The sequence below is a fragment of the Lampetra planeri genome, chromosome 11, assembly GCF_965212315.1.
Source record: "Lampetra planeri chromosome 11, kcLamPlan1.2.h2, whole genome shotgun sequence".
NCBI lineage: Eukaryota > Metazoa > Chordata > Hyperoartia > Petromyzontiformes > Petromyzontidae > Lampetra > Lampetra planeri.
In genome coordinates, this window is record NC_136117.1 from 8,277,949 (window position 1) to 8,350,037 (window position 72,089).

A 72,089-nucleotide genomic window follows, 5' to 3' on the forward strand; every position below is an offset into this window, starting at 1 on the left:
GAGCAGAGTTTTTTTTATCTAGCATTTGCAGCAGTTCAACTGTAGTGCATTCATCTTGCAAACATTATTGCTGGATAGTGGATACAATTACAATAACAATAACTTGCAGCACTTTCTCGATCCACTGTTAGATGAAGGCTTTCCCGTGCCATACTTCACCACACCGGTCAGTGTGGATTGGTGAAGAAGGTTGGGGAAAGGGGAGAAGGGGAGGGCAGGTTCAGATTTCAATTAGGGGCCGTCCATAAATGACGTCACGCACCGGGGGGGGGGGGGGGTCAGACATTTGTGACGATGTGTGACGAGGCAGGGTTTAAGAAATGTGACGTCACATAAAAATGCGCAACTTTAAATAAATATAGACAACACGTTCTACTTAATTAAATAGACTTTTTAATAAATGTTTTCTCCAACAACAGCAGAGTGCAGCGCCACATTAAATACGCACTACAATGACAATAGTTTAAAGCGATTTGAAGCATGTTTTATTTTGTGGGGGGGGGGGGGCAGAGCTTTGTGACGTCATATTTGAGGGGGGGTCTGACTTTTTGTGACGCCGTGTGACGAAGGGGGGGGGGGGGGATAAAAAAATCGTCGAAAATCTCGTGACGTTATTTATGGACGGCCCCTTAACTTTGATGTTAGCCGTGGCCAGGAAATAAATACAAGTTGCCAGATTCACAGCGCAGTGCGCTAACCAATCCGCCACTACTCCTCTTCGTGTATTTCAAACTCTGCTGAAAATGATCCATGTAAGACAAGACAAAAACCTCATTGGTCTTCTGCTATTTTATATGTATTTCCCAAAAGTTGAAATGGAGAAATGTATTTCTTATATATTTTAATTTGTGTCCAAAAAAAATCCCCATCACATTTGTATTCAATAAATAAGGAAACACCAGATTAACCAGTTATTGTGCTGTTACTGTATACTAAACTACAGCATGTAGGACACACATACTTTTTGTCAGTATCCTTTGATTTACATACATTTTAAAGGTAGAGTGTCAGTAACCTTTGCGGAAGACATATCACCCATTTCCTCGCGTGCTTTCAGGGGCTTTTACCATTGCCATACTCATTTGCAAGAGAAAATATTTTATACGACAGATCTAACATACTTAGATATGATAAATATAACTGGCTCAATGAAAAGAACCAAGAAGATCAATCCCTGCAGTCACGAAAGCTTTAAATCGAAATTTGGCTCAATGAAGCTCATATACACTAACTTGCGAGAATCAGAAAGAAATCTTGATGTTTCGGTAACTATTTGACGTTGTACAAAGCCAGCGCTGCTTGCTTAGTGGATTTCGCTGAGAAATTAAAGCATAGGAAACTTAACTCTCACAAGGCTCCGTCAGTTTCCTCTGTGCACCTCACCCCAGCCCACCTCTTTACCTACCGATTAACATTAGCAGGTAATCCATCTCCCGGGGATTAAACTATATTCTCCATAAATGTAAACGAAACTTTTATTTTATTCATAAGGCCCACTGAGCGATATAGCTCAACAAAGTGGTTCAACGTGTGGGAATTTATAGCTGGCAACTAATCTAAACGCATGTTTTTAAATGTGAAGGGGAAAAACTGGAGGACCCGCAGAGAAACCCACACGACCACGGGGAGAACATGCAAACTCCAAATATACAGACGTCATGGTAGGGATTGAACCCACGACCTCCTGTATATTAGGCGAGGTAGCTAACATCACTCAACCTAGGAAACTTGTTGATGAGCCAAAGTGTCTCCCTGTTCAGGTAAGCAAATGGGCAGCACTCATCTCTGTATGCAACCCAAAGCCAATGAGTATAAATGGTGGAAATTACACATGCCCATGGCAGCAGACAGTCCTGTCATATTTTAGATTTGACGTTTTTCGTGACTGCAAGGATTTTTTCGGTAAAGTCACGTAGGTAAAAAATAAAAATATAGCTGTGATTTTCACACCTGATGATGATTGCTTGTGTTGCAATCGAAACGTCGTGATTTTATTTACTTTTATTTATTTTTTATTTCAATTTTTATTTTTAGTTTTTATTATTTTTCATTTTTTAACCTACGTGACTTTACCGAAAGAAACAAAGAGTATAGTCCTGTCATAGTATGACCACTGTTAACTTCTTACAAAGTGGTACTAATTTTGTTGAACCCAAAGGAATGATAGGTCGAGTACACCCCCAGCAAGAAAATAAATTTACAAACCTTTTATTGCGTCTCATGGACTCCGACACATGACAACCCAGTGGGAGCTTGTACAGTGCATAATGTAGAGAGCCCTTTGTCCAGCCACTGCTGAGTAAAGGCCTCTCAACTCTGTCGGTCGTATGGGTTGCTTGACTGTACTCGCCATGGTGGGAAGAAGATGCTGTCTCCCTCGCCTGGTGTGCAAGAGGTCATGGGTACGATCCAGAACTTGAGGATGCATGCACATTTGAAGTTTGTGTGTACTCTCTGCCCCGTGGTGATCGCGTGGATTGTTTTTCGGGGTGCTCCGGTTTTGCGCCCCACATTTAGAAACGAGCCTTTAGATTATTTGGCTGCTACTATCAATTCCCACGTGTGGTGATGATGCGAGCCACTTCGATGTTCTATCATGTGTGGCCAGGTCGCCTCTGAAAGTAAAATTGTTTAGTTTGTTTAGTTTAGTTACCACGTTAGTCAGTGCAAGTTGGTGAAGGGGGAGTTGGGGGAAAGACTGATTAAATACAACTGCAGTAGATAGTATTGAAAATGTAAATCCTTTACGGCTGTTTGCAAACTATAAATGCGACCAAAACGTAGCTTATGAACCACACATTCTACTGTACTGAAGTTTGGATTTGCGGAATGAAAATCGAAATCGAATATAATAGATTGATAATACGTGTTAACAACAAATAGAAGTTTAACAGGAACTTTTCCTATGTCTCAAGCATGCTAAAACTTCGATTTAAAGCTTTCGTGACTGCAAGGATTCATATTCTTGGTTCTTTCGCTAAAGTCACGTAGAAGGGAAATAATAAAAATACAACATAATAAAATTCTCACGACGTTTCGGCCGTGATAATTTTATGATGTGATATTTTTTAAATTTTATTATTTCCCTTCTACGTGATTTTACCGAAAGAACCAAGAATATGTGCTAAAACTTGTTTTAGGGAGGCTGCCAGGCAACTTCAGGGTTAGAGCACTGATCCAGCACTGTTGGGATCTTGGGTTCGAGCCTTGGGTCTGAGTGTCTCTCAGCTAGTTCATAATGGCTGTGTCAGAGACATCGAGCTGAGATCCTGGGGTTACAATCCGGGCAGCCACCCGCGATTAACGCGGGTTCTTCAGTGTAACGAATTAATGGTCTCAGTCCCGTCAGAAAGAAATGTGGGTTTTCACTGAATTTGTCAAGAATTCTCTGGCTCTGAGAGTGAACACAAAAGCATCTACTTTAACAGCACCCATAGTGTGGATATCAGGTCATTTGTCGGGATCTCAGCAATAGTTTTGTGAAATCACCTTCCTTTTTGGCAATTCGTTTCTTCTCAAACACGACATGATGCACCGTTTTGCGGAGTTTTGAATAGACAATCCTTCTTCTTACGACATGGGCCCGAGAGATCAATTGGAACAAACTTGTAAAAAAAGACCACGACTAATAATGAAAAAAATATATTTAAATCATTGTTATTCGTACAGAATATGCTGCTGAAGACAGCGAGTGTGCAGAGTTACCTTTTAAAACCCAAAGTCAATTGTTTTGTTGCTCTGAGAGATTTTTTAAAGCCAGTTCCACACTGTGCAAATGAGCAAAGATCGATGTACTGCTAAATTGTTAGTGCCCTGTCAATAGACTGAAGTTCATGGAGTTTGTGAAACGTAAGCCCTCAATGCCTCCCACACGAAGATGACATGAAAAGAGAAGCCAAGACGAACTACTTTGGAATCTTTGGCTGCCTCAATCCCTTGGCTGTCATACGAAAGCTATCGGGTTTACAAATTTCTTTTGCACATATTGTGCAGTTCCATTTTCAAAAGCAATTACTTTCAACATCGTATTGTTAACATTGTTGAAGGAGTGATTGCGGGGGATCTTTTTTGTCAATAAAGATATCAGTGTTTTTTCGGTTGTTTTAAAATACAAATGTATATTTTGTATACCAGTGACCTTGTACTGTATGGCACTCATTTAATGAGTATAGTTGTCAGGTTGTAGCTACTAACTTGGGTGGTTCTTACAGTTGTCGTCAAGGCATTGAACACAAATTTTTCCACACAAGCCAGTATTGTGACAAATGTAATCTACAAAAGAACGTCTGAGAATCAAAATTCCTACTCCAACACAAGACGTGCTCTGTGATGTCGAGGCCACACCATGAAGCACACATTGAACGACTGCTGTCCAGGGTTTCCCGAACTCCGATCCTTACGATCAACCATGCAACGTATCTCTGCTTTTACTAATATCCTCCTTCCATTCAATACAAATTAACTCGTTCCATGGTGCACAAGCCCGACAATGATTGTTAAAAGCGCCCCACGCGACACGCTAAGAAATTAATAAGAATACAGGGTGTTTCAATGTTTTTTTTTACCACTTCTGAGAATTTGCAACAATACCACAAGATATGTGCCTCCGGGCTCTGGAGACAGCCTGGAGAGGGATTCCAGGCGTGCGTTGACAACGATGGCGAACAAGTGGAGACTCTTTGATTCTTTGAAGCTATTAACATACATTTGTTATCATGTTACAGTATATTATCCGTTCTATTTCCATTAAAAACGATCGTCCCATATAAGTGTAAAAAATGTTTGAAGCGCCCTGTATAATAACCTCGGGTTTCTATAGCACAAGGCATCAAAGCGCTGCACGTGAAGCTTAAGTTATGGTGAGGCTGAGTCGACCTGAATAAACACCAGGTGAGTTCATCTTCTTGGTTCTTTCGGTAAATTCACGTAGAAGGGAAGTAATAAAATAATAAAAATAAAACATAATTAAATAATTCTCACGACGTTTGTTATATTTTTATTATTTTATTACTTTCCTTCTACGTGACTTTACCGAAAGAACCAAGAAGATGAATCCCTGCAGTCACGAAAGCTTTAAATCGAAATTTAACCAGGTGAGTTTTAAGACGCGTTTAAAAAGTGTGCACAGAGCTCAGATTCCCGAATGGGTCGAGGAAGGGAATTCCACGATCGCGGAGCCTCCGTGTGCGTTCATAAGAACCAATTCAAATTAAGGTTGAGATCTCAAAAAGTGTGTGTGGGCGCGCGTTCCATTTTGCAGGGAGTGGTGGGGTAACGGTTAGCGCTACGCTGCGCTACGAACCCGGGGACCCTGAGTTCGATTCCCGCTCACGGCCAACACCGGTGACGATTATCTGAACCGGTCCTGGGCCTCCCATCCTCCCTCCCTCCCCCAGGTCGACTCAGCCTCAAATGAGTAGTTGGTGCGGTGTGGAAACATTGCCACGAGGCAGACAGATGCGGCCCAGCGTTGTTGCTGGCCACCCACCCACGCCTCGTGTGCCGTGCCGACCTTCATAGGTGCTACTCGCTAACAGCACTTGCCCCAACAGTCTGTTAAGGCTACACGGGGGGTCGTTGTCTTTGTGTTCCACGTGACACAAACAGCGTCAATTGCTTCGTGCTTCACGTGGCACGCGTTTAACAATCGGGCGCGTGCGGCGTGGAACGATTTCAGTCGTATTTGACTGGGGAGTAAATTTGGCAAACAGGGAAAAGCGTTGCGTGGTGGGTCGCGATGACTGGAGTTTGGGAGACCCTGCGCTACACCGATATACACCACACGCCGTTGTATCTTCCTTTAATTGCCCCATGCTTCTCATTCCACAGCCCTCTCCAAGCTGTTGCACATCCCCTTTCATTTGAGCCTCTCCCCACAATTCTTCCAGACACAAAAACGCCTCCCGATTCAACTCTCCATTTGTGGACGCCCCCCCCCTCCTCCATACAACGCACGGATGTCAAACTCCGCGCGCTACATGCCACTGGGCAGGTGGCCCGGCTCAATTGAAGACTTGGCGCGTCTCTCCCACCCCGCCACACCGCAATGCAGAGGGGGACATTCCTCACAATAGTCTTAGCACGTGCGCCCGCGTCAGTCGAGACTCAAACAAACCCCTGACCTTTTGAACCGATGCCTGCAAGGCAAATGCTCTTAACATAACGGGTCAGTGGTAATCTCTAAAACAAGGCTCTGGTTCTAAAGGGGCACGGCCTTCTTGCCCCGTTTCCTTGCCAAAGATTGCCGAGGAATTCCCCTCGGTTTAACATGACGGGGGATTATAAGTCGCACGAACTGAAAACAGGGCAAAATATTCAACGCAGTTCATTTCAATGATGCCGACCCATCGCTGAATTTCAAGGGGAAATGACACGCAGATAGTATTGGGATTTGTGAGTTTGTTTTCTCTCTCATTGAAACTACTGCAATGGCATACTTTTGACATGAGTAATGTGGGAAATGTTAGTTTATATAAGATTGCGACTGAAAACAAACACTTATAAGGTAAATTTTTCTTTAAAAAAAATATATATTTTTAAATAATTATCTAATATAGTTTGACTATGTGAAAGCAAATGAAGCTTTAGATGAAAACTTTAGCCGCAGTAATTATCAATAATAACGCCACAATTGGGTCTTGCAATGACTGAATCATGGTGAGAGTTCAGTTTAGTTTTAGTAAATAGTGTTAAAAAAATGTTTTATAGTTTTTATTGAACATTTGTTTTACTTACGTATGCAATATCTTTCAACGCGGTCATTGTGTGATGTGAAGTCAGCAAAACGACACAATTACTATTAATATTATTTAATACTGTATTTACAACAATGAACACAAATACAGAGGCGTCAGGAAATGTTTAGCAAAAATAATAATAATAATAGGAGAGCACACTTAATGCAGGGGGGGAAGTCAATGCTGTAAATAAATATAAATAATTTAAATAAATAAGCAAAACAGAACCGATTGTATTTTCATGAAGAAGAAAAAAATCCCAATTGCTGAAAGAAAAATAGCTACAAGATAAGGCACACATAAGGTAAAGATAGATAAATGTAGTGATAATCAATAATTAAAATGAAAGTTTAAACGTTCATCGTTGTTTAAGATACATTTTGCTTACCTAAACATCATAGGAGTATTTATTTTTTTACTCTGTATTACTTACAACTGCATATACAATATTGGTACCTTGACTTGAGGTCAATAAAAAGGTGCTTTTTTAAAGCAATGGACAACAGCGCAGACAATTTCAAATATCAGATCCATTGGTTAGCATGACAACTTTTCACCGATGCAAAAATTCCACGCAAATGTTACATCATTGTTAATAATATTGTTGGGTTGATGAACAATTAAACGTCACTGTTATTATTATAAGTGCACTTCTTTTGTCAAGATATTTTTTGTGTTTACCGATTAATGTCTATTCATATTTCCATTCCAATTTAAGTCAAGGAAGCACACAGGACAAAATTGCATAAAAGGTACTATAAAAGTAATTTTAAAAAAACCAATAAAATGATGAGTGATTACAGTATCTTTGGTAAAATTAAAATGGATATCATGAAATTAGTACATCGAAAGGCCACTTTGAAATGCTGTACAACAAAACACACGTACACGGTTTGATTGTCTCGCCTTTACACTAAATGTAAGATATATACACCGTACACTCTCATTTGATCGTTTTGTACATGTAGCTCATCACAAAACCTATTAAATGTTAAGTAATTAAAACTTACAATTATTACCCCATTTGTACACAATATCCCAATTATTGGAATGCAGAACGATTACCCCTGTATGAAATGATAAACATTAAGAACTCGCTTTCAGACGTACTTCATACATCGTTTAAAATATACACGCTGACCTTGATCCAACATGGTTAGAATGGACGTGTATTGTCCAACCAGCTTGCCACATGCAATGTACTGCAGAGCGAGTTCTGTGGATGTATTTGATCCACCTATGATCATGTGTGCAGCAATAGACCCGATATAAAATGTTTCACCATATTGATAGCAAAAGCATGACACATTTACATTATAATAGAAAATATTACATTTAAAATAAACAAAACAGGTAACCTAATTACCGTCTATTAAAAGTACTTTCATCAATGTGCCTCAATTTGCTGTGCAAATTGCATCCACATGAACTAAACATGCAGCTTTATTATTCGTTCAGGGCTAAAGTATGTACAGACGTGTGTTCACTCATTACTGTTACAGGACGTTGATTAGTAATCATGATAGTTGATGGTTTAAAAAATATTAACAAAGTGAACGAACGTGTTCCGTTCAGCATTTCATTTTTAAGATCTACAATCTTACTCCAACATTTTCGTATGCAGGGTAGTATTGCAGCTCTTGTTCATTCTTGTGCACGTGAAGTTTAGACTTGCACACACGTGCAACATAACGTCTCCCTAAATCACAATTGTTTTGCTTTTCTTTCTGCTCTGACGTTGTGAAACTTCTCTCTCCGACGCTCGTTTATGTCCGCACCGCATTGGCAAGCTGGACTCGGAGGGTCTGGATGCTGGTCATAATTCTCTTCTGATGTCCGGCTAGGGTCACTCCAAGTCTTTGTAGGTCACTGTAGGAGTCACAGAAGTTCATGTTAAAATGTAAACAGGAACAGACAATTTTCGATTTAAAGCTTTCGTGACTGCGGGGATTCACATTATTGGTTCTTTCGGTAAAGTCACGTAGAAGGGAAATAATAAAATAAAATAAATAAAACATAAGATATCTGTATTTTTTTTATTTTTTTATTTCCCTTCTACGTGACTTTACCGAAAGAACCAGGAATAGGAACAGCTAAATACACCGATATGGGTCACCGCTAAATTCATCACTGACTGCAGCAGCCCATAAGTAAACTCTGTTAAGTCATACTTGCTATTTATGCCCATTTATAAAATGGCTTTCTGCTTCCAAAATGCCAAGTGCCAAACTACATGTATGTCTCAGCAGTATGGACTGCATCTAAATGAGTGCTGATGTTAACATGATGTCAATGTGACTATGTCTCATTGTCCGATCCAAATGACTCACATTGACAAGTTGAACCAAGTTCCTTATGCAATCGAGTGGCAGTTTCAATATATTCTGGAACATGTCTACTATTCTTTGGTTCTTTCGGTAAAGTCACGTAGATAAAAAAAAGAACGTGAATAAAAATAAAACAAAATTATTTTATTGTTATGTTTTTGTTAAATATTTTTATTATTTTATTTAAATTTTATTTTTATTATTCTTTTTCTATCTACGTTATTTTACTGAAAGAACTAAAGAATATGAATTCCTGCAGTCACGTAAGTTAAAAGTAAAAAATTTAACATCTACTGCTCTGTATAAATAGCATAACTATAATCAATCTAAGCATTACTATGCATGTGGCGTCTGTTATACATATAAACATACATATAGAATGTTTTGTATATGATCTGTGCAAAACATTGTTGTTATGTACTGCATGTATTGATTATTGTTCCCTCCAAAGCAACTACAGTTGACGGAATGCCACACACCAGTGCATACAATCTACTGAGTCATTTCCATCAACAGACATAAATGGAACAAAGCACATTCATGAGTAAATGGATGGCTGCTTTAAATAATTAGTGAATGATACTAAATAATTAAAAGTTGCATCCATTTTTATCCTTGGCATCCCTTGTGAAGAAAGATTATTGTCTCGACGGGTTCTCACCCGTTACAATAAACATAACTAATTAATGAGTGCAATTAATTCAGACAATATCAGCAGGCTAAAATAACGTTGGGACGTATTTCCTTAAGGATTCTGCATGAAAAACAGGAGCCCCCGAACAAAATAAAATATTGGTCGGTGCCAATTCCACCGTCTTTAGCAAAGAAACTTGTGCACGGTGCAGCGAGGCTTACTCTGGTGTCATCTGTGCGACGGCAGGCCACGACACCAAGCCGGCGTTGGTGAAGTTCTCCTTGTAGCGTCCCATCTTGATGTCATCCAGCCACTCCCCCACCGAGCAGAACATCGTGTACTCCGGAGCCTTCCTCTCCAGCAACGGGTTCGACAGCCTGTCGACGTGCGGCGAAAGGGCCCGATTCAAAATTATGGGCGGAATTTTTTATTTCAAATTGTTAACCATAGCTTTGGATCCCACAAGTGCCTGGAAAGATGCAGTTTATTTTAACACTGTAGTCCACAAATAAGCATCATTGGGTTCACACAAATTTATAGGTCAGTTGAAATAAAAGTATTTAAAACAATTATTTTTATTTTACCAGGTCAGGCTCAATGAGCTATATAGCTATTTTTCAGAAGCGACCCAACCCCAAATGATAGCTAACGAAGTGGCTCATCACGTGGCCATTTTAAGCAGCCAAATACTCTAAATGGATGTTTATAAATGTGGAGGGAGAAACCGGAGGACCCGGAGAAAAATCCACGCGAACCCATGCCATTCTTTCTAGATTTTAAGCTTTTGTGACTGCAAGGATTCATACTCTTAGTTCTTTTGGTAAAGTCACGTAGGTAAAAAATGAAATGAAAATTAATAAAAAATAAAATAATAAAATCACCTGATGACGGAGACTTGCGTTGCCTCCGAAACGTCGTGATTTTATTATTTTATTTTTATTATTTTACCGAAAGAACTAAGAGTATACCATGACATCCTGTACACCAGGCGAGGTATTTGACATCCTGCCACCGGGGTACCCAAATTGATTTGCGGAGCAGAGGCAGGTCACCACTATGATGAGAACATTTAGTATTTGCACCATTATATCTGACAGAAAACAAGCTAGCCTTTAGGTAATGTGTATAGAAGGAGCCCTGCAATTGCTCGCTCACACCACTGCTGATGGAATGGCCTCCACTGCAGGGAGCTCTCTAGAGAGCCTATCTGGAAAGTATTTGGCCTGCTCATTTAGCTGGCCAGGCATCTTAGAATTAGGTCAGATATAACCCACAATCACGCCACCATGAGTAAGCTGCCAATCGACGACCTGCAGTGTTACTCATTTGTACTGCTGGGTAGACAGAGGTGGCAAGATTTTACTTGTCCTGATTTTGTTACATCTGCTGCATCCGGAGATCTAATTGAACCAGCGACCTCTCAATTGTCATCTCAGTGGCGGTCAATCATTGCACCATGGCAGCATCGAGCACTTTGCAATCACGGGGGAGGCAGTAGGCCACGCGCAGTGCTCACTCGACGCTGGACTGCGAGGTGGCGTGCAGGCTGACGGGGTTCTGCAGGAGCTTGTCCAGGTAGGCGTGGATCTGCGCGAAGTTGGGCCTCTCTGTGCGCTCCTTCTGCCAGCAGTCGAGCATGAGCTGGTGCAGCGCCGGCGGGCAGTCCATGGGCGCCGGCAATCGGTAGCCCTCCTCAATGGCCTGGATCACCTGTACGATGCAACAAAATGGTGAGGACCCTCGTGGCAGTGAAAGGCAGATATGGGGTGTGGCGTGCATTGATTGGCTATGGATATGTTCAACCGTTAAGACTGAAAGGTCGTTGTAAAATGTGGCCAGAACATAGGCCAGGTTTAGCACCATTGCATAACCCGTATGGACCATGAATCTGAACTCATTATTACGCCACTGCTGGATGAAGGCATATCAAATAACGTCATGCCTAGTATTTGTAGACTTAAAATATATTTTTGGCAATGAAGCACTGACAAAGCTAGGCTTAAATTAAAAAGTAAAAACACGCATAATTTTTTATTGTACATCTAAAATGTCAGTGTGAGAGCAACCATTTATATATCGGATGCATGCCGGCAGGTAAAATATGGAATCTGACTGTTTTCTTCCTCGTTGCCAAATTAAGTTAATTTGTGAGGTGTGATGATTCCAGGCTAGTGTGGACTTTTGTTAAATTCATAAAGAGCTGTAAAAAGGCATTTGTTTGTGATTTCCTGTGGCTCTTGTTCGGGATTGTTTTAGTTTTACGTGAATACACAGAAGCCGTAAATTATTTGTAATGTCAGTCAATAATTCATAACACTGATTAATATTGGATGTTTTTTGTTGTTGGCATTTTAAAATGAATTTAACATTGTAATACATAATACTCTGTGACACATTGAATGCAAAAGGGACTTAAATACACAACAAGAGTAAAGAAAATAAATACATAATGTATACATTATAATTAGTAACAATCAGTACTATCATAAAAATAACAAGAACAAATGATACATATCATGCAGCATACATGCTGGGTTCATTGTATTTTTTATACGTCTGGTTTAATACGTTTATAAACCACACTACGGAGGTGAATTCCAAAGGAGCTCATCATCCAGCAGGAGATACATTTAGACTGATGATGATGATGATGATAGACACCTTCTTGTTTCTTTCGGTAAAGGCACGTAGAAGGGAAGTAATAAAATAATAAAAAATAAAACACAATAAAATAATTCTCACGACGTTTCGGCCAGAACGCAAGCAGCCGTCCTCCGGTGAAAACCAGGTGCGTCGAGGCGACAGCGTCTGACTCTGTCTGACTCTGTCGGACTCGATCGCCTCGACAGACCTGGTTTTCACCTGATGACGGCTGCTTGCGTTGTGGCCGAAACGTCGTGAGAATTATTTTATTGTGTTTTATTTTTATTATTTTATTACTTCCCTTCTACGTGACTTTACCGAAAGAACCATGAAGATGAATCCCTGCAGTCACGAAAGAAGCTTTAAATCGAAAGATGATAGACACGCTTACAATTAAGGATTAACACTCACGTCCTGGTTGTTCATGTCCCAGTAGGGCCTCTCTCCGTAGGACATGACCTCCCACATGAGGACTCCGAAGCTCCACACGTCGCTGGCCGATGTGAACTTGCGGAAGGCGATGGCTTCTGGGGCCGTCCAGCGGATGGGGATCTTGCCGCCCTGCGCGCAGCAGAAACAACAACAACAACAGCAGCTCTTATCAGCTTCCATAATGATGCTAGCCATCTGTTAAGATCCTAGGTCTTAGTGAATCGCGTATCAGAAGTATCACTCTGAGACTTCGAGTGAGTCTCAGTGACTGAGTGTGAATCCCCACTGTGAGTCTCTAGGCTGGGTGGTGATGAGTCTCAGTGAGTGAGTGTGAATCTCCACTGTGAGTCTCTAGGCTGGGTGGTGATGAGTCTGAGTGAGTGTGAATCCCCACTGTGAGTCTCTAGGCTGGGTGGTGATGAGTCTCAGTGAGTGTGAATCTCCATTGTGAGTCTCTAGGCTGGGTGGTGATGAGTCTCAGTGAGTGTGAATCTCCGCTGTGAGTCTCTAGGCTGGGTGGTGATGAGTCTCAGTGAGTGAGTGTGCATTCCCACTCTGGTCCTCAGGCTGTGTGAGGAGCGTGTGGGGGGGGGGGGGGGGAGCTGCTCACGTGGGTGGTGTAGACGGCCTGCGGATCGTCCTCCAGCCCCCGTGACAGCCCGAAGTCGGACACCTTGCACACCAGCTTGCTGTCCACCAGGACGTTGCGAGCGGCCAGGTCGCGGTGGATGTAGTTCATGTCGGACAGGTACTTCATGCCGGCCGCAATGCCCCTCAACATGCCCACCAGCTGTCCCACGTTGAACTGCCCGTCGTTCCCCTGCAAGGTGAGAACCAAGGCAATGTGAATATAGCGCAGAAAAAAATACACGGTGATCCTTTTTATCGATATCACACTGAATTTCCCATGACCCTCTTATATATATTTTTCTAAACAGCTGATTGAAAATCATCAAAGCAATGGTTCCACATCTTTCAGAGGAGAGTGTAGAAGCGTTTCATATGTACACTGCGATTTGAGGCACTCATGTACCACCTTTAAACTCAAATATTGTTCTCTATAATCTATCCATATTATTACAGAGGGTGTCTATGAATGGATCACCCTGCATGAACGACCATTAATTCTCACACACAAACCTAACTGTTAACTGGGGAAGTTAGAATCTTGTGCAAGGAAGGAATTTAATTTCGTCCCAAAGGTTTAATTATACATAAGTATCAACGTTTTTGTTTTCCATTGAAATATAAATTTTAAAAATGCTGGCACGTAATAAACAATTAACATATATCATTGCATGCTGGGCACCTGTTCCAAAACGTTACACAGGCTCTTTTAATTATAACTTGGCAGTAACTCTTCGAATGATTAGACCCGCTTCTGGAAGCTATGAAAGGAAAATTTAAAACAATAAACTCTGCCAACCACAACCTCTCCCAAATCATGCTAAGCCAGAAAATAAGTACTTCTGGTCTCCTCCATTAAAGAAATAAAAATGAATCGCTACAACATGTTTGGCCATCGTAATTAAAATCAACGACTGCAAGGAGTTCAATGCAACACTAATTTTATATATGTTGTAATATATATGCAACTTTTTTTTTCAAACTACGTTAAATATATGCACACAGTATATCAGGTTACGTGCTGTTTCAGTACTTAACGGATGCAAGGATATGCAATCTGGTTTAGGTAAAAGACTACCCTTTTTGGTCAAAGAAAAAAGAAAGCACTCACCCTCAGGAAAGCATCCAAGGAGCCGTTTTCCATGAACTCCGTGATTATCATCACCGGCTTGCCTAGAGGCAAGGAAGGAAAGCCCATCACAAACATTGCCGCAAATAATTACTCCCGGAATGCAACTGGAGTGATAAGGAGTCCTGATGATCGATCGTATCTCAAAGTTAAACCATGACAACACTGTTAACAAAATAAAGGGCTTGTAGGCTGCTTTAAGTGAACTGACGGAGTGACGGAGCAGATAAAAAGAACGAGTGAGCAATGTTACTATCATGGCATAATTCTGCATCATGTGCTTTAAATATTAAAACAGCTCGTGTGTGTGTGCTCACTTCGGCTTAGAGTGTACGGCCGTGAGTGTTCTTTTTGCTCGCGCGTGTGGCGTGATTACATCCGTTTTTGTTCTTGTGTGTACATGTGCGCCACTCCCTGTCCTTGTCCTCGCAAGAGTGCCTGTCGATGCACCTGTATGTGCGAGCACATACGCAAGCCTAGGACTAATGTTTGCGTGGCTGTACTTATTCCAACCGTCTATAATTGCGTACGTCTGTGTTCATGTGTTGCCCAGCAATGTGAGTGAGAATTTGTGTAGAGTGACAGGGTTCCATTTTCAGCCATGGTTAACATCAGTGGCAAATAACTGAAGCAGTAATTTTAGCTGTGACGGTCCCACCTGATGACGGAGACTTGTGTTGCCTCCGAAACGTTGTGATTTATTATTTTATTTCCATTATTACTTTTATTAACTTTAATTTTATTTTTTACCTACGTGACTTTACCGAAAAAACTTAACAGTAACAGTCCTGGGCCTCCACGAGGTTGACTCAGCCTTGAACGAATTACCTGCTGCGGTGTGTAAACACCAACACTGGGACGATGAAAGACGGCCGAGCACGATTGTGACCACACCACCCTCCCATGCACTAGGCCCAACAGCCTGAAAAAGGCAGTGCTGTTGCCAGCACTCGGCGTGTTTGTTCCCGCGCGCCCGCTCGCCCGCTCAGTGCGCTCAGCGACTCACTCTTGGTGACGACCCCCTCCAGGCGGATGATGCTCGGGTGCTCAAACTGGCCCATGATGCTGGCCTCGCTCAGGAAGTCCCTGCGCTGCTTCTCGCTGTACCCGGCCTTCAGAGTCTTGATGGCCACCGGCGCCTCGGCCTGGCCCGGCACGCGCAGGCGGCCTCGGCACACCTCCCCGGACTCGCCTGCACGCCCGCCACAAACATTCATGTTCATCCCCAGATGACCTGGAAAACCCTCACCGTGACTGCAGTCGATATCAGAGCGCTGAAAGGGTCGTTGCCTAGAAACATCAGGCAGTTTAGCAGCGATGGTTAAAGAAAACCTGACTGCTGACGAGATGTTAAATGTTCAAACACGTTCCAAAGTTTGCTTGCTTTGAACGCCATGTTGCCGATCATAAGCACCCCCAACAAGCATGTGAGGCCAATGGTTTGTGCTTAAACAAAATACTTTTAGCTCTTAATGTGAAGAGACAAATATGGGAAAGGGGCATCATTGACTTTGTTATTGAGCCAGCAGTATTCAGTTCACCAGCTAGAATTGTGGTTGGTTAATTGAGATTAACTTAGTCCTCAGCGAAAAGCAATATTTGATGGGCTTAGCCCAGCCACTGATAACTTCACACATAAACCCCAATGTGAAAACATTGGGGCTTGTTTTGGGTTTTGCAGGCCAGTTGGTAAAGTTAATCGCCGAGGGATGAACTCATTAGTTTCACATTATGCAGACAGTAAAATATTCTCTCATCAGTCATCAGTCTAATCGTTGCATAAGGTAGACCGCACGAAGCATTTAGAGCAAAAGCCTGTGCTCATGTTTTTGGATGTTAAATAATGAGATAGATGTGCATTTCTGCCGCTATAGAGAGATCTGTTGAAACTCATGTAGTTGTCAAAGCGACAGTCGCTCGTGTAGCTGGCAAAATAAAATGAAAAATCTCAAGGGAAACACAGAACCAAAAAATGTATTTACTTTTTAATGAATTTTAGTAAAATAAAATAAAACAATGCTCCCAAAATAGACGTTTGGGTTTGCTTGAGTAGCACTGAAGATTGCTTTTACCCGTGTGTGTGCGTTTCTAATTGGTGCATTTTCAATACCCTTCATCATTGCAGTCATATGCTCATGCAACGGCTTGGCTCATTACCAAGATAATGAACTCCACGGTGGATGCGGTGATAATTGAGGGAAGGAAGCTCAGGGATGGGTCATGGGGGAGGGGGGAATGGCTTCACTGCAATCGCTTCATCTCTGTGCCGTTTATTGGCAACACCGTTGCCCATTGCATCTGTATAACGACGAACAAGTAGGAAGCTTCGCCCGCATTCTATTGCTTAAAAAAAACAATACTATAATTTTAGGAAATGTGACCAGGTGACTTTAAAACAAAAGGACATTGTAGGCGCCGGAAAAGCAGTGCTATCCAAACCACCTTTTCATAAATAAACGGACCACTGTTCATATTTATAACCATCAATACTTTGGTCAATACAGGATCTCAGTTAACTTACACTGCTTGTTTATTCAAAACGTGCCTCTCAATGTGTTAATAAATGAAGTCACACACAAGCACGTTTGTAATAGGGTTACCACCTGCCCTAGTTTTCCCAGGACCATCCTATTTTATTCTCATATGTCCCGGTATTTGTACTGCAGGGGTGGGCGGGGGTGGGAAACCGTGAGGACGTGAGCCTGTATGTGTGGCCACATCCAGGGCCTCACCTGATCCGATAACCTTCTCAATGGTTATCCAGGACGGCTCAATCTCGCGGGCAAATTCCTGGACGGCTTTATTGGGGTCTTCGTACGTGAAGGGGTCAACGTAGTTCCTCCGGTTGGGGAATTTCACTGCAAGGGCCGGAATGCAAACAGGGCACAGAATTAAAGGCATTCAACCCAACAGTGTTAAACAGGGGTGAAGATCGCAAAGCGGATGGGAATCTGGAATAAAATGGGTAGGGTGGGTGTTGAACACATGTGTTAATGCTTTTAGGAATGTCCTAATCACCCAGAGTTGGGCTTGTTTTAAATAGGGTGTAAAGGCAAAGAGGAATGTAAATCAGAGCAGAGACTGCACTTAACCATTAAGCATGTATATTTAAACGTACTCCTGCTCGCAAATGGAACTTTATATTTCTGTATTTAACCATATGATATTTAATTTAAAAAAAATTCATCTCCCTTTCTTCTGCTCCGTCATCGAGCAGTCTCGTTTCCTCCGCCTGCCAAAGCCACGTACGTGCCAGACGCGGCAGTATAAATGCCAGGGCAGATACAAACTCAGGACGACGCCTCTGTGCGCCTCTGTGCAGTCGGTGCGTAACCGGCTCATTGTCACACCGTGCGGATATCACAAGTGCTCAACAAGCAGGGCACGCTTTAAAAGAAGCAAAGCCGACGGAGTTTGCGTGCTTTTATCTGCCTGCCGTGGCTGCATCAGCGTTAACAATGTCTCTCAAGGGTTGGCAGAGACACCATGGGGGTTAAATTTCAATATCCTGCATGAGGTTTCTTTTGTGCTTCCACATCCACTCTGCTTGCAGGAATGTGGATATACTGTTGTCATGGAGACAAGCTGCGGAAATACAACTTTTGCAATGATCTCTTTGCATATTAAGATTGATGTCTGCATGCCAAATCTATTGCCCTGTATATTTTCCCGTCAGTTTATCTGAAAGCTATATATGTTTGCCATTTTTTTGTTTTTATTTTCCCTCTTCACCGATTTTGATGAAAAAACCTGACAGTGAACTTTTAAACGTCAAAAAAACACCCCAACGGACAATTTAGAGTCTTTATTTTGTTATTTTGCTTGGCCCAATTAATTAATTTTAACAGCCTTACATTTCGTATAAACATTTTCATCCTCAGCTAAATGCCTTGCTTTCCCAGTTAACATCTATATCTGTTTTTTTTAGAGATTAATCTTGAGCTAACCCCCCCCCCCCCCATTAGTTCCACTGTGGTGATGGTGCATTGATAAAGATGGAAGGAAGCTATTGTTGATAGTGGAAACACAGATGTCACTTTTTAATGTAAATACACTTTAAACATAATACGTGCAGCACCGAAGCATGCCAAACCACGTGCTGGGTAGCAACCAAGTCACAATCGTGTACAGTACCCGACATCCAACGTAACTGTACAGCCCTTTGAGTCAACAGGCGGATGGGTAACAGGAAGACGGCGTACAGCGTAGAGCAAGCCTAATGCATTGTGTCGTTGCAGCTCTGTATTCTGCCATCAATACAACGCTGTTTCACTCTGGGCCCACAGTGAAACTCGCATCAATTGCCATGCAGCAGTGACCCACAACATACAGAGATCGTTTGTAAAGTTTAAATTATTATGATAGATCTTGTATCGCCAATGACGAGAACATTTATTGAGCAAGCAATGTCAAAAGTTGTGAACAATGTTATGAAACTTATTACCATATTACCTGGATTATAAGACGAACTTTTATCCTTTTTTAATTTTAAAGCAAAGTTGTGGGTTCGTCCAATTATCCACTAGTTGCATACGTGTGTGACCAGATTTAAAAAAAAAGTTATTGGCACGGGGCACATGTTTGAGGTGGGTCTTAATTTTCGGATCATCTTATAATCGAGGGAGTACGGTAATTGCATCCTTATCAGCGTCACCAGCCTCACTAAGCAGTGCCCTTCGTATAATTTGTCTCAGATTTCCCAAAAATATGCTGATTGCCAACTTGGGAAGTGCTTGTCAAGCTGCTTAGCAGCCCATGGCAATGCACCTGTGGGGCAACATTACCAGTCAGAAACTGGATGCAGGCAGTTTGACAATGGGCTGTTTGGAAGCACGGTAATTTGGAAATTAATTTCGATCATATTTATCCCCAATTATAGAACCCCACTGTAATGCAGAGCTGACAATGCTAAAAGCAAACATATGCCACACAGTGCCATTAAAATTCCCTGTAAATCATACCTTCTTCATTCTTAAAGGGGTAATTCTCCTCTTCATCCTTCTGCGGTGTCATGTTGCGCATTTTCCTAGAACACAGTAATGAGATACTTGAAAATGGCTCAATGCTAAATAATGCTCATGTGTTAAAACGTTCAGGGGCTCACATTCCATAGTGTTGACCTTGGATATCATCGTGGTTTGAAATATTCAGAGATTACTTATTTCCACTGAAGGTTTATTTAGATATCAATTAGGGGGTCTGCGAATTTGCACAATGTGGCCCAAGACTATTGTAAAGCCAGAGAAAGAAAAATAACATGCCCTGCCAAGAATACTGTAAATAATGCCGTGTCTGTGTCAACGGAACCTAGTGTCAAGACAATCCTCCTTGCAGAAATATTTATCCAAAGAATTGAAATAGAACTCTAATAACTAAACACGAATTGTCGAAATTATGGCCAACGTATGTATTGTTCTATGTTATTGTAATAACCTGGGCATGGTTAATAGTTCATTTGAAGCTCAAAAATTTCATTAAATAGCAAAATATTATCAAAGGTTCGTTTAATTTATTTTATGAATAACGTGGAGTTTTATTTAAGGAATTTTTTTTTTCCAGAGAAAACAGTTCATTACTGTCAATGTTATAACCAAAACAACTTCATCTCATTCCAGCCATTGAGGGAAGAAAAAAACCAACAACATTATATAAGCTTCAGACCAAACAACAATATAACATTGGCCCATTGAAGAGAAGACAGATTGAACATCCGACACAGACCTAGCTCAAGCACAGCACATCGCTCAGAGACTGCCGCTTGTGCAAGCGCAGAGTGCTCACCTTCGCCGGATGCAGAACACCGTGAAGACGATGAAGGTGAGAAGAATCACGGCACACACGACGATGACGGCCACGCGAGTCGTATTGGAGTGTTCTGTCAAGCCACCAGAGCAGCCCATTTACATGTGCATCGCCAGCAAGAGCACCGCCACAATGTAATACAACTACTATATCTAGACAACATTTTTTTGTATAAATTAAAACTGCGATGGCAAATACAATTTTAAGCATTGTTTGCCGCTTTCTCTTCACTACAAAGCCGGCGATGTTATCTTGTCGACCGCTTAACACGTGGTTACTAGAAGACACCCAATTGCCCATCGTTTAAAACGATCCACCTTGCATCATTGGCTGTACCTTACGCCAGCAAAACTATAAAGCAGGATGGCATTTAAATGACAAAGGTGGTAATCTTGATTTGAAGCTTTCGTGACTGCAGGAATCCATACTCTTTGGTTCTTTCGGTAAAGTCACGTAGGTAGACAAATAAAATTAAAATAAAATAAAACAAAAAATGTTTTTTTTGTTTCATTAGATTTTTATACCTATGCGACTTTTCCGAAACAAAGGTGGTGTTTGGTTTCCATTTGTGATCGCCCAGTATTGGCCTTGTACCCAGTGTCCGTCGCGCTGTCCTGGCTGTGGAACTCACGGTACTGGTCGGTGTTGATCTCCACGGGGTCGCTGGGTTTGCCGAAGCCGGCGGCCGTGCGCGCCCGCACCTCGAAGCCGTACACAATTTTGGCCCGGAGGCCCTCGATGCTGGCGGACGGCACCTTGGTGTGCAGGATGTTGTAGCTGGTGTCCCGCTGGCCCTGGGAGAGGATGCGCGGCGCACGCGTGAAGTCCACCGCGACTCAAGCGACCAGGGCATTTGTCGCATGCACAACAACACAAGGAACCCCTCCCCCCACCCCAGCCCACTTCAGCACGTTTGGCTGTTAGGCCAATAACTGTTCGTGAGCATCTATCAGCGCTGACACTGCACACGCGGGAGTGCAGTACAAAGTACGCCGATCACCTGTCGCCGCCTTTGCCTCCCCAAGCACTGGTGTAGATGAAAATCACCCCATATTCTGCTCTGATGAGTTTATCTAAGGGGGTGGGGGGGGGCGGTTATACTTGCTGTGTACGGTTATTTCCGACATATGCCAGAACTGACATTGAAATGGAAGGGATTTTAGCACATTGCTTTAATCAGTTCAACTCCAGTTATAAGGAAAGCACTGTTGCACACAAACACAAAATTACAAATATAGCTATGCAGACTGTTAGGCCAAGTGAGCACCTATGCAGGCTTAGCACAGTCAGTGGCATACTGCGGTGGTGTGGCCTTAACCACTCCCAGCCGCATTTGTCTCCCCAGTGCTGATGATTTCATACTGCACACGGTACTCATTTAAGTAATGGAGGCCCCTGGACCAGTTCATATATTCACCACTGAAGTTATCTGGGGCCTGGAATAAAACTCAGGAGGGGGGTGGGGGGGTATGCGCTAACTACTGCACCACCGCTCCCCCAAAAACACAAACGCAGAGCTTGGTGTGTGTGCTAATTTACATACATTTATAGAGTCATGCATACATTTAGACCAGTACTGTTCGACCCTTCACCTGCAATTCCGCAAAAACAAGAATCCCACTTACATGAAATTCAAATTTGAGGTCACCTTACCAAGGAAGTTTTTCACACAGCAAACAGACTGTGTCAGTATCTCGAAGACTGACCATTAATTATAAACAAATATATACATAAAATAAAGCAGACACGCTTATATTACGATGAAATATGTTTTAAAAGTGCGGTTATCAAAAGCCATAAAGGTGTGAAAATGGCAACACATTAAAATAATGCATTTAAGACATCTGGCCAATGTGGATGTTTTGGACAAATTATGCTCAAGAGAGTCTTTGTAGAGCTTCCTTGAGTGCAAGGCCTTGCCATTGCGCATGGTTTAAAGGGGACAGATATGAAGATATGAAATAATTTCAATAAACCACAGCATGACCTTTCAAATTAATGTTAATGGGCTTTCCAAATAAATTTTAAACGAAATAAGTTTCTCGAATATAAATGTAAAATATTCCTTCTGGAAAAAAACAATTACTCATGCTCGTTCAGCACAGGCAGACTGATACTACACTGGCTTAGCTTATAATCGCCTGCATGAAAAGTACACTGCGTATAACGCACAGCATATAGAAAGAGCATGATTGTGTTTGAGGGATAGAGTGACAAAGAAAACAATGCCTTGGATACCAATGATGTTAAAAGATAAATGAGCCGAGGGAGGAACTGGGAAGTGGAGAGAGCAGGTGAAGGGGCTAAACATAACCCAGAGTATTAACAGCTGTATTCAAAGGCGGAAATTGAGTAACGTTTATACTGCACGGTGGAGGGACATGGAGAATAAGAGGTTTCATAGGCCGGTCCATATTGCCGCTGTGACAGCGTGACCATTTACAGACGCGCCCGTGTTACCGCTGCTGAAAGTGTAACCATTACGTCGAATGACGGGAAGGTATATGTCGGGTCAAACACACATATTTGTGTAGGGCTCTGACCCTGGGAGGGGCTCTTTCAGCGGCCGAGAGGAAGCTTAGAGAGGCGGGGCTGGAATTTTTTTGGAACCGAGGCGGTTGAGATTGCAGCATCGTGTGACAAAAATAAATAGATCAAAAAACAAACACATTGTTTCTTAGCAAAGAGGGAACTGCCGAGTTCTTCCCCCCCCCAGGGAAACCTTTTGGATAACTTCCTGCACAATTGCAATTGGCTATTTAAAGCCTGCCACTGAGCACTTGTCAATGTATTTCGATATAGGATATAGGATGCTGGACTTTATGTGGAACAAAGGCATTTCTATAGAAACAAATCATGCCCTCTTCTACGCTTGTATACCAATGCATACGTTTAAAATCGTAAAAATGTATTTATGTATTGCATTGCAATCAACGCCATTAGATTGTTACTATGACTATGATCACTGTCACTACAAAATCATTAATCATGGGTCGTAAAATTGCGTGACGACGCTGAAAATAAACTGAACAATGTATAATTTCCAAAGTTTCTAACTAACATTGTTTTACTCACATGTATATTATTCAGCTGTAAAAATTGAGTATGGCAGTTGATGCACAGTAATCAGTTGAGGCATCCCTGATCTCCAGCGACTGTCACATACAGTAAAAATAATTTATTATTTTCAAAAAGGGCAATTGCCCCGCTGCAATATTTTATGTAGAGCATTGTTTGCAAGAGTGACAATTACATTAATGTCAAGCAAAGACCGACAAATCATTTACTTCAAGTAAATACATTTATAAAACCTTAAACGCCCTCCGTCATTTATTTTGCTCTTACGACTTGCGCCAACCTCTAAGTGCAATTCGCTTTGATGTGCCCCTGTGCAGTGCTCATTCGAAGGTAGTGAATCACATGACTATGCTGCATTCAGTAAAACCTGTCTATTAGGACTCATAGTTTTTATATTATTATCGTCTGCATAGCGTTCCCTGCAGCATTGGCACTCGCACAGCCGAACCTTCTTTGATCATTTATTCATATCTATCTGTGTCACGTCTCAACCCAGCGCACCATTGTGTCGCTGGATATGTCTTAATTCCTGCACCACACAACGTTAATGTGGCATTGGGTGGCCTTTATCGAGCAGTGGAATGACAGCGCGCAGTAAACAAATTATATTAAAGCTACTGTGGTCATTGCACAATGTTGGTGGAGGCAGGTTTGACTTTTCGAATAACTTTGTACACATAAAGCCAGGGAAACAATTGCCACATGTCACGAAGAAAACGCAAAGGCCTGTGGGCTTGTGGTGCAGCGCGCCCTGTGCCATTACGTGCCTGGCTGTGGAATAAGTACACAGTGCAGGCACTATCCTTGACACTTATTTAGGCCTCTCAATGCGAGGCCCCTTTTATCGTGACTTCGGTTCCCAGATGAATGGCCGAACAGAATGGAGGCGTGCAATGCTAGCTTGCGAGTGTGATTGACATCTGGGTGTTATAACCTCCGAGTAAGAATCACCCTTCCCGTATGCTTTGTGAGAAGTGCAAATACACATTGTGGGCAAGGCCAAGGTACATTTCTGGCAAGCACATCGCCGCTGAGGGAAGCATGCCTCTCGCTTTGGCTATTGCAACAGTTTGAAGTCAAACATTAGACATGTTTGTCAGCTGATTGCCATGATTATCTGCTGCACTGAAATAAAAGCTATAGACTAGTGGTGGCCAAACTGTGGCCTGCAAGCTGCATGCTCCTCCCAAGCAGTTTCCAAGCAGCTAATGTTTTACATTTCAACTTTACTGAAAATAATGAAAATCTACACATTGGAGGAGTGGGCCGGAGCATTCAAATGCTGCCAGTGGAGCCAGACACGAGTACTCCCAAGGCGCTCCCACAGATTTCGAAATTCACCACTCCACAGCCAACCAGCACCACGAGAAAAAACGGCCGGTTGACTACCCCATGTGACCTGTTCAGCGTCTAGTGAATCTCAGTCATATGAAGATTTAGTTACGTGGACTCGTAGGGTCAGAAAGTTTGACCACCTCTGCTAACCGCTTGTTTCACCCTCGAAAGTCTTAATGAATAAACAATACCTTTTCGTAGTACTTGATTTCGTAGTCCAGGATTATTCCATTTGGGTGATCTGGTTGGAACCATGACAGCTTCACGTGGTCCTTGGTTTGCATCTCGTACCACAGTGACCTGATTTTAGATGGAGCTGGAACATAGGGACAACAAAAAGCAACAGAAATATGTATTATACAGTGTGTTTATGTTAATGAGTCAATTGTTAACAGTATTACACATTTTTTTTTACTTTACTCTCTCTCTCTTTAAAACTGGCAAAACAGCGGAATGTATTCAACATTGTTTTAAATCTATCATCACCTTTGTGGTGATAGACTGTTTCAGCAAAGCACTCCCACACCTCCATTTCCCACGTCACAAAAAAACATTTAAGAACAGAAATATGAGAAATGCTTTTGGAAAATGGCTCAACAAACTGACAGTTTTACATCCGCCCCCGTAATACCTGATCACTGCGATCACTAGCACATTCACCCATTTGTTATGACTCACACTATACACATACCAAACTAGTGGCCGCATAATATATGGCGTTTTTGGGGAGTTGTAAGATTCTGAAAAATATTCTCCAACTTTCATAAATGTGGATGCAACCTCAAAGCAAACTATCGGCGAGATTTGGCGTGATTTCGTTTGATGTTTTAATAAAGCCAAAGCAGATTTAGAAGCCATATCTCTGTGTGCCTATCACATTTTTCATGCATATCAGATTTACATGACTTCAATTACCATGAATTCTCTTTTCAGGTGATTTTATCATTAGTGTGTCGTTTGACACGTCCAGGTTGCCATGGCAGTTAATATTGCATGCCACTCTCCCCTGTTGTCACAGGCCAACATTTATGGCCATCAAAATCAACATCATTTCCGTCAAACCAAGCTCCTTATCAACAACGAATTTCCCGTTCTCGAAAAGCTATTTCATTTGAACAATCTGTTCATGCACAACGTGTAATTACACAAAAAGACCACGATAAACTTAAGAAGAAAAATCACACTGAATATAGAGATAGCTTTGTATTGCAACACTAAAGCTAACGTTTACAGCATCTCAAACACATTGCTTGTTTAACATTTATTTCACATCCACTTAATATACTGCATGTGTGCGTGCATTCTCTTTGTTAAAATCGCAACAAACTAGATTTCATTCCCAGCCAGACGACTCATCGTGGGTCTCCCCTCGAGGTCAAATCAGCCTTTTACTAGCACCTGGTCCTATACATATGTTTGTAAATAGGAGCACTTGGGAGACAAAAGTGGACAGGCATGGTGCCACCCCCTCTTGGGTCATACTGACCTTAATAGGTGCTCACTAACAGTATTTTCTCTTACAGTCTGCAGTTTGAGTCTATCTTCTTCTTTAGTGCTGCCTAACGGCGTGTGCGACTTCACGATGATATTGGTCCCGGTCTAGCACGGCGTGTAGAGTTTGTGCTGTTGTTAATTGTAGCCATGTTTTGATGTTACTGAGCCATGTCGTTTTTGGCCGTCCTGGTCGTTTTTTCCCTTCGATTGAGTCTATACAGGGGTATATTTGCCTTTTGTACGCATGCAGAGTGCTTTGTTACCACAATTCTAGTGACCTAGGCTACAAGTGGCAATTGGAATCTGCACCTAGCCTGGGGCCTCCCTTGGGTTGGCTCAGCCTAAATTAAGTAATTTCTTACGGCGTATTCTCACCTGGTACAATGCCAATCTTGCCAAAAAAAAAAAACACTCGCAAAAATAGCATACGCACAGAATATGAATTTGAATAGAGTGGTGATTGTTATCTTCATGTGCATTTGTAGACAAAAAAAATCAAAATCCCACCTTAACCCAGTAGTGCTGCAGTATAATTACACTCACGTGTTACAAGTATTCAAGGTGACGAACAAATCCCCATGATGAGCTTTTCTAAGGTTGGATATGTTAAATCCCTATGTAATGGTGCCAAATAAAACACATTATTCCCTACAATTATTAAGTAAATAGAAAATCCATATATAGTAGTAGCAATAACAATATTTTTTTATTGTACACCTGCTAAGTTAAGATGCTCCCATACGGAAGAACAATGACTGGCACATATACAAGACGACAGAGTATATATATGCAGTCCGGCATATAAAGGATTTGCACCTTCAAACAATCAAGCCGCTGACAGGGGCCGTCTCGCGAAATATAGGAAGTGCGGATCTGCGCGGGATTTGCTTTGGCTGTATGTATGTTGAACTTCCTCTTGGTTCTTTCGGTAAAGTCACGTAGAAGGCCCAAATTCCTTTAAATCCCTTCTACATGACTTTACCGAAAGAACCAAGAAGATGAATCCCTGCAGTCACGAAAGCTTTAAATCGAAATTTATGTTGAACTTCTTTCACACCGTACATAACCAACTGCACTGAGGCTGTCATCTCAGTTGAGGGGGGGGGGGGAAGGGTGGCTCTTTTGAGTGATGACACCTCGAATCTCCACAAGCTATGACAGGCCGTGAGTGGGGGACAGCTGCAGGCTCAGGACCGCACAGACAACAGGCCCCGACAAGACACATCTCTCTCGCGACGCCCACCAGTGTACCGCACCAAAACCACGGCCTCGCCCTGTGAATGAACACCCGACTCTGCCCTCCCGCAACCTGTCTTGCATTCCCCCTCGAGCCAAATTGGTGGTGATAAGTCACGGGTGGGTGAACGTCTATGAGCGAAGCAGGTTTGGGCTTATCTGCTTCGAAGCGTAGTATGCGTTTTAGATACACCTAAAATTTAAAAAAATAAAAATCTTATTTTTTTAGAGACAATCTTTTACGGCGAAATGTGGGATCACTTTTTACATTATATAATAATGTGACGTGTCCTCATGCGAACACAAGTGACGGTCGCCCGATGTCACGTGGCGCCACTTTCTTTTTGGTGGAAAAGCGTGAAACGCGATGGAACGGATGGCGACGTCCCCTCTGGTGATGTCGCACTTTCAGATCAATCCGCAACAAAACCAAGGAGATTCGGATTATCAAAAATGTTACATCCAAGGCCCGATGTTTCAATACATAGGCCAAAAATATGGAACACATCCCTAAGCCATAGCGAGCAGTCGCGGGCTGACCTGTACGCGGAGAGGCGAATATACGCCGAGAGGAAATGGAAGTTTACGACAAAAGGAGCTTGCTCTTGCCCATAGTCACTTTGTTCTCGTGGTTTTTTCAACAGGTTTTACATTTACAATGCACGCGCCGCGTTAACGTGACATTTCATGCCGCTGAATAAAACCACGCGCAGCAACTATCTTGCGTTCGCTCTCGGCACACCGTAAAACCCTTAGCTAACATTGCATTTCCCGCATTCATGGCGATTAAATGCCACACCCCTTGCAGGCAGCAAGATTACAGGGACCCACGACTAGTCACGGAGCGTTTTTCGACAACTTATTTCAACGCGTAAAAAAACACTCATTGCAGATATGCTTTTGCACAAGAGCTATGACTGCCCCCAAGAAGTGCTGACGCCGCTGAACTAAGATTCCATCATTCTTCCCCAATTTTGAATTAATAGAGGGCGTCAAGCACACGTTTAGTCGTGCATGATGGGGAAACGTTCAAGCTGGCATCAGGTAGGTGTGGGGCTGTGGACGATGGGGGGGGGGCGTGGTGTCACGTTTCCTGTTCGCCAGCTCTTTAATCATTTCTTCAGACGCCCGGCTGCCAAGGATGGATAAAAAACCTAGGCCATTCTCCATAACTCCTTTCAAGCATAAAATAGAATGTGAGATGATTATTTATATGCGAGCATTTGTAAACGAACTGCCACATGTCTGAAACTGGTATCGGGTTTTCTGGATATTTACAATTGTATTGTAGTCATCTGGTTTTTTTTGTACGTTCCAACATGGTCTAATGCCTGTTAAGTGAAGCTGCAGATGACATTTATTACGTGCAATGAAACACGAACCAGAATACACCCTGGGCACGGAGATTATATTAAGCAGCATCTTGACAAGGAAGTTTACATTGGGAAACAAAAACTATACTCTGTTGTATACGGCGTCTTTATATTGTATACAGTACGTATACAGCCTTGTTGTAAATCCACTGTTGGATGAGGGCCTGCCCACGCCATGTGGGTGGTGGGAGCTATTTGACCATACTTCACCACGCTGGTCAGTGCTAGTTGGTGAAGGCAAGAAGCATAGACTTGTGAGCGTAATGAAGTACATCATGGGATCGTTCTGCACTCTCCGCTGCTGTCCACAGCGTATTCATAGGTATGGTACATGTTTGTGGAATATGTACACACAATGCACTACACATCTTTAAACAAAAACAAAACTTCGCTGTTTACTTCTACGTTTTCAAAACACATTATATTCCACAAACAGTGGCTCATTCGCAGGGATGTAAATTTTAGACACGACCTGGAACTCGGCCTAATAAAATAATAATTAAATTTCGATTTAAAGCTTTCGTGACTGCAGGAATTCATCTTCTTGGTTCTTTCGGTAAAGTCACGTAGAGGGGAAGTATTAAAATAATAAAACATAATAAAATAATTCTCACGACGTTTCGGCCACAACGCAAGCAGCCGTCCTCAGGTGAAACCAGGTCTGTCGAGGCGACAGCTTAATCAAGCGCCTAAGACGCTGTCGCCTCGACAGACCTGGTTTCACCTGAGGACGGCTGCTTGCGTTGTGGCCGAAACGTCGTGAGAATTATTTTTTATGTTTTGTTTGTATTGTTTTATTACTTCCCTTCTACGTGACTTTACCGAAAGAACCAAGAAAATAATTATTGTCCTCACGGAATTATCACAGCTTAATTATCAAACCCTTATGCTGGGGGGGGCTCCTACGATCCACATTTCACCACACACTTCACTACGCCAACATAAACACGCTCTGTCGCATTTTCAGAAGCAGATGTAGCAATTCACTAGCACCGCTTAATCAGGCGCCTAAGTAGAATGCAACACCTTGTGTTGGTCAATGAAGAGCTGTCCAAGACTTTCATCAAATTCGACATGAAATAATATTCTTTAATTACTTCAACCCAATCCAAGCCATACTATCTTGATCGACCTATACCTTATCCCCTTTTTTTTAGCTTCATCCAGGAAAAATATTTTTTCAGGAGGATTTTTAATTGGTAAGTTTGGCAAATTCCATTTGTTTTGCACATGGGACGGAAAGCATGCAGATGCGTGGATAACACCCAAAGCCTGCCCAGATGGATTCAGAACCCATTTGCCAAAATACCATCTCCTGGCTACCTCACAGTTTGGGAGTTTGAAAACTCTGTCATCAACTGACCCTTGCCTCCAGAGTTCTGGATTACACACATATCAGCCTCTTAAGTCCAGGCATCTAAGCTGCTCTATCAACAAACTTGCCTCTCCATCAGAGGTCGCAAACGAGTTTTGATTCCTTACCAGTACCCGTACCCGGCCGCACCAGGGTCGCAAACGGGTACCCGTACCCGTACCCTACCCGATACCCGGCTACCCGTACCCGACCGGGTACGGGTAGGGTACGGGTATCGGGTACCCCATTGCGATCTCAGGGATGAAGCCATGTTGCAGGCATGGGTGGGTTGATTCTAGGAACTTGAATTGTGAAAAGAGACAAGACGTTGGGGAATGAGTGACAAACGGTGACTCACCAGTGACTCACGGCCAACCCGTACCCGTACCCGGCCGGGAACCCGGCCGGGTACGGGTAGCCGGGTATCGGGTAGGGTACGGGTATCGGGTGCCCGGTTGCGACCTCTGCTCTCCATTAAAAGTGGAGAATAAGTTTGAGACTGTCAAATAAAAAAAGAGCAAGGCAACAGGGCTTTTGGCAATGAATCTCACATTGCGAAATTCAGCCATAACCCCGGGGGGGCAAGAGTGAGGAGGATTTTAATTCCTTTCACAAATATTAAAAAGGACAACCACACCCTTCAGAGAGTATGCCGACACATGCCTGGAGAGTGTGTCAAATAGGAAATGGTTCGCAAACTTGCCAGAGATTGAAAGCAAGGTTCGTGCATGTATTTGTAGCCGTTTACCATGCACCAAAGTGAAATCTTACAACCTGGAAATCCACCTATGCTGCTATAGCAAATCCAGTTCAACTCCTAAAACAGTTGTGGGCTACACATATGGGAGAGTGAACAGTTGTCTGCAAACGTGCAGAGTGCACACGGGTCCAGGTAGCCTCTAAAATTCCTAACAGCGTGCTTCAGCTGCACCGAACCTCACAAAAATAATATTCAGGGCCTACCTTGGCTCCTCCCACCCTCAACCAGTATATATACAAATACTGTTTCTTGGAATTTCTCTCACTTGATACAGCTATCGTGCTGTGACGGTTCCACCTGAAGACGGTCTCTCACTTGATACAGCTATCGTGCTGTGACGGTTCCACCTGAAGACGGAAGCTTGTGTTGCCTCCGAAACGTCGTGATTTTTATTTTATTTTTATTTTACTTTTATTAATTTAAATTTTTTACCTACGTGACTTTACCGAAAAAACCTAAGAATATAGCCTCTAAAAGTCACATGTGTTCATCATCATCAGCGCTGACACACAAGTGAATTGCGATGACTTGGGGTAAGTGAGGGGGTAGTGTCCATACACAGAATTGTCATCACTATGTGAGCATTAGTGGTAAGAGAGCTGGCCACCACCACCACAGGCTGATAAAAAATCAAGTCTGTGACCTATAAGCGATCGAATCCTATCATTATCACCGGCAGCAGACTGAGTTGCTCAAATTGGACACCAAGGACACGCAAGAATGATGATGGAAGGGCAACTGAGCTGTCACTATCGTGCACACACGTGACACACTTTTGCCACGTTTCTTACAGGGCTTTGGCGAGACACGCCGCATGAAGATCTGATAAAATCCCAGGTGTTTGCCGGCATCTCATGTGTTACTGTTTCAAATGATTTTGCTGTGAGCTGTTGAAGAAAATGCACGCTGTTAGGTGTTTTGGCATTTGCTTCGTCCTTCACATACTCACAACATCACAATCACGCAAATCAAGCTGCTGTCGAATTATAATGATGTTTTAACGGTTGATTGCTCCATGGACGCACTGTTTACTGCAAGGTGGCCACACTTGCGTTTCTGAAGCCCACCGGGCAGGTGCTTGTAAATGCTAAAAGTAGAGCATGGGAAGGATGTTTACATGTTTACACCGTCACAAAGGTTGAGGTTCCTGTTGTTAGACGTGCCAATCATTGGGAGGATTTTGTAAACACTCCTGTGAATGAGGCTTCTCACCAAAACGTGATGGATGTGTGTGTAAACAGTGTGCAACACAATGCCAAAATGGTTTCCATGTGTGTGCTCTTACTTCTTACAAGAGCACTCTTGTTTTCTGTACCAACTCGAATGTTTATAAATTCATCCCGGCATTTGCATTAGCTCTTAAAGTCAGGTCTTACGGTACCGCTCGTGTATCCACAACCTCCCGCGCCTTCCGTAAGTCTGCTTTGCCTAAACATTTCAAAGATATTTTCCAGAAATGCATTTATTTATTTAACTATCGCAGTGTTTGCCCACGCAACGGGAAAACGCTGTACGGCACACGCTCGACATCCTGGATACAACAAAAAAAACCTATGCATAATTTGCGTGGAGCAAATTATGCTCAAATAAAACCGATTTAACTTTCTACAAGGGCAGGCAACGCAGGATCTTGCACATTACTCGTGTTAGCTTCACACCTCGACCAGCTGCTCACCCATCACCCACACCCCATGAGCAGACTAAGGCACACCATGAAACCTTAATGCCCATTAACCCTCCGTTAAACCGTAGCCAATGTGTCCCATTATTAATTAATTTGCAGCAATAACTAAAAATGCCCCGCGTCTATAACAAGTTCCGTAATTTATTCCAGCGTTAAAGTCGGCTACCCGTCGTCGTGGCGACCACATTATCAACTCGCGCCGCTCTGCTCAAGAGTTTAAAAGCGTTTCCATACTCCTCGGAAAGGCCCATGCTCAGTGTGACATCCATATTCAATTTCCAGATATGGTATAGATCCAGAAAAAACATCGTAAACGAAATACAGGCTCATGGGAAGGTACTAAAAAAAATTGAGATAATTATGGACCATACAAGCCAAATGGACATATTTGAAATATGTATTTGACAGCATGGCAATTTCATTTTACAACACTCGCTTGAATAAACATTTCCCCCCTCCACCCCCGCTTAATTGATACCTGCAGTGAGGTAGCCGACACGAAGGTGGTTTGTGTGTGGGTATGAGATATGGCCAGGCTGAAATAGAATGCATATTTACAGCCTTAGGCGCACACTAACAAAGTCTCCAGTCATCGCACGAGTCCAACAAGGCACGGTCATGGCGAGCTACATGCTGGAGCAAGGCGAAACAGAAAAGTCCGGCCATCCTACTCAACATTCTACACTTTGTATCAACACAACGCTCGCACGGCGCGCTCAGATCCAGAAAGACACGCACAAGTGCATTCATAAAGGGCCCCGCTTCCTGTTTCAATGCAAGCATCATTTCAATGGCTAGAGCAATGCCGTGCACATACCAAGTACGCACGTAGACACTTTCTCATGGCGTGTGACTCCATCTACGGAAGATTATCACCTTCGAACAGCTAATGCTGCAAACAAGACCCAGAAAGCTCACTGGATGGTCCGAACATTTCTTTACTTTTCAGCTTAGCAAGCGAGAAGAAAAATCTAATTTTCACATTGTAAAGCCTGGGCGATGGATCACGGTGCAATTACGTGTTTTGAGCGAGTAGTTCATCACGATTAAATTGCCCTTCAGCACATTTGCTGAAAAAAAGAAGCCCAGAGTGCATTTAATTGCTAGCAGGCACTCAGTGTGGTTGGCCAGAACTGGGAAATACTGCGGTTTACAACATTGAAAAGTGCAATTTGAGATTGCCAAAAGATGGTATTTTTATAATTGAGACATTTGTGACGCAAATACGAATAGTATCTTCTCAACTCATATACACGTGTAACATAAATGCACGTCCGATTATTACTTTTGGCTACTTACGGTGTGGACGAAGTTCAACATACATACAAGTGAACATAAATGCACTGCACTTGCTTATTGAATATTTGTGAATAAAAATTTAGCAAAGAGGCTATTGCCATCAGAAATATTCGATGCATGATCTTTAAAAAGCATAAGAGCAAAATAAATAATTGGTCCAAGTTTTGTTTTCCACATACAACATGACACAAGAAGTCAAACCTGCCATATTATATAGCGTCTGCATACACTTCCATATATGGCTTGTAGGCATATAACAGAAGCATCGATTGGTTAACTAAAATAGATCTTTATGCTCCCGATACATGAACAGAATCTTGCTAGCAAAAGTAAATTATTTTCAATTTGTGCAAAATTGTACGTAAAATTATATGGTAATAGAGTGATGAAAACAATGCAAACGGTACAGTGAAGTGAAGCCTAAGTGTAATCGATTCCTGACCCTGAATCAAGATAATTCACCCGAATTGCAGTGGGGGTGCATCGTTACATTCATAAAGTCCTGAAAATACGACTACAATACGACTTCGTTTAACAGCGTGTCTAAATACGTCACGGGAAACATACGTATATAAACCTATCACATTGTGACACCGAGCAAAGAATACCAGTGACATATGCACGGCGTCGTACAACTATGACGGCACGGACGCGGTGATCCTCACCGGCCTGGTTGGTGGTGAGCGACACGGACACGGCCTTGGGCGGCGCGGGGCTGAGCCGCGAGACCCCGTTGAGCGCCTCGATGCGGAAGGTGTAGTTGGTGTGCGCCAGCAGGTGCGCGATGGTGACGCCGGGCACCGCGAGGCCCTCGCGCCGCGGCAGGAAGCGCACGCTGTCCCCGCACGGAGCACACGGCGACGCAGCAGCCGCCCCTGTCGTCGCCGCCGCCGCTGTCGTTGACGCCGTCACGGCGGCGGCGTCCCTGCCCCCGCCGCACGTCTGGCACACGAGGCGGTAGCTCACGTCGCCGCGGCCCCCGCTGTCCAGGGGAGGGCTCCACTCCAGGATCACCGACGTCTCGTTCACGCTCGAGATCACGTTGCGCGCCGCCGACGGGGGGCCTTGTGTCAAGAGCAAATCGTTACACTCACGTTAATAATATAAAATAACAACAGCAACAACGGGCAGCGCTGAATCAAGAAATTGTCGGACGAAGGCGTTCGCATGCTGTTTTATTTTTGGGGATTGTTTGACCATACTTCACTATGTATGTTGAAGTTCTTTCACACTGTATGTAGCCAACCGCGCTAATCGTAGGTGTGGGGTGAGTGACTCTATGGGAACGCTGGGGTCTACTGAGGCTGCACAGTGGCCAGGAGATAGCATCGAAGTAGTGGGTCCTTGAATCTATCCATGCAGAGCTGTGAACTGTTATTAGCATGGTTGGCACCTCCGATTAGCACGGTTGGCTTCGTACGGTCCGAAAGAAGTTCAACATACATACATACGTACATACACTATGCCCTCGTATGTGTAAGTTTTCTCCATTTACTCTGCCAAAGCACTTTTTAATGGAATTTGCCAAAAGTCCAAATTAGGAGTCTCATGCAAAAACTGTCTTAAAACACACTGATGCTTTTATGGATAAATAAAGGATATTATGTGTATTATCTTGTACATGTGTACATAGGGACATTTACATTCCCCTACTTTTCTTAAGGGCAATCATTCAGCAGTGGCTTGATGCACGACTGACACACTGGAGTAGGATAACAGCCATGTCTTGTGTACCTAGAAAATCCTCAATGGACACGCCGTTGTATCGCCACGTCACAAGCAACCCAAACGAGAACACAGCTATTTTTTTGACTTTAATAAAAGTTTAGAGAGTCCTTCTCTATGAGGATGTGTGCCAACAGCCGCTCTCAGCAGTGCCCTGTAAAGTACAAGTGTCTCTTCGCACTGGTTTTAACGTCCCTTTAAACGCATCAGTATCAGCTGTTCCCATCGTGTTTTTTTATGTTTTTACGGTATTGTGAACCTCAGAGCAAAGTCGACACAGTCGCCTTTCATTGAGCATTGTGCAATTACCACGACTCCCTTAGCAATGGGACTTCAACATTCAAACTTGCGAAACGCATTCACAGTTATGCGTGTTCACTTTGTGTGTCTGTTGCTTTTTTTTACCATCCGTATACATTGGGTTCTTTTCACAAAGGCGTTATCAAATATTTGTTCAACATTTAAACACAAAATAATGCCAAAGCACTGCATATTAGGGGGTTGGCCAGTTGAGGTGGCATTTGTTGAGCCAGTTTACATAGAATGTGGATGGGGTCGAATCCTACAGCCGCATGGCACATTCTGTTGGGGGAACTTCCATAGTGTCAGAGCTATACAGGTTGATACTAAAGACCCCCTGACATCACTCCCGACATTATCCCACTGCATGCTAGTGCCGCAGTAAAACTGTGAAAAATGTCGAACTGCCGTGATGCAAGCACATCTCCCACGAGACTCAATTAATCTCATCAGGGTCTCACTCATATAAAAAATACTTTTTACACGCATTTCCAATCGTATAGATATTTTTTAAAGTCTATGTCTTGACACAGCTGGGTAAGCGTGAATATAACGCAAGTCACCACCATTCACCATTGACGCTGCTTTATACCAGTAAAAAAAAGTGAGTGGGGTTGGGCAGTCACGTGGTTAAATGGGACAATGATGGGCGGCGAAGAATAATGATGGAGAGTGGAAGCTGCTCGTGGGAAAGTGGACATGGAGCGGTGAAATCAGCTGACGTGCGAGCGTAACAACCCACTAGTTCATGCTGTTGGATTGTTACAACGCAGAACCACGAGCGATGGCTTATGGAGACCTTCATCCAGCAGTGGATCCATCATCGTTGATGAAATTACCGTAAGGGTACTCAGTAGGCTGAAGTTATGGACAACGGCGAGTCTTCACGGCAGATAGAGGGGGCAGAGAGATTGGCTGGACAGTGTAGTTGGGCCGACGGTGTCACTTACGTGTGCACGGGGAGCTGACAGGGTCAGCTTCTGCCCTGTAGTATCCCGCTTTGCACCCGCAGTGCGTGGATGCGAGTCGAGTGGTGAAGCTCTCTGGGGGACACAGGTCGCACGGCTGCCCTCCCGTCGTGTTCTTGTAGTAGCCGAGTCCGCAGGCTGCAGGCACACGGCACACCACACAACGCTAATACATGAGCCACTCGCAACGCAACACTAATACGCTAGCCACTCGCAATGCTCCAAGCGAGGCACTTCTGTGCTCCTTTAATTAAAGGACGGAAAAATATTCGAGAACATAATTGAGAAAGAAAAAAAACACGTTAACTTCACACTAAATAATGAAACATACAGCAGCATAGATTTCCACAGCTGCGCTCTATGGCTCTGCGGTGTGCCTTTGTGTCGTACTGCTGCATTGCTTGAAGCTCAAAGAGCTGTGCGAAATGTCGGGCATCGTGCCGACCAATACGTGGGCCACAACCCGAAAGCACTCTGGAGAGGAGTTAAGCAACAGCGTATGAGATTAAAATATCAGTTTGGCATGGACTCGTAGCAGAGTATGCCCACGGTTAAAATACGATGACAGTCATTTTACTGCGGTAATTGCATCTCAGCATGTAGGGCTGCTCTAACGACCCTGACGCACTGGACCACGGTGAGACGCAGACCGAGGGGAACCTCTTAATCCGTCAGCTCCTCAAGCAAGCCGTGCATCGTGGATGACCTCACCAGGGCTACACATCATCATCGTCGTAACCATCGTCGTCATCATCATCATGTGCCCGGTACTGGAGAGACATGCGTGTGCGGTGGCAGCAACGCAGAGGAAGATCTCAGCATGTCTAGTGGGACTTACTAAGTTATACGTTTCGTTGTAATTACCACATGTGTATGATGCACTCAACATTCCACCAATTGTAAATATGCGATTTAAAAGCTTCAAAAAATCACGAGCACACATTTCTGTTTTGCTGCCTGTCATGTGGAAACAAGAAATTTCCACTCGAGGGTAGGAGCCGGAAAAAGAATGAGCACCACTGGTCATTGGGCAGGAAGACACCTTGATTTGTTTCCATTTTAACGTGCAGTTCACGGACTAGGTAAAGGTGCAGCGCTGCAATTACTTGCTGACGGGACTACTAACGGAAGGGCCTCCACTAGAGGGAGTCACAGAGAGAACTTGGTCTACTCTTCCACGCTGACCAGACGTCTTGAAATTGGTGGAAGTAGCCACACGTTACCCACTGCACATGACCTGCAGATTGATTGAATGTGGTGTTAACCAAGAAATCCTGCCTGGGGGATTTAATAAATCTGACCATTGTTTCTACTGCTGCACCACGGGATCTATGTCCAGTGCGCTAACCATCACACCAAGGCAGCATCCACGCGTAGAGTAAAATTTAGTTCCATTCATGACAGTGATTCATTGCAACCAACACGCATGCAATGAGCATTGACTAAATGCTGTAAACACATTTTTTCAGTCTACCCAATATAACAGAACTTGCACACTTCAATATATTAACTTCACCAAGAAGGCATCAATAACTTAGAATGCAATAACAACACGTAGTTTTGCCAATTGATTTTTTAAAAAATATATATATATTACTTGTTGGCAAAATCTTGTTGGGGGAAAAAATAAAAAAGACTGAAGAACACATTAAATGTGCCGTCCTGGTAGAATACAAACCATAACCTGCACGCTGATCCCTCTTTTTCATTGGGAAAACCCCGATGTTGGTAAATCAGGTTCGGTGGAAACACTGGGGGGGGGGGGGGTTTATGTAGCATAGCAGGAAAATGTGACCGGGATCCGGAAAGGTTTTGTAATCGCTGGCACATTTCAAGTCCCTGCAGCCCCAGACGAGACAGCTCCGTGATCACTGTAGCAGGAACTCAAGCGGGGCGCGCTGGCGTGGCGCTGTGGAATGTCCCGCGTTATAGACATTCAACAAACGCAGCTCGGCAAGTGCACTCGAGGTATACGACGAAGGAGGACGAAGACAAAAAAAGGATTTCGCTCAAAAAACCACGACATCTGCTAATTCCCGGAGCTTTAGTGCACGGCGATTAACTTTGGGAGAGGGTGGAGAAATTCCTCGTTTTGTTTTCTCAAGCGCCGAGGGTGCGTTACTAACCACCTTGACACATAATGAGCTTTTCTCGACTCGAAGTCTTTCTTTTGATGCCCCATCCTTTCAAGGATGCTCGGAGATGCCAAGTCATTCTGAAAAGCCGAGTGCACAGGGCTGTTCCGTGACCACTTCCTTCATTATACTGCTTTGCTACGGCACGTGAACCTTGAACACACCTGTAGGCGTGCTTGCATTTCAAACCTTTAACCGGTCTCATTGAACAGCTCTCATGATCACTGGTACCCTACACTAGTTCTGTAAATATTAAACACGAGTTTATAGCCACGTGTCAATCCAATGCTCTGGAGGGTGAAGGCTTTGCCATGCCACCATCAGTCAATAAGGACTGTACGACTAAAATTCACCACAACTTGAGCAGGACTGGTTGGTGACTTAGGGTGCCCAGGACGAGATCAGATATCACTCGACAATGATGTTAGCCATGGCAGGGAACTGAAATCCGGTTGCCAGGTTCACATCATTGTGCATTATTTAATGATGTATGTATTACAGTAATCAAGACTATTTAGTCATACGAACAACACGTTGACGTGTCAAGGCATTTGTATGCCACTAGATTAAATTTAAGATAGTCTTTTACTATGATTGGAACACCTATATTTTTGGTATAAAATGAAACAGGTTGTACGAGAACCAATTAATGTTATTCTTACCCAAGCAATCAGTGCCCACCCAAACCAACTGAGAAAGGGGATCTCTTGTAAAATTTGTGGGTTTCAGTGGCCCCCCCCCCAAAACCTCCAAGTGTTGCCACTGCCTAAAGGGCACAGTGACTCTACCAAAGCCTTCGTTGGGATGTTTTAAAGGGGAGCAGCTCTGGGATCCGTTTGGCCTCAGATATTGTGTGAACACAGCAATCTTCTGGGGCATCGCATGGAGTCGCATTGAGAACAACATTGCCCGGAGCCGATGTTGTATTCACAATGGAGTGCGCTCTCATTGTCCAAGAGACATTACTACTGCCCTTTTGACATCTCTGAATAAGAATTGTCACCCGCAATCTCAACATCTTGCTCTTGATCGAAGAGTACAGTGCACGGTAAAATTACGCTGGTAAACCTCACATTTAGTGAGGCTCTGCTGTGAAAATAATAGCAGATTGAATACTGATTAATTGTCTTGCACGTGATTTTGGTACGTACAATGTATGCCTCCTTATGGCTTGACATTCGCTACACTGGATAACACATACCCACCTTAGGGGAATTATTTAACCGCATCAAGTACAATACAGTACTCTCAAAGCCACAGATTACAGTAAAGAAAGGGCCTATATTAAACACTGGACCAGAATAAATGTTGTGCACATTCGTATAAGAAATATAAACTTACGTTACATCTTCAAAGTGAAGGTGTTAGTTTAGCTACACAGTATTTATAGCATTGCAGTAGTATTGCATTTTCCACCATTTATGATTGCAACAAAGTATTCCCAAATCAATTCAGATGCAGCAGTGGATTTTTTAAAATATTATTTTTGGAATCTTACATGCAGACGCTACACCTGCGGAAGCCAGGTCCATACATCCCGGGACAAATTATATGTTTCCTCCAAGGAAAGGCGCAAGATGAAGGAGTGTATGCTTAGTTGCTTGAACCTGCCCATCTTATGTCTCATACCGAGGTCATCAAGACAGCTAAGATACTGGCTGACGGATGCGTTCATTTTCACGGCCTTATTTGTTAATGTGTGGACATGTGATACGTTTGTCTGTGAACTTGATTGGAAAATGCACGCCTTCTGCCCAAGGTTGAGAAAACATGGTGTGGAAGGAAGTCTCCGAAACTATTTCCTTGGTTTGTATGTGAGCTTTGCTCGGCTTGAGTACATGATTTTCACACCCACTCTTTTCGTTCTTGAGGCGAGGCATGTTTGCTCAGGCCAATGTTTGCTCAGGACCACCAGAGGTTACGTCATGTTGAAAGGATGGCCGCTCCTGAAAACCTCAACCGTCTGTAATGAATGTGACGTGCTTTGAACATTATACTGAAAGGGCCACATATTTCTTCTTGGTTTGCAATTGCGAAATAATCCCTATAATTTGAATACATATTCTCTTTTCATAAATATATGGCAAAGGCTGTTGATTTCCATTTTTCAAACAAATAAATCAATAGTTTTCATTATCGGGCCAGCAAAGATATAGAGCTTACAAAGACAAGTGATGCCTTGGCTTGCAAAACATGAAGCATGTCCGTTGCATTTCCTGATAATACATACCAACAATAAGCTTTAGTGTTTTAGGTCCTAAAATTCTATGAATACAGATTGTGACCGTCAGGACAATCATCTCAATACAGCACTGTAAGTTGAAATTGGTAAATATTTCCTACTGACGATAACACAAAACTGTAAACATATCTTTTGAAGGGGAACACTATGACCTTGAAAAAAAATTCCCATTTTCATTCTTTTTTTATCAAAGGGCTCTATTTAATCTCACAGATTCAAACAAAATAACTATCAAAGGTCACTTCTATGCTACACAATGCCAGATTGCATTACTACTTTATTCTCATAGATATGATTCATAGGATTTTTTTAAACTACACTTTTTTACGAACATGTTTCTTTTCAATGGAGGGAAAACTGCAGTACCGTACAGGCTAACAATGTGTTATCCAGAAAGGCCTTAGATATGTCATGTCTTGATTTGCCATCTGCACAATGTCTTATTGCACTTTACCAGCGCCCAACGTCAGCAATGAGTGCTGCGTATATCGTATGCGCAGAGTATGTGTTAACTTTGGCAGCTTTTGTATGTCGCAGAAGTTCATACACTCAAATTCGTTATGCAAAGAAAAGTGGAAGTTAATTAAAAAAAATGAAACCGTTTTAAGCTGCCCCTTAGGAAATACTACATTCCAAGAGAAAGTATGTGTTTTGCCATTTTACAAGTGACTGTCCCCTATCATTGAGTGTCCAACCACATTCTGTCAAAGCTGGCTTGTGTGAGGTTAACCAATCTAATAACTCCTCCCAGCGGCACGCTGCCCCGAGCAAAGGTAATTCTTAAAATTAATAATCCCACGACTGTCATTCCTGAGGTTTTCTTGACTCATATAATATATCAGCTCAGAGTCAAGTCTTTGACTCCCAACTGTCACTCACCTTAAGCATTTTTAACTTCATCGTGGGGAAATCCAATGCATGCATGAATCATGCTTACTGTAACACTATCATTACAGGTTACACAGCAGCATCGCAGGACTAAAACACGCCACCACATGGAAAGAATCTCACTTACATTGAACACTCAATGTTTCTCTGGCACACAGCTATTCCACCCATCAAAATTGGTTTACGCCCTGTGGACACTCGAGAAAACACACCCAGTTCACGGAAGCACAAAGCCATCAAAGGGGTTTGCACCGACACGATTGGAATTTCAAAATTGCTTTTTCTCCTCCAAAGCAGCTCACCTCGGCACTGGCTGCCCGCAGCCTCGTAGCCGGCGTGGCACACGCACAGCCCGATGGGCACGAGCCACTCGCCGTCCGTGCTGCAGTGCATCCTGGGGTCGGCCGCGGCCACGGCGTTGGGCACGCACGAGCCGCGCACCTCGACGAGCGGCGACGACAGCGCGTTCGCCACCGTGTCGGGGAAGCGGGCGAGGTCGCGCACCACTGCCGGGCACTTCTTGTAGTAGACGCGCGCCGACACGAGCGCCACGCACGCGCCCACATCCTGGAAGGCCAGGTAGAAGCCGGGCCAGGAGAGGGGCGGCAGCTCCCGCACCTCCGTGTTGAGCTTGAGCACGCGGTCCTTGACGTCCACGTTGTCGAAGTTGCTGTCGGCCGCGATGGTGCCCACCTTGGCGAAGAGGCTCTCGTCCAGGTTAGCGCTCGAGCCGGAATCGGCCTCGTAGTAGAAGAGGTTGAAGGTCTCCTTGCAGGTGGAGGCGACGCCGGCCATGCTGCCACAGTCGCGCAGCGTGAACTTGATCTCCACGTAGACGCGCTGGGCCCGTTCGCGAGCGATCCAGCGCGTCCGCAGCCAGTTGTTCTGGTTGGGCTTCACCACGTTGCACACCTGGTAGGCTTGAATCAGCGCCGTTTGGTTGATCTGGATGGCCATCTCTTCCCACTGTTGAATAAAATACATTTAAACAAAGTTCGCAATGTCAATCCAACTGTTTATGCAATATGCAATCCCATTCGTTTATATGAATTGCACTGTTTTTAATATGTCGCACGTTATAAAATGTCCCATTGTGTATTTTTAAAATTTGGCCAAGTTGAATTTCCAACATAGCAAGTTCCTTACTCTGATGCTTGTACCAAGAGGAAGGAATTGCTCTCGCTGGAATTCTGGAATGTCGCATTTGAAAGACATTTTCTAATTTGGGTCATTATACCAGCAGCATACAATAGTCTGACGAATCAACGTTGAATGAATGTGAAACAAACCTACACCCCACCCCTATATCCTCAGTGAACGGTATTGAAGTAAACCTTTCTTCCTGTTTTATTGTTCGTAATCCTAAACAAAAGACGTCCTAAAAAAAACTAACTGCTAGTTCCTGAAAATTCCCCCAACAGCCCAACAAATTCTCTCTGGTCAGGAAACAATACAGTGCTTTTCCTGCCAAGATTATGCCCTCTGCAAGTTTGTACAGTAGTCATTTTATAAGCTCGACAGATTTGCTGATAACCGCCTATCGTGAATACATAAGCGAAACCTTTCCACGAAACCGAATGCATTATTTGAATCGTTGGTTACAAAACTGATCTGTAAATTTGCATCGCCACTAACCGTCGACTGCTCCCAGCTCTCCCACTCATTTTGCTACCTCCAATGAGGAATTGAAAACATCCTGCTCAAATGAGTTCGCGTCCCTCTTCCTTCCTCCCTCTGGGTTCCCCATCCGCCCCGCACGACTGCACTCACCCCAGTGGTGGGCGTTGCTTCCCATCCGAGTTGTCCGAAATTTTTTGTTGTATCCAGCAAGTTCACTGTGAAAATGCAGAACAATTCGAAACATGCACACACAGGCGCACAGACGCACATTACATACCGTTTGTTAATTTATTTGAAAAGGAGATGCGTGCCATGACAGATTTGAATGCACTTTATGAGCTTTTTTCAAGTCATGGGACATGACTTGAAAGGCGATTTGCAAGTAGAAAAATCTGGTTATTGGACACTGGTTTGTGGTTTCATTATTTCCTCGTTAAATCTACACATGCTATGATGCATCTGCCTTGCAGTGGGAGGTACCCCAGAAGATTATTCAGTGTACACCTTCGCCACGGTAATTACAGGTTCATTGATCAGTCAGGTGTGTTGATTGAGGCAACACGTGCTCATTAATCCTTACAGGTGCCCAGTCCTACAGCTATTGGTGGTGATTATCCTAAAATAACGCACTAATCCTCTAGGGTACGGTCCTTTGAAAATCGGTATGGACCTCTCTTGGTCCGGGTGACTATTTCACACAAAATCCCATTAATTAAAAGGAATTAACAAAAATCGGATTTTGAAAGATTAAAGAATCATGCAAGTTGGGAAAACCTCGTAAAATGGCTGCGCTTCCAACTACAAGATGGTCCAGATGTCTTGTGCCCCCCACCCCCAATCAATTGATCCCTAACATTGTTTTACCTTTGCTTATTCATTTATATTTTCACACCCAATGTTTTCCAATATTATTACGTTTTAGAGGATTAAATGCGGGTCACAAGACATCTGGAACACTATGTACAGTCCTCCATCTGACTATTTGCGTCTCGGTTTTCTTGAAATGAATTCTGAAAAAGCTGCATTTTGCCCTGCCTCGAGCAAGCACTGAGCTCCCTGTCTTTATTTACCTTAGACCACCATGGGATTGTCTCCGTCGTTTATAATAATGCCAAAGCAGCAAAATAAAATTACACAAACCGTTTGACAGATCAATAACCAATGCATGCAAAATTAACTGTTACCATTGTACTCTATGAAAATATATTAAACCCTTTTTTTTGTTATAAATGTAACCGTTATGTAACACTACACAGCATACAATTGTTATTAGAGCCTTTGATTTTATAATGAAGCTAAGGAATGCAAAGTTAGTTGCTGGCCTTAACCAATTAAGAGCAAAGTTCGCTGGAATTAAAGGTCACAAAAGCGCACGGAATAATAAAATTTAACAGGCGAGTTTCCATTCCAGTTTCCAGGGGTAAACTATCCACGCGATATATAGAATGACTTTACATCAGAGCCTTAGTTTAATACTTTATACAGCATTTATTATATTAATAATAATAAAAACAGTAATATGGAGAAACTCGGTGGCTTTCTATTTCACTCAGGGTCTCTCTCAATGTGTAATTTAGTTTTTACAGCAACTTATTCTCAGAATCATGAGTGAAAAATTCCACAATTATTTTGCTGAAATGCATTTTACAGCGGCTTCCATATATACATACATGATTGAAAATCACAAAATAGTATTGTCCACATTTTTAAATGCACTCATCTGCAGTATTTACTGTAATGAACAATACCAATTAATTTCACGAAAGTCAGCTCTATATTGTAGGTGGTAATTACATTTTCCAGTTGATGATCCGAGTTCCATTTATATTTCTGGCATACTTTAAAAGATCTAATGAGCAAATGGCAGGGCAAAGTAAAAAATAAGAAAGAGGGAGTGAGATAAGGGGCCAGATAAAGACGGTTTCAACATCACACCAGTGCCTCTCGAGGTATGATTAGAGCATCAATGAATGGCACTTCATTTGAGTAAGTGTGATCCGGGAAAGCGAAACAGGCACGAGCTAAATTTGCAAAGGGTATAAATTCTGCATTGGGTCTTTGATGGACGGTTTTCTCCCTTCACTGACTCACTCGCTTGACAAGTCTCAACGGGCACTCGACACCAGATCCCGATGTGGCTTTCATCCCCAGATCACAACACAAAACCTCAATATGCGCACGTTACTATTTGTGGCATACCATGCAATCATTTAACACGAGTCACGTGCTACAAGCACACGACACTGTGGAGTGGCGGGTGAGCAATGGTGCAGTGGTTAGCGTACTGGGCTCTGATCCACAGCGACCCGAGGTTGTTAGAAGCTAGATCCTCGGTCACGGCTAACACCAGTGGCGAGTGATACGTGATTCAGGTCTTCGCCTTCCCCTCCCCCACTCCCTCCACGCACCTTCACCAACCCGCATGGTGAAGCATGGTCGGCAAACAACCCCTATGACTGACACAATGTGCTGAGCCGGGTATTCATCCAGCAGAGGATTGACGTTATTTACAGGGGAAAAAAATGAATAAATAATTTCCACCACGAATCTAAAAGAAACATTTAAAGTAAAGGATGGTCCAGATGTTTTGTGACTCCCAATTCGTTGATCCCTAACATCTTTTTTCCTTTGCTTATTGATTTCTGTTTTATCACCCATTGGTATAGAAAAACATGAAGCTTCAGGGAATGAAACGGGGGAGCAACTTCATCTGGACTCCCTTGTACAATGCATCTATACTTGGCATTTCAAAGACACATTACGCAGATTTATTTTCAAGTTTACAATACCGAATACCCTGGCTGCTCAATAAAAAAGCAAGTGGAACAAAAAAGTTAAGTATCGATGTAGGTTTAAATTGTTAAGTGTACGTTCGTGCCAATTTAAACTACTGCATATCACGATAACGTAAGCCTTTGAAAAAGCCATTATTCGCGATAATCACGTGAAGAAAAATAACCTCTTCACCTGGATTGCGCCAAAGAGCCACGGATGGCCATGCGCCCGAATTTCATTGCAGCTTAAATTATAACGCGACATCTCTTACATTCTCACGCGCCCGCAAGCGTCGAATGTTCGTCCTTGCTAACGGCCTCCGGAGGAAGAGGAGACCGTGTCCACGTGCGTTTACGATTCGCCATCAGCCATGTCCAATCCACTGCTGGATGATGGCACGCAACAACCCACCTAGCAGGTCAGCTGCACGCAGACCCGTTTCACCGCTACATATCCGACGCGTGTGAGTGTACTGCGTTTAATAAGCCCTCAGAATAAGTAGTATACTGCAAGTAAAATGAGTAAAAATAGATTGCCGTGGTGAGAGTGTGTGTACATCAATAAAATGATGTGTAATATATGACGTTAACAGGTTATGATTATTTTTGTGGGGTCACAATTGCAGGTAGGATGAACACAATGGCATCAAAGGACGGCATTTATCTACAATGCACATGCATATTCTTTGGGTATTTGGGTAAAGTCACGAAGATGGTTCAAAGAAAATAACAAAAAGCTCCTCCTTGTGACGATCGCTTGTGTTGTGATCGAAACGTCGTAGTTTTTTTACAAATTTTCTATGAACCATCCACGTGACGTTACCGAAAGACCCAAAGAATATGAATTCCTGCAGTCACGAAAGCTTTAAGTCAAGATTGAATACACTCGAACAGAAAACGACGCATCGTGCATACGCATCACCTGCCTGGCTTAAACAGATAACAATCACGGAAGCAGAGTTAGAAAATTGTATCAGTTTAACCAGATACCACTGACAATGCTTTGTGTTTAGTTTTCTGTACCCCCCCCAACACCACCGATTCGCACGGTTGGCCACGTACGGTGCGAATGAAGTTGAACACACGCAAGGCTTGACACAATGCGGTAGGTTGGACATCAGGGAATACAGCTATGCAGATTACAACCTGTGCAATAGGGTACATTTCTAACGATGTTCAGGTAGCAAATTAATGTAGCACGTGACATTCAGCTGCTGAGATCGCATCATCCATTGGGGCAAATGTGACTAACATCCCGCTGTCAATTATAATGAAACTCTTAACCGCTGGAGCTCTATTGTTGCACTTTGTACATGAATATGTGTTTACTTGGCGAAAGCGCATTCAATTAAGCATGAGTGTACTGGTAAAATTTTTGTATATTTACAGCGTATAGCATTGTATTGATACCCCCCCCCAAAAAACCAAGCCTGGATGGAACGTTGGCGCAATGCGCTATGAACTCGTCCTGCCAGAGTTGGATCACCAGGTCCTAGCCCCTCCAACACCCCAACTTCATTAACAAGATAGTGACCAGCGTGGTGAAGTATGATCACACAAGCTCCCCCGTGATCAACCGCGCGTGCGAAGACTTTAATCCAGCAAGTAGCTTCACAAACCGCTGACATTGCTCCAATAATGATTGCGCATTTCGTGTGAGAGAGTCAACAGTTGCGAGTACTGCAATGTTTAAAGCGCAGGCGATGATGTTCCGATGACAGACGATGATGACGACTGTGAGGGCAGTAGCAGTGATCGTGATGATGGTGACGGAGTGATGCGCCATCAAACACGTACCTTCGTTCGGAGGGTATGCGTAGCAGCAAGGGCCGGCGAGAATTACAACAGCGAAGGAGAAGGAATGCGTGATGAAGGAAGAACGCATCATCTTTGCTGGAGGAGGCTTGGGATTTAACTTCCGACAGCGCTGAGAATCCCTCCTGGCTCTGTCACGCGACTGCTCGGACACTTAAATCGAGACTTGTCTGATTGACTCTCGCCGGGGAACTCCCCCAGTCAATCAATCGGTCTGAAGTTAGGATGGGGACTCTTCTCAACACGAGAGACCACAGTGGGGGATCTTCGCGTGACGGTGACAATGGTGGTGGTGATGGGGTGGTTCGTCTGTGCTGACTTCTTATTGGCGGTGGTTCTTGGTGGTCGGACAAGTGGAAGTGTGGTGGTGGTGGCGGTGGAGGTGGTGTCTTCTCGTGTGAGCGAGCTTGCTTGGCGAGGAAGCCGAGCCGCGCACTGGCGCTGCTGCCTTCTTGAGCGAGCGAGGGTTTAACCCACGGCGTCACGACTCGCCAGTGACTGAATGAATGAATGGAATGACGGGGGCGTTTCGCTCCCATTGGGGGCGGACGTTCCAAATATGGGCAAAGACACTCCCAGTTAGCCCCCGTCCCCCCTCCACCCATCTGAGTCTGGACCCACAGGCAAAGATAAAAGACCCCCCCCCCCCATATTAGCCTAGACCAGAGGTCGGCAACTCAACAAAAAACATTTTTTTTTAATAAGTAAAAAAAACCCTCAATACTGTATTTCAAGAGCCGCAATGCATATGAATAGGAGACGGTGGTGCTTAATAAAGAAATAACGTCTCGGACTGCCATGGTCAACTGGACTCCCATGGTCAACTGAACTCCCATGGCCAACTGGATTTCCATGGTTAAATGAACTCCCATAGTGAACTGGACTCCCATGGTCAACTGGATTTCCATGGTCAACTGGACTGTCATGGTCAACTGGACTTCCATGGACAAAAAGAGCCATATTTTTCTTATTCGGAAAAAAACTCAACATTTCAAGAGCCGCATGCATCTCCGGAGCCAGAGGTTGCCAACCAGTATTTGGCTGCTCTACATTACCACACGATAAGCCACTATGTTGAGCTATCATTTGCAGCCAAGTTGCTTATGCAAAAAAAAGTTATATTGCTCAATGGGCCTTACCTGGTCAAATTAAAATAGTTTTTTCGTAACAAATAATACTACAGTTGAAAGGGTAAAAACCTATTACTATATTTTGCCACTGGTAAAGGAGGTCTCATAGTGTAAATGCTTACCCCGAGCTCTCAATACTCTGATAGTGCGCTGTTTTTGAGTTGTACGCCTTTTGGCGTCATCTGGTCCAACACCAATGGAGACTAGGCTCTAAGAAAAGCTGTCTCGGGTGTGGACCGATCAACTTCAAGGACAGTGCATATCATTATCATCATCAGAGTTGTTTCTTTTTGTTTGCATTTTGACTGCTTGTGTTGTGGTTATTGCAAACATGATGCCTTGTCTAAAAGGTGTCAGTTTTTGTACCAGTTGAAAGGGTAAAAACCTATTACTATATTTTGCCACTGGTAAAGGAGGTCTCATAGTGTAAATAATACTGCAGTTTAGTTATGTATTATACACCAATGATGACTCAAGATTAATTGCAGAAATGACCACTGCTTTACACTGGGAGAATGGGAACACTGCTATGAACGTTCCTCATATTAATTATACAGTTATGAGTGGGCAGTCTAGTACACTGTGTTGCACGTGCTGTAATGTGAATTGTAGGTGTGTACACTGTATTATTTTAGTTGTATCCCCTGTACGTACGCATGTGCGTGTAATAATAATGTGTGGAAGTCCAGAGTGCTGCATTGCAGATCCGCAAGTCTTAACTGCCCTTCCCTTCCTTGTTTCGACAACAATCGGAGCCCTCTGCAGTGGATTACTCGGTATATTATCCTAAAACCGCATCCCCTATTACATGTTGTGCATTGTGTGTGCATTCGAGGTCAGTAAATGTCTGCAACACGCTATGGGATTATCTATTGTGAATTGAGTTTTCCCTGTGTTTTGGGGTTAGACAACTTACAAAATAATTATTGGCATATATACAACAAAATAAAGCATAGCTCACTATATACAGTCCACTAGAGCTGTAGTTTGATGTTATTTTATTTTTAAATGCATGGACTGCAAAACGGATCTATAACAAAGCTTTTGTGTTAGTATCCTGTTAATTTTCAAAGTTGGCTGACACAGTCCGAACGGACGACGGAAAATATTTCATCTCTCGCTAGACAAAGCGCTGCTTGTTGAGCATCACGATTTGGCTTATTGGCCACGTTTGGAATGTGGTGACATAAAACACTGTGACTTATACATACACATTTAAACCAAATCTGACTTGAATCTTTACATGGTATTTTTTAAGAAAATGCTTTAGGTAGTCATTTACGGAAATGTAGCGGAGTAATAGACTACGCAGGATCATAATTATAACATTGATAATTCGTGATATTTCAAGGCGTCTAATAGATACATTGAAATGTTCAGTTCGTGAATCATCTGACATTTGGCAAAAAGACTCGAGCGAGGCACAGCAGACATTTTAATCATTTGACCTCTCTAGCCAGTATCAAAATATAATAGGTTTTCCCCTTTCTGGCTATAAAACAACTCTTAAGATATTAAAACACCAAACTGAACCCTTTTGCAAGGAATCATGTCTGCATTAACCACATATACTTGTGGTGAACATGCAAACAAAAATATACTGTGGTAGTATATGCATTTACGTTTTATTGACAGAAATGGGAAAACCTATTCTCATATTTTGATACAGGAAAGGGAGGTCCCGAGCTCTGAATGCCCTGAGAGTGGCATTGTCTTGGTGCTGTTCGCCTTTTGGTGTCCTCTGGTGAGGTCTCACACTGTTTGAGATTCGGCTCTAAAGAAAGCTGTCTCTGGTGTGGACCAATCAGTTTCAAAGACAATTACTATACTACCACAGCGTGCTTTTTTGTTTGCATGTTCGACAAAAGTATATGTGGTTAGTGCAGACATAATTGCTTGCAACAGGTTTCAGTTTGGTGTTTAAACATCTTAACACCTGTTTTATTGCCAGAAAGGGGAAAACATATGCTTACAATCATACATATATAACAACATTCGGAGATTATGATGTTTTCCTAATGTTCTGTATTTTCAGGAATGGGAAAATACAAGAATATTTAATCAACATGCAATAAACGACATCTGTTCTAATGAGCCACTTAACCAAGGGCTTTCGACTAGATCCTCCAATGTGAAAATAACCAATTCTCTCAATACACATCGCCATCTAGTGGTTAATTATCACGAGCCATCAACTTAGCCTTGGAGCCAATTGCTCTCAACTGTCGCGAGTGATGTGAGTACGTACTGCAACTCTGAAAGTGCTGTATTGTAGGTACTGTTGCTTTAACACGTACATTACACAAGTTTGTATGCATCTTATCAATTTGCTTTTATCTTATTAGTATTCTTGGTTGTAGCGGTAATTCTAGTAGCTACCAGCCTTATATATAATTTCATATCCCCTGTTTTTTTAAGTGCTTGTAACATTTTCTTGGTTCTTTCGGTAAAGTCAAGTAGAATGGAAATAATAAAATAATATTTTTTTCTTTTATTTTTATTATTTTATTATTTCCATTCTACGTGACTTTACCGAAAGAACCAAGAAGATGAATCCCTGCAGTCACGAAAGCTTTAAATCGAAATTTGCTTGTAACATTGTGTAAGCGATTAACACAATAGTGGACACTGCAAGTTAAACATGCAATGGTCATGTGAAGTTGTGGTCGGTGTGACGTGATGCATGATCAACAGTGCGTGGTTGTGATTTTTTTTGTCGCCCTGTAACCATGCTCTGCAGTCGCAACAAAACTATTTTATTTTCCAGGTAAAACCCACTGAGCTATTCGCTTCTTTTCAGAGGTGACCAGGCCACATAAAATATCTCATTCGTGGGGCATATATCATATGTGGGAGTTTACAGTCGCCAAACAATCGAAACGCACGTTTAGAATTGTGGAGGGCAAAACCGGAGGACCTGGTGAAAAAAATCACGAGAACACGACAAACTCCAAATTTACGACAAGCTTTACACATTTACCATTGCTTGCACGCTATGCTGTAACAGAGCTGAAGCTTATGTATTTTGTAGGCCTCGGCGATTTTCAATTTATCCCCATTGGGGCAGTCCATAAATGACGTCACGCGATTTTGGACGATTTTTTACCCCCCCCCCCTCGTCACACGGCGTCACAAAAAGTCAGACTCCCCTCCCTCAAATAAGACGTCATTGTAGTGCGTATTTAATGTGGCGCTGCACTCTGATGTTGTGGAGAAAACATTTATTAAAAAGTCTATTTAATCAAGTAGAACGTGTTGTCTATATTTATTTAAAGTTGCGCATTTTGATATGACGTCACATTTCTCAACCCCCCCCCCCTCGTCACACATCGTCACAAATGTCTGACACCTTCCCCCCCTAGGTGTGTGACGTCATTTATGGACGGCCCCATTGCACATGCCACTGTCTGGGCCCAGTCCTACGCAGATGTAACTCGTCTAATCTCAACTTGCTTTGTCAGAATCTTTTTTTTTTCTTTAAGCTGCTAGCTGGCATTTGCAGAGCCTTTTAATCCACCGCAAATGCGTTAAGATTCTGTAAGCATGCATTGTAAATTATAAACATGCCCATGCCATATGATGCTCTGTCTTTATTGCCCACCTTTGCTATCCCGACTGTGCGTTTGGTGTCACGGCAAGAGGTGAAGAAACCGTTAAAGAACTCACAGCAGTTACAATACCCCGACGCTGAAAACGCAGTCTCTGGAAGGAGTTATCTCTGAACTACATCTGAGATTCCTTCAAGTAACTTATTATCCACATCAGGGGGAACGCTTTCACCCGCCATGCTGCAGAACAACATTGTAGCATGGCAGCCAAACTAAAATGTTCTTAATTCTCAGAGCTGGAATTCGGTCGGATTGAACGCAAACCCAAATTAAATACGGTCGGTTGTTGGCGCTATCTTGGGTGGCTGGACTGAGCACCATCGACTCCCTGCAGCTGAGAACCCAGACACCTAGAACTCTGTGCTGTTTGATATTTCTCTTCTTGGTTCTTTCGGTAAAGTCACGTAGAAGGAAAATAATAAAATAATAAAAATAAAACATAATAAAATAATTCTCACGACGTTTCGGCCACAACGCAAGCAGCCGTCTTCAGGTGGAGAACAGGTCTGTCGACCTGAAGACGGCTGCTTGCGTTGTTCCTTCTACGTGACTTTACCGAAAGAACCAAGAAGATGAATCCCTGCAGTCACGAAAGCTTTAAATCGAAATGTTTGATATTTGTTTTAGTTTGCTTTACGCATGGTGTCTGTCGAATGCCACATAACAGCAGACGTGGTTATGGCAGGTGTTTGACATTTGCTGGCATGGATTTCCAGTGCCCTCTGGCCGAGTCCCGTTGGTGGGAAGTGTCCCCCCCAGGCGGGTGCTATAATAGCATCCTATCACGTTATTTAAATGCTCACAGTGTTAGCAGCTGCTCTCCTGCCAATGAACAGAGGGAGTGAAAGAAACAAATTGCTCAACACTGGGATATTGATTGTGACGAGTAAAAAAATAAGAAATCTAAAATGTGATATATTTCAAAAAAACATGTTTTGGTTCGTATTTAATTGCCGATACGATCTATTGGCGGAGCAGCGGCACAGGGGTTAGCGTCCTGTGTTTTGAACCCGGTGACCCGAGTTCGATTCCCTGCCACAAATAACATCACCGGCGATGCAATCGGAACCGGCCCTAGGAAATCCACCCCATTCATCAACCCGTACTGACTGATGCGCGGGGAAGTGTGTTCAAACAACTCCTCCTGCAACGGACACAGTGTGAGGAGGCCCTTTGGCCAGAAGTGGATTATAATCAAAGAGGCAATGGAAAAATCCATTGGAAATAATTAATGTCCCCTTGAAAGAAGCAAGAGCTGCTGCTTATCTATTACAAACAATTGATGTCACTATTGAAAAGGAGCAGCTGCTGATAACCCTGAATTAACCCTACATTATTGCTGAAGATAATTATGATCACTATCAAACTTAGAAGGGTGCCTTCAGCTCTTAATGGCTGTGTTTGAGTGCACTGGCACTTGTACTCAGACTTGGCAAAAAGTGTGTTTGTTAGATTCAAAAAAATACACCAGTCATCATGATGGGATCATTCCAGAAAAGCAAACAAGTTCACTTCATCTGCTGCAACGTCTATGTGGTACATTGAGGGATCGCTCAAATATTGGAATCCACATTAGTTATCAGGAAAGGGGGTCCCCTACGCATAATTAATGTGAAACCCTCCTCAAGACTTCGTGAGGCGTTTCTTTGGTTGAATATAATAACTTTTATTGTAAAAATTGAAGTCAGCATTGGTTCATGCTCCTAACAAGCACTGGATAATGAACTGAGCTAGTGGTTGAAATGTTGGTTCTATGTATAAAAATTAACCCGTAGAAACAAAGTTTTTCACTATAAATCCTTTATATGCGTGGCGGCTAGAGTCCTCTCGTCCTCTGGCTTGAGATGGCTGCCACCTATGGGTCAGATGATTGCATTGCACCATTAAGCAATTGGTAATTAAATATAATATTTTTGTCCTAAAAAGTGTAAAATTTTGGATTTTTTTTTCACGAACATTAATTGTCACGCACAACGAGTCTGTGTGGAAAATGTGAGCTCGATTGGATCACGGGAAGTGGGTTAAAAAACGACCGAAAGATTTGCACGGTCCTAAGCAAGCAAGCGAACTTAATATTAAGGATTTTAAAAAAAGATGCAGTATCCTTATATTGAAACCACTGAGAATGCCCCATCATTCTGTGCTCACCGAGAACTATTTTACATTGCACGATATGTCGAGCAGTGTTTAAACCCATAACTTTACAGACTTGGTTCTCCCGTTTTAGTATTATTTTTTCAGGAGTATGGCTAACAAACTTTATCATGTCGATTTCAGTATTTTGAGCACGATGTTTTGTCCTGAATATTCACTTGATTGATAAATTGATTATCTCCCTTTCACAATATTGTATTACATTGTATTAAACTCTTTATTACAATTGATCTTTCATAGTTATCAACAGCTGTGAACGTGGTTCTATTTCAGTAGGTGGTGCTAACCTGGTTTCGAACGTGTTGTAAGCTCGTGACCACCAGTACACAGCTATGAATGTGTGAGTCATTATTTTTTTTACTGTGGCAGTTGCAAAACGCATCTGTTGACAGGTGAGAGAGAGAGAGAGCACGTACAAAATGGGCTGATCAAATAAAGCGGTGAGCAACTAACAGGTCAGATTAGATGCAGTGTGGAAGAGACACTTTGCACGACACGATTTAGACATGACGTATGTTTATTGAGGGATTAATTTTTTCAACATCGTAATAGCAAGTACCACGATTACGTATGCAAGCATATTTGGCTTAATCAAGACAGGACTAAAGTTAAATGCAATTTAAGGTATTAAATATATAATGTAGATTAGGTTACAGAGGCGCTTGATTTTAATTATATACAGTATTAAGGAATGTTAATGCTGAACAGCTGCATGAAGCTGAACGTACAGGGTTCGAGTTACTCTCCTAGGAGACCTTGAGTTGGCTACGTCCTGACTACGATGGCATCAACAATGGCACAATGCACAGCGGTGTCCACTTTTGAAACACGGTGAGAATTGTTTAGGATTCCAGGGTGACTATGTGCTGTGCTGATAGCTTCATAGCCAGCATGTTAATGGAGAGCAGTGCATATGGGTCGGATCGCCATGGAGAGAGTGAAAAGATTGGATCTTAAATCTGAGAACCTTGAACTGGGAAAGAAAGTGTTCTACAATACTCAAACACTCTCACTCCATTCATGATGTCATGGTCAAAGTTCCATACTATATAGACTAATTGGCGCCCTGCGGCCTTAATTTGCCATGTTTATCACCGCTATATAATGTTTATGCCGTACAAAAACGTAGCATATTGAGCAAAGGTTTTACGAAAAACGTACCTTTTGAGTAAAAGGTATTATAAACTTAAAGATCACTACGCAACAGAATAAAAGTTCAATTCAGATGATGAGCATATCTTCCACTCGCATCGGAACTAAAATGGAATATAAATGGATTGTGAAACAACCTAACCTTATCTAAGTGCTGCTTGAAAGAAGCTATTGTATCTGTATTGATCGCTGAATGCATTAACATGTTATTGTACTGTACCCACATATCTCCGCAGACAGCATCTTTGTGTCTCACAGTTATTCCATGTTTTGTGCTCAAACTATTCCACCAGTTGAAATGTGGAGGTCAAACACATGGCACTCTTACTGAGGTTAAGCAAAAGCCCAATGATGTGTCGTCGCCACATGGAGTTCAATATTTTTTCAGTGTGCCCAAGCATGTAATTTGTTTTGTTGGGAGCTACTTGACACCGTTTGGTCGTTTTGAATGAAAGCATGGTGAAGCAATGTGCCCAAAAACCCTTCTTCATCTTCGTCATTTAGAACCCAAATTCCCCGAGATAAACACATTCCTGCGGAGGGAGCTGGTAGGAACGTTGGGTTGCTCGGTCAATGGCCAGGGTCAACGGCGTCGTGGTGTATTCCGCAAATATGCCCGACTGTGAGGGCGGGCACAAGCCGGCGTGAGTAGGTTAAACGTTGAGTTTCATAAGGGCACCACGGGGTGACCAGCCCCTCCCCACCCAGCCCCACCCCTCCCACTCCTCACCCAGCCCCTCCCCACCCTCCCCACCCAGCCCCTTCCCACCATCCCCACCCAGCCCCTCCCCACCCTCCCCTCTCCACCCAGCCCCACCCCTCCCATTTTTGGATGCACGACGGACGGACGGACACAATAATCCCCTGTGGGCTGGTGTAACCAGGAGGTTCCTACCAGCATTAAGCGCACTGATGGAGAGTACAGAGAGGCACGCTCTACCGTTAGTGAAATCTCACACTGCACCTGCCAACTTCTTAGAGCGGCCTTCCGGGGCGGTGGGGGTGGCGCTTGGCCTAGTTTGTTAAATGAGGGATGGTGCGGGTGGTAAGAATGTTGCTCGAGGGGTTGGGAGTGGCGGGGTGACGGACCTTGGCAGTGCTTCTTGTGGGAGAGATGGTGCTCTGTGCGAGTACTCTATTTTATTTTAAGGCAGGCTTATTCAACGGGGTAGACGGTGCTATACACCGTGGGTTGAAGGTTACACAGCAGTCACATTTTTTGGAACAATTTTAAATCGAACTTTTTGGAATACTGTATTAATGCCCTCTTCCACAGGACAAATGAGAAGCAAGTGCAATTTTGCACGGCTAATAACTCATCTGAATTACTATTACATACAATTGAAAGTGCATGTTGATTTCATTATAGTAATTAAATCCGCTGTACATGAAGTGCAAAATTGCGTGTAGTTTGCAGCATAATTTATGTCATTAATTTTACCTGTAAATAAATTACATTTCTTTGCAGGTTTCGGAAGGAAGACATCCCCATCAGGATTATGTTTGATGCAAGTATATGATTGTTTTTCTCATGTTGGTTGTTGGTAAAATCTGTCAGAGGCAAGTGCATATTCTTATTGTTTATTGTTGTACATGTCTACCATGGTTCAGAAAAACACTCCGACAAGCCATTAAGAGTTTTTTCTCCAAAAGCGGAGCCAGACAAAAGTGAATTCCACACGGATATAGCATCCGGGAAAGTTGTCTGCAGCTGTGCTTCAAAGAGTATGCTGGGCATGAAGAAATAAATTGAATGGAACATGTTTGACCAAAACATAGCTGCTAAATGCAGACACAACGGCAGAGGTCTTTGAAATATTTAAATTGTCGAAGTCGTATAGAAAGTGTATGTTTCGAGCCAAAGTGTTTGCCAAAAATGGAGGAGGCCTCTTTGTATGAAATTAAATTCTGGTCAGATTCAATAGATGCATTGGTCTATCGTGCACTACTTTCAAAAGGCCACCATTGGAGCTTTTAAGTGGTACACACTTGAATAAAATAATAATACGCAGTGATCAATGAACTCAATTGTATTTCAAGTAGTAAAATTAAAAGGAAAGGCAACTGATGTTCGTTTAAAAAAAATATTACATTATAAAGTTTCAGTAGAATATCCATTACTTGATCAGATATGTTGAAGAAACTTAGACTTAAAACTTTCGTGACTGCAGTAAATTAATATTCTTGGTTCTTTTGGTAAAGTCACGTATGAATGAAAGCATGATGAAGTTTAATTTGAAATATCATAACAATCCTATGGGTGCTATTAAGAAATTGTATTACATCGTCATAGAAGACAGCCTCTAGGAATAGTCTCCAACAGTATATGGCACAAGTTTTTATAAATAGGATGCTATTACCAACACCCTGCTGATGTTAAATATTATTATAATGTCTGTAGGTAGCATAGACTTAGCAATAAATTATGGCTTTGGCTTTGCATCTGCTGTTCTTTGTCTGTAATGTAAAGCCAATGATATATGGTCTGCAATGATACTGACTGGGGACCTGACAAAGACAAAGATCCCCGTATAGGCTAAATAGACTGTTGGGGCAAGTGCTGTTAGTGAGCAGCTATGGAGGCCGGGACGGCACACGAGAGGATGGTTGGCCAGCACCACATCTAGTCGCCTTTGTCTCCCAGTGGCAATATTTTTACACATCGCACTAGGTACTCAATTGAGGCTGTGTCAACCAAGAGGAGGCCCACGACCGGTCCAGATAATTGTCGCTGGTGTTAGCCGTGAACAGGAATCGTAGTGCGTTCCCCACTGAAGCATGCAATATTTCTTCTTCTTGGTTCTTTCGGTAAAGTCACGTAGAAAGGAAGTAATAAAATAATAAAAATAAAACATAATAAAATAATTCTCACGACGTTTCAGCCACAACGCAAGCAGCCGTCCTCAGGTGAAGACCAGGTCTGTCGGGGAGACAGCGTCTGAATGAAACACCACCACGCTTGGAGCGTATATTTAAGCTGGGTTGGAAGGGGGGAAGGGCGCCTTGACAAAATCATTTGCATATCAAGAGGAATTTAGCATATTTATGGGAAATGCAGGTATGTGATTAGTACTACTTGTGAAATGCGTAGGAGGTGGGCGGGGGGTTTCAAAGTCATATTATGCCCGTGCATTATGCAGGATTAGCAGCATCAAAGGGAGGGGATAGGGGTAGCATTAATAAAGGAAAGGAATGTTAATAGTATGTAGCTGCAGTAACTAAACAACCACGTAAAAAACTAAAGTATAAACTACATAGTTTCATCAGTATACTAAATATACTCTCCAATAAGCTGAGCTACTAACAGTAAGTAATACATAAAAAAAAATCATGCAATATTTATTTCCTAACAAAACTGACACACGAGCAATGCGACTTTTCTTTTTAGGTATCTGCTAAAATATTTAACCACAATGTTAGTAATTAAGAGTACGTAATCGATTAATACCAAATAATAATGTATAGCACTTTGTCAATCCACTGCTGGATAAAGGCTTCCTCGTGCTGTGTCAGTTGTGGGGGTGGTCTGGCCGTACAGTTTTCCCGCATGCTGGCCAGAGCAAGTTGGTGAAGGGAGGAAATCCGGGACTAATTTAGACACCACTTTGTTACTGATATTAACTCGGGCTGGGGATCACACTCGTTTCGCAAGGTTCGTAGTGCGATGTGCAATCCACTCCTTGTACCCCAATAGGCGATCTGAAAACGCATATTCTATCAGGCTAACGCTTTCGGCTAAGGAGAATGCAGGATTATTTACTGATTTATAGTTGAAAAATGCACTTTACATTTTGGCGCCTTAACTTTTACGAGGGTTGAAATATGAACAGTAAGGTCCTGCGGCATTAGGTGTGGTCTCTAACTATTAAGTCAGCCTTTCTGCACACTCTTTTTACTCCTAAGAGGGATAATAATCTGAAATATGAGCTTCATATTATTGTTATGGGGCAGTGTTAATGTTAAACGTGGTGATTTTGTTATAAATATGATGTTAAAAAGGCATGTAACGTATAGCTCAAATGTAATCTATTTATTTCTGAAAGTTACCAGAGTAATTTTAGTATATTCTACTGAATTGCACATATACATTGCATGGTTACCTTGGTAACTTCTCCATTTTTCTTTTAAAATGGACACATTGATTTCCTTTTCCTTTTAAAAGCCACAGCATGCAGAATAATGTACACATATTTATGATTTTTTTTTTCATCAAAATGTCCTTTTGTCACTGCTTTCATTGGCACAGCTTCAGGAATATAATTACTTGACATTAAAAGGGAAAACTAAAACTGTCCCACATAGAGTATTCTATTTCCACTAAAATACAATGCACTGGGCGGCGTTAGGGTTTACGCTGCCTCGCGACACAGTACTGCACTCACTTTGGCGATCCACACTTTCGTGATCCCCTTGTCATCATACACGCCCCGCTGTGGTCTTGAGGGGTTGTGTCAGGCTTTGGGCTGCCTATGACTTTGTGTAACGTGCATTACATGCAGCTTTGGCAGCAGGAGATGAGGTATCTACCAGAGGTGTGGACTCGAGTCATGTGACTTGGACTCGAGTCAGACTCGAGTCATGAATTTGATGACTTGCGACTCGACTTGGACTTGCATAACAATGACTTTGTCCCACCTATGAGGTGTGGACTCGAGTCATGTGACTTGGACTCGAGTCAGACTCGAGTCATGAATTTGATGACTTGCGACTCGACTTGGACTTGCATAACAATGACTTTGTCCCACCTCTGGTATCTACAACGTGGGCGCATGAGGGCGTGAAGGAATAGGGGGACGAAAGAGCGCAGGATGTCACGGTTGGGGTTCATTACCAATGAGACGTTTCCCAAGCTGAGATACTGCGTGTTCAAATAACATCTCAAGAATGTATTTTTAATGCCCTCCATGGGCAAGTTGGACCACATCTCTGTGCTTTTTTGGCATGAACAAACGGTATAAGTTGTACGCGTGAAATATGGGTCCTTAAAATGTGATCAGCATTTGAGAAAAAAATACATCGTAAAACTGCACCACAGCTTTGTGTAATACAGCACACGGTGTAAAGTGATTTAAAGTAACCATGTATTTATCTTGTTTAATTAGAATTAAACAGTCCTTTATATGCAGTATGACACATCCTTATATTGATAGCATATCCAGATTCTCGGAGAATGTCTTCTTAATATATTACGCATCCCATCATCACTGGGGTCACGGGTGAGGTCTGCATGCACTGGTTTGTTCCGGGGAAGTTACGGGGTCACTGGTCAGTGCCAGGATGTTGCTGCAGGTGCTCCCGATGGATAACAAAATATTCGCGTGTTCATGCGTCCATGCCCTGGGTTAAACTGATCAAGCTGGAGTGAGCTTGTGAACTGCCCTGTTAAATTTCGATTTAAAGCTTTCGTGACTGCAGGGATTCATCTTCTTGGTTCTTTCGGTAAAGTCACGTAGAAGGGAAATAGTAAAATAATAAAAATAAAACATAATAAAATAATTCTCACGACGTTTCGGCCACAACGCAAGCAGCCATCCTCTAACGCTGTCTTTCCGACAGACCTGTTCTTCACCCGAGGACGGCTGCTTGCGTTGTGGCCGAAACGTCGTGACAATTATTTTATTATGTTTTATTTTTATTATTTTATTATTTCCCTTCTACGTGACTTTACCGAAAGAACCAAGAAGATGAACTGCCCTGTTGTAAACTTGAGAGAGAGTTTACCTTGGCCTCAACTGCTCCCAGGCGCTGGATTCAACTGTGGTACGAACTTGTTGGTAGCCAGCGCTTGAAGCTGATTGCATTTGTGTCGTTATCGCACTCTGACACACACTGGGTGTCCAGTAAAGATGAAGACGAAATAAGTAAACTTACTTGAATTTGCATTTCCACTATTTTTATTTGGAAAAGTTAAGCAACGTACTATTTTCCCCCAAAACTTGTTTTTTTTCTCTCTCTCAATTCAACTGCCCACTGGCGACCAGTGTGCTGCGCTATACGTCAGTTGTTTTTGTAGTTTATTACATTTTTCGTCTGCTATCGAATGTAGTTTTCAACTTATTTAAACTTAAAGCATCAATTCATTTACGACCTATTTTCAATCCACTGTTGTCAGAAGGCCGTGCAATGCCTGGGGATTGTTTGACCATACTTCACCATTCTGATAGGTGTGGGTTGGTAAAGAGGGGGAGGGGTGTGGCGGGGAAGGGGGTATGCCTGGTTAAATCACTCATGGAAGGGGGGGAGGAGTGGTGTCAGGATTTAACTTGGGCCAGACACTCGCTAAAAAGGACGATGACCGATAGACGGAAATGATGACTGAATGGCAGCCAAGGAGGGAATATAGCCAAGAGAACGACCACTGCAGAGGTGGAGTGATAACATCACCTCGCGTGCAATTGCAGGGTAGTTTGGGGGCTCAAAGGGCCGTAATGGATGGCATCAGTGTGGGCATACATTCATCCAACGTGTATTAATAATGGCTGATGATAATCATACATTTTTAATTGTATTCTTGAGTAGCAAATGGTAATTATTTGTAAGGCCGTACACATGTTATTCGTCCCATTGATTTTACCCAAAAAAAGCCTTTACATCGAATACATTGCACTTAACATAACATAATTGTTTTTGTTACTTTCATAACCTCGGTATAAGTTTTTCTATATATGAACATTGTTAAATGTACACTGCAGTAATCCTGTATTTAGCTCGGATGTGCAGCTCGCAATCAGAAGGTCACGAGTTAAAATCCTGGTCGAGATTTGACTTTGCCCATCTTAATTGCTCTCGAGTCAATCAAACGAGTGGCATATTCTAAGGCATCGGCGTGTTTTGTCTTATGAATAGATTGACCATTGGGAATGTGGAATATACACCATTGGACTCAGAGTAATAAACAGAAGATAAGTGTTCTCCAATGTCCATTTAAGCAGAAAACTACTTTTTTTGTACGTACATCTAATGCTGTAGATGAAACGTTGGCTCTGAAATGCATACCTGCACTGCGTCTACTGGCTCGTGACAATACGCGAACATTAACAAATTAGCCCAAGTGTTCTTCGTCAGAAATTGACAGGGTTCACCTTACCTGCAGGCCTTTTTCACGAGCACTGTTCCCACTCATCATTATTGGACTCTAATGAGATGTGCTACCCCAGAGGGTATGTATTCGGAAGTATCCACTTGCTCGTGTGAAACCTTATAACCTTTATATGATGCAGGCATTTTCTAGTGTGGCACGATTCATCGCACTAATGGGTGGCTCGCGTTTAAGGAATGCAGGAGTAAAACCATTGTTCCATAATTGGGTGTGACAACGTTGCACTGATGTAATCTGCTGTCTCGTCTGCGGAGGGAAAGTTTAAATTCAAGCCTCGCTAATGACTCTTCCGGCGCCACTATAGGAAAAGTCAAGAATCGCCAAACGCTCTGACTTTGATGTTAATGCTGAATGCAGATGCTTGACTTCATTGGCCTAATTATAGGTCAGCATTTAACGTGTTTAGCATGGCTCGTGATTACCTCTATTTAACATCCCCGATGGAAGGCTGTGCAATATTTACCAATGTTTTTAATTCCATGTGTCACGTGGTAGTTGCTTTTGCCCTGATTTCTATTTGCTTTATTGCACGTACTTTAATTGATTTACCTTACTTTTGCCATGTTTGGTGACTCAGGTCATTCTTTGAAGACGAGACTATTCTGGTCCCTTCAGTTCTCACCTAGTTAAACAAAATACACTTGAAAGGGCTTTGATGTAAATGACATCAGATTTAATATTTTAATCCAGAGGTCACCGGTTCGATCTCCCAGCGTGGCAGTTGAAACAATGGTCAATATTTTTGTGGTTACTTCCCCCACCTTTGTCCACCCAGAAGTATGCATCAGCACATCGCCGATGGGAAATCGTCCGATCGTATTTTGGTGGGCTAAAATGTGGCTACTCCAAACACATCCAAGATTTCTGACTCGTGTGGAAGAATAGGCCCCGTCAAGTGGAATGCTTTTCTGCCACCGTCGGTGTGAACAAGCAATTGGAGGGTTGCACCTTTATGTAACATCCCCTGCAGAGGCCACTGATGTAAATTGTACGAGATTCCACATCGTAAGTGTGACAATGTCAATGGCAAAATTAATATAAAAAGGCAACGTTAATATAATTAAAAAATTCAGTGACACAAGAATATTACATTGTGAATTTAAACCATGTGTGTGCATTAGTAAATCTTAATGTCCATGAGTATTGGAAAACGAGACGTATTTTTCTCAAGTCCCACAGTGTACTGTAACTAGCCTCAGGGCTCTGATAACCAAAGCAAACAAATATAGGAGTGGGCACAGCATCACAGAGGGAACCATCTTAGATGATATCTATTGCTCTCGGCCACATACATATATCTTTCCAGTGGGCAAACAACATATTAAAAAAGTGTGCAACATTAATTGCAATTATAGATTAGGATATGTCTGACAATGAAGACTTGCAAGTTTAATAATAATTTCACAACGTGATTTATTCTATACAGTATACAAATAATTGCAAAAATACATAACACAGTTATACCACTGCATAGGTTTTAACGGTTGTGCTGCATAGCTATCTGACGTGTTTTACTGGTAGGAACCTCCTGGTTCCACCAGCCCACAGAGGATTATTGTGTCCGTCCGTCGTGCATCCAAAAATGGGAGGGGTGGGGCTGGGTGGAGAGGGGAGGGTGGGGAGGGGCTGGGTGGGGAGGGTGGGGAGGGGCTGGGTGTGGGAGGGGAGGGTGGCGAGGGGCTGGGTGGGGGGTGGGAGGGGTGGGGATGTGTGGGGAGGGGCTGGTCACCCCGTGGTGCCCTTATAAAACTCAACCTTTAACCTACACGCCGGCTTGTGCCCGCCCTCACAGTCGGGCATATTTGCGGAATACACCACGCCGCCGTTGACCCTGGCCATTGACCGAGCAACCCAACGTTCCTACCAGCTCCCTCCGCAGGAATGTCTTCATCAAGAACTGAACAATTAAATGTTCAAAGAAGCTTCCAGTACATGTGTAGTGACATTGATGAGTCACTGTCGCGCGTGCCGCTGGGAGATTGGTAGACAATAGAATTAGGGGTATTAGCCCGTTATACCAGTTGCACCTATGGGCAAGGCGCGGGGCCGAGGGGGGAGCCTGGCCACGCCGGGCAGGCTATAAGGCGAGCTCTGACTCAGTCGGGCCTGCTGCGATCTGGAATGGAACTGCGTCGTGCCGTCGTCATCGTGATCTTCGCCCTCTTCAAGCTGTGGGTCTGGCAGCGTGTTGGCTGTCCCGACCCGTTGGGTAGTTATCCCCTAAGGCTGTGAAAGCCGGAATATGAGAGAGTACCTCATATTAGTGGTCTGTGAATTAGTACACTACACACGTGGTGCAAAATGTTAGACATCATGCAGAACAAGACGTGGTACAACCCGACAATCAATCGGATAATCACATAATAGTTTAGTTAATTCGGCTCAGAAAATAACCTACGAGACATCCTAAGCAGATGCTACATATTGGATATTATTTCAAGTCCAGTGCTTGCAATGCACTTCTAAATAGCCAACGGTGTCAAACCTGCCCCCTCTAATCTGTGCTGAAAAAATAAATAAATTTCGATTTAAAGCTTTCGTGACTGCAGGGATTCATCTTCTTGGTTCTTTCGGTAAAGTCACGTAGAAGGGAAATAATAAAATAATAAAAATAAAACATAATAAAATAATTCTCACGACGTTTCGGCCACAACGCAAGCAGCCGTCCTCAGGTGAAGAACAGGTCTGTCGGAAACACCTGCGGACGGCTGCTTGCGTTGTGGCCGAAACGTCGTGAGAATTATTTTATTATGTAAAATTTTTATTATTTTATTATTTCCCTTCTACGTGACTTTACCGAAAGAACCAAGAAAATAAATAAATATTTAGACCACTTCTTTTCTGCGCACGCTATTATTACGGAATGTTTTCTCTCTCCTCACGACTCGTGGGGATGTGTGGGGAGGGGCTGGTCACCCCGTGGTGCCCTTATAAAACTCAACCTTTAACCTACACGCCGGCTTGTGCCGGCTTGTGCCCGCCCTCACAGTCGGGCATATTTGCGGAATACACCACGCCGCCGTTGACCCTGGCCATTGACCGAGCAACCCAACGTTCCTACCAGCTCCCTCCGCAGGAATGTCTTCATCAAGAACTGAACAATTAAATGTTCAAAGAAGCTTCCAGTACATGTGTAGTGACATTGATGAGTCACTGTCGCGCGTGCCGCTGGGAGATTGGTAGACAATAGAATTAGGGGTATTAGCCCGTTATACCAGTTGCACCTATGGGCAAGGCGCGGGGCCGAGGGGGGAGCCTGGCCACGCCGGGCAGGCTATAAGGCGAGCTCTGACTCAGTCGGGCCTGCTGCGATCTGGAATGGAACTGCGTCGTGCCGTCGTCATCGTGATCTTCGCCCTCTTCAAGCTGTGGGTCTGGCAGCGTGTTGGCTGTCCCGACCCGTTGGGTAGTTATCCCCTAAGGCTGTGAAAGCCGGAATATGAGAGAGTACCTCATATTAGTGGTCTGTGAATTAGTACACTACACACGTGGTGCAAAATGTTAGACATCATGCAGAACAAGACGTGGTACAACCCGACAATCAATCGGATAATCACATAATAGTTTAGTTAATTCGGCTCAGAAAATAACCTACGAGACATCCTAAGCAGATGCTACATATTGGATATTATTTCAAGTCCAGTGCTTGCAATGCACTTCTAAATAGCCAACGGTGTCAAACCTGCCCCCTCTAATCTGTGCTGAAAAAATAAATAAATTTCGATTTAAAGCTTTCGTGACTGCAGGGATTCATCTTCTTGGTTCTTTCGGTAAAGTCACGTAGAAGGGAAATAATAAAATAATAAAAATAAAACATAATAAAATAATTCTCACGACGTTTCGGCCACAACGCAAGCAGCCGTCCTCAGGTGAAGAACAGGTCTGTCGGAAACACCTGCGGACGGCTGCTTGCGTTGTGGCCGAAACGTCGTGAGAATTATTTTATTATGTAAAATTTTTATTATTTTATTATTTCCCTTCTACGTGACTTTACCGAAAGAACCAAGAAAATAAATAAATATTTAGACCACTTCTTTTCTGCGCACGCTATTATTACGGAATGTTTTCTCTCTCCTCACGACTCGTGCCGCCCACAGATTCCTCAAGAGGTCTCGTCGTTTCAAATGACAGACGCATATCCGTGTCACTTTGAAAGCGCCGTGGTGCGGCATCTGCCCAGTGTCAGTGTGGGTGTTCTTGACTGCAACCGGCTAACATAGCCGCAGGTTCGGCTCCGCACATCAAAGACGTTTGCCGGCGGGGCATCAGGCTGCTTGGAATGACCCAGCCAATTCAAGATAAACAATTTAGACCATGATTTAAAAAAAAAACTGTCATCCTTTTTCCGACGTGGCATTTTGGAGTGGGTTGGCGATTATTAGCCTGCACAACATAAGGTGTCTGGAGGCAGAAATCAAAGAATGTTCAGGTTTTTTTTGTAGCTTTACAGATTTCACTAGAAAATCTAAAAAAATTATCTTTTTGAGAATGCGAAGTCTTTTCTTTTTTACCACATTCTCAGATTTCAAATAGTATTTCAATGTGTTAATGTCCTTATGTTTGTGTTAGCTGTAACCAAAGCTGTGATACGTTCAATATCTTTTATGTTGAACACATTAGCTAAATTTATAGACATAAAGGTGTTCAATGCTCCTTGTATAGGAGAACTGAAGTGATGTGTGTCACGTGTTTGTGTGTTTGTGAGAGTTATTTGTTTAGTCTGGGAGATGGTTACATTGATTCGTATTTACGAACCTGAGCGACTGCCAAATTCTTACAAAATTTATGGATTATAATTTTTTGCTTTTAAAAGATCCTTGACTATTGACTTAGGCTCCTGATGGTCACCTGTGTTTTATTCTAGCCAACTGTCTCCAATATAAAATGGTAAGTAGCCCAGTTAGGGATTCTCCAAGGTAGACCCAAGTCTGGTATTGAGTACATGCTGTTAAAAACACTCGGGTAATTGATAGGATATGCATAGCATGATTCAGTAGCTACTGAGTAAGTTATACCAAGCCATCGATGTGCATGTACAGCACTTGGTAAGCTCTTCTAGGGGTGGAATGATCCATGTTGCGTTTATTAATATCGATCTGAAGTTCATGATACATGCATCAAATTACAAGTGAAAGAATCCAAGTATTTTTTTAAATTAATAATTGTGGAACATAATGGGTTCTCGTTACTCTTGCAACCACTAGAGGGTTCTAATCACAGAAATGTGAAACAAAAATAACGGATAATAAGATAATTGCTTTTTACCCTTTTATCTGGCAACAAAACTGACACCTTTTTTTTTACAAAGAGTCATGTTTGCATTGACCACAATGCCTGCGGTCGGAATGCAATAAGGCGCCCTTTGGCGTCATCTGGTCCAACACCATGTGAGGCTAGGCTCTAAGAAAAGCTGTCTCGGGTGTGGACCAATCAATTTCAAAGACAGTGCATGCATTATCAGAGTTGTGTTTTTTGTTTGCATTCCGACCGCAGGTATTGTGGTCAATGCAAATATGACTCCTTGTAAAAAAAAGGTGTCGGTTTTGTTGCCAGGCAAAAGGGTTAAAAACCAATTATCATATTTTGCTACTCGCAAAGGAGGTTCCAATGATGTAAAAAGAATGGATTTTTTAACTGAATCGTGACCCTGTAATGTGGCGATTCATGTAATTACTACTACATATGCATGCACGGTTGTGCTGCACAGCTGACGTGATTTTGGGTTGTATGCTGGGTGGCGCGATTTCCGACGCTTCACTCCACGTGCTGGAAGCTTGTTCAGTAACTTAAGTTTGGCGGTCAAACCCAAAAACACATCAGAGCTGTCGTGTATGGAATTCCCAGGCAGGTGGTTAATTGCCCCACTATTCTTGTTTTCGTGTATCTGCTATTACCAGAGCCTTTAATATTTAACAAATTCTAACGTTTCGATTTAAAGCTTTCGTGACTGCAGGGATTCATCTTCTTGGTTCTTTCGGTGAAGTCACGTAGAATGGAAATAATAAAATAATAAAAATTTTACATAATAAAATTACTTTATTATGTTCAATTTTTATTATTTTATTATTTACTATGTTTTATTTTTATTCTTTTATTATTTCCATTCTTCGTGACTTTACCGAAAGAACCAAGAAGAAAAATTAAAACTATATTCTTAGGTTTTTTCGGTAAAGTCACGTAGGTAAAACATCAAAATTAATGAAAATAAAATAAAATAAAACAAAAATTACGACGTTTCGGAGGCAACACAAGTCTCCGTCATCAGGTGGGACCGTCACAGCCAGATTAGCTGCATCAATCTGGCTGTGACGGTCCCACCTGATGACGGAGACTTGTGTTGCCTCCGAAACGTCGTGATTTTTGTTTTATTTTATTTTATTTTCATTAATTTTGATGTTTTACCTACATGACTTTACCGAAAAAACCTAAGAATATGATTCCTTGCAGTCACGAAAGCTTCAAATCAAAAAAAATTAAAACGTTTCACATTTCTACGGCAAGCGTTCCATCTCGCCGAAGGTCTTAGAACATTGAGGGATTTTTTTTTTGCTCGCACTCAGGTGCGGCCCTTGCAAGTGCTTGCTCATGCCACTGCCGACAGCAGAGTTCCACCTGGAGGGAGGGCTACGTGGTATGTGGCCTAATCCGGGGCATTGCAGTGGCGAGATATTATCTACTTCGCCTGGTATGCATGAAATCCGTGGGTTCGATCACGACGCCTGTCCTATATTTGGGGTACACGTGTTCTCTCTCCCCACAGTCGCATGGATTGTGCCCTCCGCATTTAGAAACGAGCGTTTCGTATTATTTGGCTACGATACATTTCCACATTATTATAACCCACTTATCATGTGTGCCCTGATCGCCTCGGGTAATAAAAAAACTCATCTCAGTGGGCTTTACATGCTTATTAAAATAGTTTGTTTCACTATTTCATGAGAGAGGTGGATGTATCCACACTCTTACACACCATACATGACTTGCCTGACAACTAATTTGTGAACCAATTTAGGCTGTAAAGGGGAGAGGCGTGCATGGGTTCTGGATTTTAAGAAACTTCCCAATTATATTCCAACTTGCTAACCATTGCACTATGGCAGCATCGCGTGTGATAGGAAATGTGATTTTTTTTTCAGGAAAGGCCAGGGTTCATACATTAATCTGAAATCTGCTGTTCTAAAATTCAGACGTGTTGTTCTACACTTACTGTGTGTTGCTTTAGAGGAGAATCGGTGGTGCATTTCCGCACGGAGAACTTGGTGGTCTGAGTTCAGTGTCCAGCCACAGTGAGTAGTTATATCTAAACCAGTCTGGGGCAGCTTCTCCGCTAGCCCGCACGGAGCAGCGTGGTAAAATACGGCCAAACAGCCCCCATTCGCTGGAAAAATGCAGCTGAAGATGGGTTATCTCAGATTTCTGAAAAGATCACTTCAAAGAATGCCAATGCTTACGTAGATGCGAGTGCACATTTGCTAAGCTTAGTAAAAGTATTTATATTGTTATCAGCATTGGGGTTTTTTTCCTACACAGATTAATTTCAGCTGGAGCTGTTCGGGGCTGCGTTCCAAATAATATTTGCGCACGTTAATAACGAACAATGTGAGATCTATGGGGGTGGAGTGGGGGGGGCCCCTGGAACATATTCCATGAGAGATTAAGCCACGGTTCTTTGAGTCGAAAAAGCCGGGTAGATATATGGTGCGAATGATTGTGTAGAGGAGTAAAATGGGGACGTGACGTCGTGTGTGCCGTCCAGTGCGATGATGTCACGTAACGTGACGTCACGCGCGCTGGGCGGCTCGATGACGTCATGTCTGATAGAGTATTTAAGGGAGACCCTGTGACCAAAGCAGGGTCATTATGGGAACGGGTAGAGTACGAAGGATGAAGAGGGAACCAGGGGTAGAGGGATCGAGTGGTGAGTCTGGGGAGAAGCCGGTGGTAGCCGTAGAGGTGCTTCTCTCTCCGGTCGGTGGAGTCGGCAGAGTCTTTGATCTGACACGAGAGAGAGACCGGAGCTAGCCGGGCAGGGACCATGACCCTAGCCCCTGGGAGTTGTGTACCCTTGTGTTAAGTTGTGAAGTCTGTAATAAACCTTTGGCGAAGCCCATATCCTTACCTCCGTCTCCGAATGTGTCCGTGGGGACTCCTCAACACTTGTATGCTATTCAAGTAACATTTCCAAAAGTCCCCAACATCGGCAATCTTTAGTTTCTTCACTCATTTCCATCGCCATCCCCAATCTGCAAAACAATCAAAATGTAATATTGGCCTATGCACTACCTCTGTGAGCACAGACGCTGCAGGGATTCGTCGCAGGGAACTTTCACCATGTGCAACACCTGCAGTTATATTCATGAAGTAGTAACGTTTTTGACAAGTGACAACTTAATCAAATTAGTTAATAAGCTTATATTTCTGCTTGTTCTAAGAAGTAAAGTGATACGTGTTGTAAAATGCAAAACGTAGGGATCGATCATTGGCAGGTGGGTTATGTACACAGAATGTAATACTGTGATTTTTTTTTTATAAAGT

The 72,089-nt window shown here is 42.9% G+C and overlaps 1 protein-coding gene across 1 annotated transcript; it reads right to left on the bottom strand.

Annotated features, from left to right (window-relative positions):
- Positions 1–6,793: 6,793 nt before the first annotated feature.
- LOC144721263 (ephrin type-A receptor 4-like) lies at positions 6,794–48,900 on the bottom strand. The gene is made up of 17 exons (XM_078598754.1): positions 48,394–48,900; positions 43,973–44,037; positions 42,505–43,168; positions 36,920–37,075; positions 34,610–35,008; positions 24,936–25,060; positions 20,963–21,125; positions 20,311–20,404; positions 19,491–19,555; positions 17,262–17,387; positions 15,536–15,721; positions 14,512–14,573; positions 13,384–13,593; positions 12,753–12,902; positions 11,215–11,408; positions 9,920–10,075; positions 6,794–8,606 (listed from the first exon to the last, which is right to left on the bottom strand). Exons 1-17 carry the CDS (start codon positions 48,482–48,484, stop codon positions 8,504–8,506), a joined length of 3,009 nt encoding a protein of 1,002 aa, XP_078454880.1. The 5' UTR covers positions 48,485–48,900; the 3' UTR covers positions 6,794–8,503.
- Positions 48,901–72,089: the final 23,189 nt, after the last annotated feature.

What these genes read in the sequence shown, in the direction of transcription:
- LOC144721263 (XM_078598754.1), bottom strand. Translation starts at nt 48,484, where the DNA reads ATGATGCGTTCTTCCTTCATCACGCATTCCTTCTCCTTCGCTGTTGTA. An exon ending in CCTTGGATGCTTTCCTGAGG is followed by an intron (nt 13,594 to 14,511) that starts GTGAGTGCTTTC and finishes CTCACCTTGCAG; the next exon opens with GGGAACGACGGGCAGTTCAA. An exon ending in AGGCCGTCTACACCACCCAC is followed by an intron (nt 12,903 to 13,383) that starts GTGAGCAGCTCC and finishes TGCTGCGCGCAG; the next exon opens with GGCGGCAAGATCCCCATCCG.